Source organism: Glandiceps talaboti, chromosome 17 (assembly GCF_964340395.1).
Source record: "Glandiceps talaboti chromosome 17, keGlaTala1.1, whole genome shotgun sequence".
Classification (NCBI taxonomy): domain Eukaryota; kingdom Metazoa; phylum Hemichordata; class Enteropneusta; family Spengelidae; genus Glandiceps; species Glandiceps talaboti.
In genome coordinates, this window is record NC_135565.1 from 3,185,701 (window position 1) to 3,257,789 (window position 72,089).

Consider the following 72,089-nt stretch of genomic DNA (forward strand, 5'->3'; position numbering starts at 1 on the left):
TTCTGAAATCGGTCAGATTTTTAAACATGTTAAGCATTCCAATTATATTGGATATTTTATAGTGCAAAGGTGTTTACAAATTAAAAAGAAAGTTGTACATTTTGCATAGAATGTCCTAACAGCTAAATATAACACGTGTTATGAATTAACCGTGATACTTTTCAATATCATGTAATCATCAACTTGACTAGTTGATCTCTTTAAAGTTTTACCATGTACTTCTACCACTCAGAGAAAGAACAAACAATATTCTAAGTGGGAGTCGCTTCAGGTGTAACTTTTAGAAGAAAAAAAATGTTTTCTCCTTTTACCAAAAAGTCACTGACATCTGCACCAATGAAAATTAGTAGTCACAAACTCACGATTAACAATTCGACGTTTTAAAAATATTGTCACAAAACCCTGTACACTGGTGAGATTTGCCTAAAACGAAGGGTGAATATCATTGTACAAATCAAATAGAATTGTGGGCTATTCAGCTTACTGTGCATGACAGTCTATAAGGTAGGCCTTGTCAGGGCGCCCTCACGCATCGGCCAACCCTTGAAAAGAGGGCGTAGTGACACGACGTATTTTATAGTCTGCCAATGATTCTGATGTCAATGTCAAACCATGTGATATGGGCACGACTAAACGAACTTTTATCTCTTAAGTTTCCATGACAACGTGTTATTTATACACGGAGTTAATACAGTTTAAGTGTAGTTTTGTTAAATAATTGTTTACTGCTATGTTTCTGGAAGACTGAGTTTAGATATTAAATTGACACTTAAATTTAGTCTTTTTCGCACTCACACCGACTGTGCCTTCCTTTAAACTATTCTTAGTATTCTACCAGTGTAAATATTGTTATCACTTTGTTTCGTTTGATTTGTTTATTTGTTTGTTTATTATTTCAAACTTTGGGAAACGGAGATTATACTACAATTACTGTATTTTGTCTAATAAATATAAGGTCCTTTTTAATAGTTACTATCAACTTGTACCAGCTTGAGAATAATTGATATGGGTTATACAAGCATTGTCGTTCTAAGTTCCTTGTGTATCTGTACTACAGTTTAAAACAAGCATTGCAGTTCTTAATTCCCTGTGTATCTGTACCACACTTTAATAGTAGTGAGTTTTAAAAATATTATTTGATGGTGCTGATAAGAGACAATTAATCGGTCCAGAAGAATATAGGTTTTTATTTGTAAATACATTGTATTACACGTGATGTGTCTGTCAGTACGTCTGGTGTGATGTATTTATTATGGTAAACTGATTAGTCATCTCTTGCTGGCGCTGTCGTAAACCCACTCACCGTAACATGTTGTCCAGGTAGAAACAAATGGAATTAAGAGCCGCAATGATTGTACATGGATGTAAGTCCAACACAGACACGTATATGCCACATGTAATAGTAACATAAAAGAACTTCGACAATTTTCGTTGAAGTATCTCTAGCAAGTCTGTATTGTTAGTCAGAAAATCTGTGTTGACACCACCCCAGACTAGTATTTTGTGATTGCATTTACTTTGGCATATTACAGACTTGATACAATGTCATAGTCTAGCCCTGAAGCTATTATGTACTATTTTTACCGTCGCGGTCGTTGGGGGCGCTTCTCTATTTGAATGTCTGCAAATGTATTGAGATCGCCCATCTTTGTGAAAGTGTCAATTACGTGTTTGGTTTCACAGTCCGTATGTGGATACATTATTTCTAAACTTGACATGTTTCAGTTCTTAGCTACTCTATCCAGGAAGTCAATCACACGGAAACGCAGATATAGTACTAGTACTTTTTTAGCACAACTGAACTGAAGGTTCAGTATTGCTATAGGCATGGCAAAGTGTTTGTCTGTCTGTCTGTGTGGATGTGTGTATGTATGTATGTATGTATGTATGTATGTGTGTGTGTGTGTGTGTGTTTGTGTGTGTGTGTAAACAACTTCAAGTCGAAAACTGCTGAACCGATTGCTTTGATATTTGGTGGTCATGTGACTTCTGGTGTCTAGTTGGGAAATTGTTCAAATGAAAATGATTGCATCAGAGATGTGGGTTTTGGGTCAAAAAATGTGATTTTTGGTAAAAAACAAACAAACTTAAAATCCAAAACTGCTGAGCAGATTGGCATGAAATTTGATGGGGACATTCTTAGATGTGGGTAAATTAAGATTTGTTCATGACATTATGATTTCCCTGGTAATATGCAAATGTGTCTTTTTGGTCAAAAACATATAATTCCAAAACTACTCAGCAGATTGGGCTGAAATTTAATAGGGATGTATCTGTGGGTGTATAGATGAAGAAATATTAAGCATATAATGATCTCATCAGTAACGTGCAAATTAGAGGTACAAATGCGAATTTTGGTCAAAAATTTCTCTCAAAAAGTACTTGGTCAGTGAGACTGAAACTCGGTGAGATGTTTCGAGAAGTGTTGTTCTGCAGATTTTCTTCAAAATATAATTACACAATTGGCCCTAGCAACCATGACCACGCCCTTAGCAACAACCGAATGGCAGTATATTTTGCTCAAATGACAACATCTGGTAGGCAAGTAAGTAAACATTCAAAAAAGTATGCAAATATCCCTAGCAACTATGACCAAGGCCATAGCAACAGTCAATAATCGCGTGTATTACAAAGATAATATCAGGAATCATACACAAACGAACAAAAACATTCAAAAAATGTATGCAAATATGTCTAGCAACATGACCACACCCATAGCAACAGCCAAATGATTGCGTATATTGCAAAGATAGCAACATGGTTGGATAGGCAACTGGATAATCATTCAGCAAATGAACACCTATTGTTAGCATGGACTAGCATATGGATAAACATTTTTAAAAACTACAGTTGTGCTACAACGCCATTGGCGGTATTTTTATTTGAAATAATAATTTCAAACCCACGTAATGTCACATACATGTGTACACTTTGATATTCCTTATTTCAAATGACAGTGTTTTGTATCCATGGTAACCAAATTGTGCTGAGAGTCTTTATAATCTGAATATTTCGAAAATAAAGTTTTATTGATTGCGTTGTAACAACATTTGTTTACATCATACGTTTTGGGGAAGCGTTGCCTTAGCATTATTTTCGTAAAAACCTAATAAACTTGGTTTAACGTACTTATACATAACCTGCCTACTAGTCTGGAAACATACTGCAATTCAAGATACTTAGGTTTTTTCATAGTTAAGTTAGACGAGATTGATCACCAAGTCCGACATATATCAACTGACCTAGGCTGAGTAATAACAAGATTCCAACCAATGAAGTACACATGCTAGTTTGTACACGAAATTCCCAAGACTGTTTTTTTTCCGTTCACCTACGAAATATTTCAACCAGTGCGTTTTGTAACCCTCGTGATAAACTTATGGTGACTTTAAGATTCCCTTTGCTATCTGTAATTCTCTGGAATACACGAACACAAAACTGAATAACATTTCTAAAAGACGATGCATTACTATATATGCTAAATATGTTATCTATAGACCCCCTAACTTAGGACCAAATAGTTCGTCTTAACAGCAAACTTGCAATGTAACTTCATCCTGATAAAATGTTTGATTATTGATTCTTCATGATTGTAATATCGATTTGCAGATATTCACCACTGCACTGTGAGCGCCCTCAATGATACTAACCATGATATCAAGGGCGCCCACAACGAGATACACATACTATTGTTGTTACATCGACTAGCAAATCTTTATTGTAAAACTTATATCGCCATAGTAATACCACTAGACAATGATTAATTTAAACTATGTTGCCCTTTAGCTGACACGAGGACCAAACTTTCACCAAAAAGACGTTTTTGTTCTGTATTTCTTTAGTAAAAGTAAGTCTTCTATGAAATTAATGTTGTATGTGTCAATCCTGGGCACAAATAGCAGACAAGATGGCACCGCATATAGCAGATATATTGGTCACTTTTATAAGTTTTTTCGGTTTTTTAAATAAAATAATGAAAGAAAGCCACGTTGTCTATTATTTGGAGTGCTGAGTAAGGGAACGGCTGTTTCCAACATGCAAACTGTATTTGTGCCTGGTACATTTTCGTAGCTGAAACATTGGGAGGGAGGGAGAGAGAGAGAGAGAGAGAGAGAGAGAGAGAGAGAGAGAGAGAGAGAGAGAGAGAGAGAGAGAGAGAGAGAGAGAGAGAGAGAGAGAGAGACAGACAGACAGACAGACAGACAGACAGACAGACAGACAGACAGACAGAGACAGAGAGAGGGGGGAGAAAGACAGACAGACAGAGTGTCTTTAACATAAGTTTGAAAATCCACCAACCATCAGAACGATACGATCCTGAGATCGTGAAACCTCTTCCATGTAATTAACATTATACTAAGTTTTCAAACACACATGTAATCAGTACGTCTATTGGTAAGCATTAACAAAGACAACGTTCTGATTGCAAACATTGCTTCATACACAAACTTACACCAACAAGTTATTTAAATTGCTTGGTCACGCTGCCACCAGGATTTAATACCGCACATAGACCTGCTAAAAGAAAGGGCAGATGTCTGATTTCCACCTACCATATTTCCTATGGTGACGATCACCAATACCAGCGTTCGCTCCTGTAGAAGTACCTCCTATTCTGAAGGAATGTGTACCGAATTTCGACGGATTTGGGACCATTTTTCTCTCGTGCGATTTCTTTTACACTGTGTGTAACTTAACTATTTGCTTGCATGGATGAGACTACGCGAACCTTTTGAAACGAACATGTGTTCAAATATAAATATATCAGTATTGTCTTAGTATCAATGAGAGAAATATACTGCTTTAGTTTCGCTACTGGACTAGCGTGTTCCCTCGATCTGGAAATGTGAACCGTGCTCCCTGACCTATACTGTTTTGCTCTTCCTAATGATAACTATGAAAACTGATGTCACTATACCTAATAAAAACTACATCGCTATACCTGAAGAAGCCTGCAAAGGCTAGTAAATTAAACAGATGTCCCTGACATCTTTCAGAGAGTTCAAGTCTTTATAATGTGAGACAATGTCCTTAATCATTTGTGATGTTTTCCTTCTTTTTTTCTGCACTGGTTTGCCTAAAGACAACTTTACAGATTCTAATAAACACTTAACAAATACATTGTCTGTTGGCGATGGGAGTCGACACAAATAATTATGAGTCCATTTCAAGCCGTAGTTTGCTACCTGTACGCACGGCTTTGTATGACCCTCCGTCGATGTGTTGCTGAATGGATGAGCTTAGCGAATTCGAAGTACAGAGAGGCTTCCGCAACCTGCGCTGAAAAGACTGGCAAATTGAGCCCGTCTCTGGAAGGCATGTTCATATCCTTTGGTGGTAGAGTCTGCTTTAAAAGCCATTGCTATGACTGGTAATGTGTCCGATAGTAGTATCATGTCCTGGATCACTGCCGTTACATTCTTTATCTCTATCCAAATATCACGACTCGATAAATCACTATCCGACAGAAAATCAAATTCAATTGTGATCATTAACTGTAACATGATCGTTTGACCGCTATTATCGTCTCAACACATCTAGTGCTTTTCCCTAGCTACACATCACTAATGGACTACTATATGGTTGGATAAAGCTTTCCAACGACTAGAGTCCGCCCTAACTGCATCACATGCTGTCACTCGGCACTGCTATAGTATATTGAAATAGCCTTGCATCGAGGTACATAACTTTCTGATCTGTACTCTGCCCACTATCTTAAAATCAAGCCTTAATGCTAATGTTGCGAGTCATAGAGTTGAACGGTATAAGTATGGATAGTTCTAACGTTGTACTCTAGCACTCACACTCTCATACTCTGGTACGGGATCGTTCAGGTCCAAGTCGGGAATTAGTCACGACTGAGAAGAGATTTCGGCTTGCCAGAATCACCTACCCGAGTGCTTCTGGATGTTTAATTCTCACTTTAAGTATACTTCCAATACAATGGAATTTACACAACAACTAAAATAGAAAATCGCGCCATAAGATCTTCAGCAGCTCCTGAACTTTGGAACTCTCTACCCCTGGACATTAAAACCTCTCCCAATGTTAACATTTTCAAAAGACGCTTGAAAACCCACATATTTTAGAGAGCTTTTTCATCTCCTTTCTAACTCTAAGCGCCACTGAACATTGTTTTCTTTGGATATTTGGCGCTATATAAATTTATTAGATAGTTAGATAGATGCCATCATAAATAATATTATGTACTTTTCTTTAACCAATCATGTGAATTTCACGGTTACATCATGTTTGCCCAGCTTCGTCATCGCCAGTCTATTTCTGACCTATCGCCTACAATGCCGAATGTAGAATTTATTCTCATAATTCCGAAATACTATATTTTGGATCGTAACACTCCAAAAAAGGGAATTTTTGGCTCCCCCTCTAGTTTCGTCTTGGGGTAACTGTATCCAATCTTCACAAAAAACTATTGATGTCGGACTGCGGCGGGATTAAAGTTGCCTTATTCTCTGTTATCGTCGTAAGTTGTATCGACGGTCTAAAGTTAGACGTTCAGATTGCGCAGAACTTGCGAGAACGAAAAGTCTATGGTCATTCCTTGATGACCGCGCTTAGACTCTAACCATTTAATACATTACAGCTCCTTACAAGTGCGCCCTCAACGTGCCACAAGAACATTAATTTCTCTATAGATATATTGTAACTATACTAGAAATTACATACTTTCACTCCGAGGAACTTTGCTGTGACATGAACGTAATCATTAAATGTCTATTAAATAACTCCTCCATGTATTGAATTATGCATTATATATTTCTGATTAGATCCAACTGAGAAACCAATAAAGTTGATTTGTTATCATCAAACCATTCTTATGTTACGTAAATATGCGGTCAATGGATCATAAATCGACTAGTGTAATTAATGCCAACATCATCATATACAGTATATACATTTTTTCACATCCCATTATTAGCAATATATCTGTGGATAGCTCATAAAGAAAGAAGTTACATCATCAAACCTGATCGAAACATACCCCTTATGGGCTATTTATATAAATATTCTGTCTTATTTACATTAAAGTCTGATTACATAAAATATTAAATGAAAGAAATAACTTTGTGAAGAGATTCGTGGATTAGAACTGTGCTATCCTTGCATGTGAGTTTGATCAGCCTATATTTCACGATGGGCATCGACCTTCATGAGACACTATTGATTGTTATTGGCAATTTTAACTTGTGTACTAATTATGAAAACCTTTTCATTTGTTTTGTCCATGTCACATTGGAATTCTCTTGGAGAATTATTGCACATTGCTCTTTGACGTCAACATTAGACTTGTATTCATTAAATAAGGTTCTGAGTAATTAATCCAATTTATAATGATATCTTCTTTCAGTGAGCAATTCCAAAATGTTGTCTTCATATGATTATCTTACCATTGAAACTGTCTGTATGTTTTAAGGAGGTAATGATATATTGGTCACTTAATTCTATATAACCCATATGTATACTATCATTGATGAACTATCAGGTTTAACGAAATGTTGTAATGTAGTTTTATGTGGAGTTAAGTGGTCTTGAATGCACAAGATATTGTGTGGAGTTAAGTGGTCTTGAATGCACAATATTGTGGACAGCAATGCTTCACGATTTACAGACAGCTACTTGTCAATAAAATTTGTCTGATGACAATCATGATGATGTTGTTGTTGTTGTTGTATATATAACCTGAATTTGGTCAATTTCGAATGTAATGTGGTCCAAATAAGATAACGTTATCTCTCTCAGCAATCGATCACTGACCGTTTGTCGTGTCTCTTAACGTACACCTAATGGAGACGTTTGTTCTCCCTCGCCATTTTGCCCCACTGATGACCCTTAGCATCTAGGTCATAGTTTACATTCACTTCCTTTGTGGCTGTGGCTGTGGCTGTACTGTAGTCTGTTGTTTACTTGATCGTATCACCGGTCTTTCCTCCTTACTGTGACAAAACCCATTACCACTACGACTGTATCACAACAGGTAAGTCCTCAATAAATGTGATAACACATATATATTTCATAAAATATTTGTTAAACGCCGTGGAAGCATTGTCCTTTTACCTTGGGGGTGGGGGGTAATATGTTATTGTTCTGTCTGTCTCAATATCTCAAAAACTACTTCATCGATTCTAATGAAACTTGTTACAAATCTTCCGTATTCTAATGAGAAAGTAAACATTCAATGAACATTAATTATTCATTTTCATATATGTAGTTCGGTCGGTATAAAACACAGGTACAGACCAGGCCAGTCAAGGTCAGTTATCGGACTAAACATTCTTTCTGGATTCACATTCGGATCCAAAAATCCGTCATCTGTTTTTATTTGCAATATATATTGGTTATCATGGCAAATTTCACCTTCTCTTTTATATAAATGCTAATTCAACAATGTAAGTACTCAAATATGTGTACACGCTGTTAAAAACGTCTATGATAAATACTCTGAACCACTCACTCAAATGATATCTCCCTTGACAGCCATTAATTACCAATTTGAATTGTTGCTTACATGGACTATGCACATTTAGATGTCATAGAGTGTGTAGTAGACAAGTAGAAATCAAAGCCTATTTGTTACATTGCATAGAAAAGAAGTAAGTATAAATGGTAGATGCACGCCCAGTGATGGAAATCCACAATTACAAAGCATAGAATGTACCCATCACCTGACCTGATTTTTTGTGTCAACTTTCATTGACATTTGATGCAACGTATATGTTTGTCTCGGTTACCCAGACTCTTGCCATTGAGGGCTCCATCACCAGCGGGGTGCACCATTTTACCCTGCTGGCATGGTGGTGGAACTCTCAATGGCAAGAGTCTGGGTAACCAAGACTACGTATATGTATCATTATATATTAAAGTTTAATTTTCAACATTCATATAAAACAGATTGAATATAAGGCTAACATTTAAATATTCTTATTATTACACACAATGTTTAAATTGTTAATATCTAACAACTATCACTATACAATTGTCATGTTATATCGCCCACGGAATAACCTTTGACATTTTCAGCTTGAAGGTGTTTATGTAAACATGACATTTCAACAAAAAAATAGGACGCATGGAGGGCATTAATTTACACGATGTTTTTATCAATTTTTTGCAAACTCCCAGGGTGACAGATTTCCAGTCATGAAACAAAGTCACTTGCTAGTAAGATCGTTATTTCTCTTCAGGGATGACACACTTGGACTAATATCCCAAGACGGTTGTTCTTGAACAAGCATTTGTCACTTCATTTAGCCAAGCTACATTTTTGTCCTAAACATATTGCAATGGTATATTTTAGTTGTGCAAATCATCCTGTGTTACCAATAAACACTGAAAATGCGCGAAATGCAACTACTTTCCGATATGAGTGTCTGCCATCTTCTTTGATTTTTAACGTGCAACATTCTAAAAGTGTCTGCAGTTGGCAAAACGTTTTTACTCTTGACTGCAGCCAGTAGGTACAAGAACCAGTGTGAAATCTATGTGTAAAATGTAATTCCTAGATCAGAAGACATTAATTGCTTGGCAAAACAAAGATAAATGATGCAAAAAAATACCTGACAGCTAATTGAAAATCTACGCCAAATGTAATGACGGATTCACATCTTTGGATCTGAAAGTGAATAAAAAAACTATTCAGTCGATACTTGACCTGGCCTGACCTGAGTTTTGTGCCGACCGTATGTACTTCAAATTCAATATAGTTTGGTACATACGTTAACCATGAGAGAGCGCATATGTCTTATAATGTTTGTTGATTTAGCTTAAAAATTTTGTAGGCCTAAAAGTCTACGGTTTTGTCCATACGGAAGCATTCAGTTTAAATTTGGTTTGAAGGTAATATAGCTAATAACGTATTATCAATATCAATATTGCCATCTTGTCTGTATCTAGTCTTCGTAGTTTTGAATGGGTTATAAATGTAACAAGAAATTGCAATATTGGTATCTTAAGGTGTAGAAGGCACAGTTTCTCATTTCTGCGTGGTAGAGCCAGTGAATACTAAAATGAAACGGGTAGTATGTATATACATATACTGACATAACAAACAAGAAAAATCCTAATACAAAATGTATCACTACTACTTATAGATGTTTCAATGTTTACAGTTTAGGTGTGTTTTGAGTTATATCAAGTTCATTGTCTTGTAACAGAATTATGGAGCCATCCTACATGTACGACAGAGACTTTGTTATTAAACTGATCAAACATTTTGTGGAAGTTCTCACTGGTGAAGAAACACTGAAATGGATGGATAGGGAGATTGACCCATCCAAACCAGAACCCGAACTTATCATGCTGAGATTGAAAACCAAACTTAAGGACATTGAGAAACAAGTTTTAAGGGAAAATGGTATTGGAGATGATAAGCACTGTGATTACTTTGAAGGAAGTGTTAGAAAAGTATATGATGGTGATGAGGAGGTGAGTCAACAACAACAACAACAACAACAACAACATACATACATACATACATACATACATACATACATACATACATACATACATACATACACACACACGAATACGTATATTACATTCATACCTACACATAGACACACACACACACACACATGCATGCATGCATACGCACGTACGTACGTACGTACATACATACATACATACATACATACATACACACACACAAATACATACATACATACATACATACATACATACATACATACATGCATGCATACATACATACATACATATACATACATACATACATACATACATACATACATACATACATGCATGCATGCATGCGCGCGCACGCACACACACACATACATACATACATACATACATACATACATACATACATACATACATACATACATTTTGTCTATGTAGCATTAAGTATCCAATATTGCTTACCACTGCGTCCCATTATGCATATAAATTATAGCACACGTCGTCTGTCATTTGTTGACAGATGGAACGGTTTGCTGACATATCTAACCCTATTCAACCTAGCTACCAATTTAAAAAGGGGGTCTGGTAGACTAGAGGTTGCATTGTGAATAGTTTAAATTATATGCACTAATAAGGGTTGCAATGGGTTGCATGTTGCTCAGGAGTCAAGGAAGTATACAAGGGTAGTGTGCCATAATATGTCCGAGTCTTTGTAATAACTGTAATGCATTTTGACCACAGTATGGGAAAGCACTTTATACAAATTAACATTATTGTTGATATTATTGTCCATTTACTCCAGGTGTTGTCATATTTGGAATTTATGGGAACTCCATCGTCTACTGAGGCAACAACAAATGTTGGTGATACTGCTTTCGATGTCAAGCTGGTTACTATGGATACCAAGGAAACTATTCCACTGAGCTCATTTCAGAGAAAGAATCGCCCACTTCTGATAGCAGCTTCCTCTTTTTCCTGACAAATGATGAGGGTGAGTTTTGTTTTGTCCCCCCCCCCCCCGCCTACCTTTCATGTCTTACACACTTTGGATATTCTTTTAACAAGCACATATCTACACATCATAGTTAAAATTATAGTTGCTAGGTATAATAGGTCAAATATCAATGCATATCAAAACATGAGAGAAATAGAATGTGGAATTCTTTCTCTTCTTCTTTTGTGGTGGGTTGCAGGAATGTACAATTCTACATCCTTCACACTCAATCTCCATATGTATCATCAAGAATATGTGCACAAAAGTTCTTTGAATTTAGCTAGCCGTTTTTGAGAAAACGAAGAGAGAGAGAGAGAGAGAGAGAGAGAGAGAGGCAGACAAACAAACAAACAAACAAACAAACAAACAAACAAACAAACAAACAAACAAACAAACAAACACCATCATTAAAATATAACTTCCCTTTCGGAAGGTAACAAGTGATAACAAAACACAAAGAACTAAAGAAACAAAAACAAAAAATCTAACTTTATCATTTAACAAAATCCAACTTTATCATTTAACATTATTCGCCATTGCCTGTGTCTGTTTACTCTTTCAGGCCACAGTTCATAGTGGCAAACTACGACGTCTTTTTGACGATTTCAAAGATAGAGTGGATTTCTTGTTCGTCTACACAAAAGAAGCACACCCAGCAAATGGATGGAGAATGGGGTCACATTATAGTTTCTTTGACGACGCCAAGACAATTGAAGAGAGATCAGAGGCCGCTAGGTAAGAAACACAACGTAATACACATAATAGAAACAATAAACGCAATGACATGTGAAATACAATAGTTCTAGATTGTTTGTCACGATAATACAACGGAATATTACGAGGGAAAAATGCGATGGAGTAGTTAAAAGAAAATCGAAATACTCTTTAAACATTTCCAGTAGTGTGACTGTGTAGATTTAACTCTAGGGAGGGATAGTCCATCTTTCACTGATGGACCGACAACATTTCCAGTAGTGTGACTGTGTAGATTTAACTCTAGGGATGGATAGTCCATCTTTCACTGATGGACCGACAACATTTCCAGTAGTGTGACTGTGTAGATTTAGCTCTAGGGAGGGATAGTCCATCTTTCACTGATGGACCGACAACATTTCCAGTAGTGTGACTGTGTAGATTTAGCTCTAGGGAGGGATAGTCCATCTTTCACTGATGGACCGACAACATTTCCAGTAGTGTGACTGTGTAGATTTAGCTCTAGGGATGGATAGTCCATCTTTCACTGATGGACCGACAACATTTCCAGTAGTGTGACTGTGTAGATTTAGCTCTAGGGAGGGATAGTCCATCTTTCACTGATGGACCGACAACATTTCCAGTTGTGTGACTGGTGTAGATTTAGCTCTAGGGAGGGATAGTCCATCTTTCACTGATGGACCGACAACATTTCCAGTAGTGTGACTGTGTAGATTTAGCTCTAGGGATGGATAGTCCATCTTTCACTGATGGACCGACAACATTTCCAGTAGTGTGACTGTGTAGATTTAGCTCTAGGGATGGATAGTCCATCTTTCACTGATGGACCGACAACATTTCCAGTAGTGTGACTGTGTAGATTTAGCTCTAGGGAGGGATAGTCCATCTTTCACTGATGGACCGACAACATTTCCAGTTGTGTGACTGGTGTAGATTTAGCTCTAGGGATGGATAGTCCATCTTTCACTGATGGACCGACAACATTTCCAGTAGTGTGACTGTGTAGATTTAGCTCTAGGGAGGGATAGTCCATCTTTCACTGATGGACCGACAACATTTCCAGTAGTGTGACTGTGTAGATTTAGCTCTAGGGAGGGATAGTCCATCTTTCACTGATGGACCGACAACATTTCCAGTAGTGTGACTGTGTAGATTTAGCTCTAGGGAGGGATAGTCCATCTTTCACTGATGGACCGACAACATTTCCAGTAGTGTGACTGTGTGGATTTAGCTCTAGGGAGGGATAGTCCATCTTTCACTGATGGACCGACAACATTTCCAGTAGTGTGACTGTGTAGATTTAGCTCTAGGGATGGATAGTCCATCTTTCACTGATGGACCGACAACATTTCCAGTAGTGTGACTGTGTAGATTTAGCTCTAGGGAGGGATATTCCATCTTTCACTGATGGACCGACAACATTTCCAGTAGTGTGACTGTGTAGATTTAGCTCTAGGGAGGGATAGTCCATCTTTCACTGATGGACCGACAACATTTCCAGTAGTGTGACTGTGTAGATTTAGCTCTAGGGAGGGATAGTCCATCTTTCACTGATGGACCGACAACATTTCCAGTAGTGTGACCAGAGGAGGCTGGAAGGGGTGCAGAGCATGATGGGTAAAAATAACTGCGAAAGCTCATTACGCAGTGAGCCTCCATTGTGTACGTTTGTGAACGTACGTTTACAATGGTGGCTGGCTCAGTGGTCACCAGCCATACTCGTAGTTTGGGGCATCAACTCGCCGTAACTTTCACAATAATTCATCATATTGGATACTATAAAAGCGAACATTTCGACTGATATTTCTCCCTCCGTGCTAGTAGAATCGATTTTGGAATTATTGATAGGAATACTGTGATTTTTCGTGGAGAATACTTGACCCCGCCGAGGTCGTAAATTTCGGTCCGGTTTTTCGCCCGTTTGTAGTTTCGCCCAAAATTTACAAAATTTTGCAAAGGAGATGGATTCTTGTGTACTTTTAAATGGCTATAGTTAGAAATAGACAAGGTCTACTCAAGATTTGCGGTAGAAAGTGGGTGATCCGCCCCGGAATCGAAGGTGACCTCCATTGACAAGTGATGTGACGTGACAATGCAAACAGGCGAGTTTCTCACAACTTGCTCAACTACTACTGTAATTTAAATCACCATGCACACCCAATTTCATCATTGACCCTACACGAAAGGGTATATGATTTCGCACATGTTTGAGATATTTTCAAGTAATATGTAACTTGCAAATACGATATCACCCTGCAATCGGGTGTAATAGTGACACCAGGATGAAGGTAACTCGGGTAAGCGGGTCGTATTTTTGAGTGCAGTGTCCCAAGTACAGCTCCTCAACTTTATTCAGTCTAGCTGACTAAAACGTTAGATGTCTACCTTCCAAAATACAAACATTTGCTCAAAAAAAAATTAAATAAATAAATAAATAAATAAATAAATACAACTTCGGCCTTTGTATTATAAAGTTATATACTGCCACACATTGTGCGAGTCTCTCGGTTTCGCATATTTTAATCCGACATGGTTTTGCTCGTCTGGCAACATACATGTAGCAAAATGTGCTCAGGCTACGCAAATTGTGGTAATGTATGATGAGTATTTTTGATCATATAAGCATTGCGAAATATTATATAACTAGCAAGGTAGATGTAATATATGTAATTTTGAGCTGGAATGGCGAGATTTGATATTTTGAGTGATTGGCATGAAAGCCATGTGAAGAGGAAAATATTCACTATGTGGATCCGTAATACGAGTGCTTTCTGAACATATTAAATCTCTGACATAAAATAGGCCTTGGAGGTCTCAGTTGTTTATCATACAAATTTGTAATACATGACGTTGTCATTACTGGGACAAGCCATTAAAGAAGCAAGTCCACTTGTTATCAAAGAGTACCAATATTTACACATGTGATGATGGGCTCTTACATAACACAAGTAAACAGTGTAGTTCACAGCGTAAGATCATTTCTAAGGAGTGGGTCAATTGAGGCAAACCTTATCTCCGTCTTATATCAGTTGTTATCAATTTATTAGGCTATTATAAGTAACACTACAAACAGCTTTAGAGATGCAAACAACTTTTATGACACCCGTTTTCGTCAGGCAAGCCCGCGGGTTTGTTGCACTTGGACCGTTAATGGCTTGTGAATGTCATGTTGTACATCAATTTTTTTAACAATTAGTTTGTAAGATGTAAGCTAAATTATTTCTTTAGCTATCATCAGGGGGTAGGAAATGGGTTTGCGTTAAATTACATTCAGGTCTTTTTCTCACAATCAAGACACATTTATAGAAGTCAACACAGAGATGGTTTAATACGAGACAAAATGTAACATGAAGAACAGAAGAAAGTCCAGATTTGGCACAGCAAATCGACTAGCGATAGCGACGAATCTGAAAATAAACAGAAAAATGTCTTGATAAGAGTGAAAAGGACAAAATTTTAAGGATACAAGAGGAAATGCTGACAATTGGATTAGTGTTACGTGTAACGATTAATGCACGACACGAGAGTGTCAATAAACACGTCCGGCCAGCAAGTGTAGGACAGCCGTCAATGGCCAAGCAAGCCACTTTGCGTGTTATTATATGCACGCACAATGGGTCGCCATCTTGAAAACATCGAAATTCAACAAAAAGTAGTGACAATTTACGCACATTATAAATTGGGGTATTGGGAAGATCCCTGCAGAACCATGAACATGACATTCACAAGCCATTAACGGTCCAAGTGCAACAAACCCGCGGGCTTGCCTGACGAAAACGGGTGTCATAAAAGTTGTTTGCATCTCTAAAGCTGTTTGTAGTGTTACTTATAATAGCCTAATAAATTGATAACAACTGATATAAGACGGAGATAAGGTTTGCCTCAATTGACCCACTCCTTAGAAATGATCTTACGCTGTGAACTACACTGTTTACTTGTGTTATGTAAGAGCCCATCATCACATGTGTAAATATTGGTACTCTTTGATAACAAGTGGACTTGCTTCTTTAATGGCTTGTCCCAGTAATGAAATTCATGACGGTAATTAATAGAAAAGTGACAAAAGCATACATAGAAACATAATTTTGTGTTAAAACGACCGAGGTGAAAACCCCGGAAATGTAGATATCGATAACATTGACTTGTCGAGTACCAAAGTTTGTGTTCGTTTTAGATACACTAAACATACTGAAAACACGATTTCCATGTTGCATGACACTTGTAATGGTCATTTTAAAAAATAGTGATAGTTTGAACGAAAGACTAATGACGCAAATGGTAATAAAACGGTAATAAAAGCATCGGGTACTCACCGAGGTCATTAGCGTCAGATCGTATGCTCTATCGCGAAACGGTCACATGGGTGTCACGTGAGACCCCTTCCAGCCTCCTCTGAGTGTGACTGTGTAGATTTAGCTCTAGGGAGGGATAGTCCATCTTTCACTGATGGACCGACAACATTTCCAGTAGTGTGACTGTGTAGATTTAGCTCTAGGGAGGGATATTCCATCTTTCACTGATGGACCGACAACATTTTCTCAATACATTGTTAAGTAGTAATACAATCATAATCTATCTCCATAAACATCTATCTTACTGTAAAATCGTATCATCATAAGTATTATTATGATGTAATCCTTTTTCTTTTTAGATTCAGTCTTTTCTCTCAAAGCAGCACTAGCTGCAACTAGGATGGTTCGCTAAAATGGTCCATTACTTCGAGAAAGATATTGTGTCTGTTAACTAAAACTACACCAATTGTATCAACTGAGATATAATTTTTCGATCAGACAAACACCGATATATTGTGAAAATTGTTAAAATACCAACATTATACATCATATATGTTAATCAGTGGTCGATATTAGCCACAAAGGCAACTTCGTTGTGTATATGCTCGAGCCAATTTGGTCGTACGTAACTTCCGCCATTGCGCTCAAAATGTGAAATGTACCATTTGTAAAAGTTTCCTGTATAGTATGTATTGTATTAACGTGTGGTCTAATTATAGCACTAAACAGATATCTACCTTGAAAGTGGCCTATCATAATGCGTTGCGTTTGATTTTTGATCTTAAACGTGATGTTAGTATCAGTCATAATTTTGTAATTAGGAATATCCCCAATTTTACTTCATTGCAACGTAAGTTAATAATAATGTTGGTTTCTTTCAACGTACGTTAATAATAATGTTGTTATTTACATTTTGTGAACGTTTAATGGACAGCAAGAATACTGTTATTTACTCCATTCTAGCTTTTGGAAACACTCTAGGTCGATTCTTTGTACTTTTTTTTAGACTTTAATTTATGGTGGGAGGGGGAGGTTTTCACTTCAGTGTTGACCACACTTCAAAGGGTAGTTTGTCATGCTGAGTTCCAAAATGTGGTCATTTAATGAACCTCGGTTGCCATAGTAACCAAAATAACCATATTATGTGGATTTTTGAAAAAAATAGACATAAAACACTTTGTGCTGGTGACAGGTCTGAGATTTTTATGACATCAATTTGAGGAGTATTTCTATGAAAAATAAGCACTGGCTACCTTTGATAAGTGGTTGCCTAAGTACACTGAATCCACAGAACTTTAAAGATGTCTAAATCGCGAGCAAGAGTGAAACTGAGATGACCTGGGGAACGGTTATTTACGTATACTTTCTAGGGAATTGCATAATATACATGTATATCCATGGCCGATACATGTATTTGACCTAAAACCTGTTGTTCTGTATCTCTTTGTAACGTCGTCGTCGTCGTCGTTGTTGTTGTTGTTGTTGTTGTAAAGATTCAGTTTGCTTCATCGTACATTACAGTATAGCATGACAAGTTGAGAACTACACGTCTGTTTACATGTAATACAGGTCGACGTCAACATGTGCGTTAGTAGGAGTACGTTATACTGTGGTTAGTACCGTGCCTTGACCACGTTTCCTACCCCAATCCGAATTAGCACTTACGATTTTATGTGCATTTTATTTCACCTGTTTCTATTTCAATCGTGTACAAAAAAATGAACCAAAAACACAACACTCTAAAAAATATACACACTATACTTGGCCATCACAATAATGACCTAAATACCGATGCAACAAAATTTTTGAAGGCCAGTAGGCATGTAAATGGAACTGGGTTCCCTGACCAATTTAGGAGTTCCCCGGTTGTGGCCCATGATCAAAGTGAAATCGAAAATTGTGTTTGAACTGATATAAAGAAGGCAAGTCAGCTTCATGATAATATTTTTTTTTGTCTTTTTGGAACAATAATGCGTAGTCCGATTGTCTGTCTTGCTTTCAAGCATACCGAGAGTTGATTGCTTTTATTTTGATACATAACATGTATCATTGTCGAAATCAACATAAAAAGATGCAACGCTGTACTGATGTTGCAATTCATTGTTGCCATTGTTGTGTCTACCTGGAAAATTACTGCATCATGGCAAACACAGGTTGATATGGACACAACACAGTACAATCAATACGTCAAAAAAAAAAAAAAAAAAAAAAACAAATATAAGACATGCCTAGCCATAGTTCTCTTCAGCATGTTCAAATATTATTTTACAAGACAAAAATAGTCGTAGACGATACACCATGCCACATGTACAGTAAGTCTTCAGTAAGCACGGGACGGGTAGTTTTTTGAAAGACAATGAAACTGCTTCGTGTCACTGTGTAATGAACCCAATCAAGAGAAAATGAAATAAAGTGAGTACATAGTTTTCAAGGTGGCTGGTTATCAGACAAAACTAAAAAGCCCAAAGTGTAAAATAAGAACATAATTTATAATTATCTGGAAAATATTTGACGATTACACGGCAAAATAAGACTAGTCATGTTACCACTAGCGAAAGTGTTCGATGTGAATCTAAACCTTGACGTATTTTCATACGGACGTCGAAGGAAACGAGGTCAGTGTGACATCTCATGCATGATCAACAACGTTTACATGAGTGAGTACAACTAAATGTTGTCTAAACTTCAAAGGAAGAGACATTCTGTTGATCAGACACATACTTTTTTTCAAATTCTTAAAATATTTTGAAGATAAGAAGCAAAATGTGACACTGACTGACAGTACACCTGTCTTCATAGCAAACAGAAATCTGAGGCCAGGTGTTCCTTTTGTAACGTGTAGTTTATTCAGCTAAATGAAGAAGTATAATGACAATATGATAAGGATAGTTTCTGGATATAATTTTAATGTCTTTTTTTTTGTTCCTTCTCGTTAATCCACAGACTACTCATCGAAGCTGATAAAAAGTTCACCACATTTACTTTGGATACCAATAGCAGAGATAGCATACCAATTGTACTAGATAACATGGATAATGACTTCATCTGCAATTATGCCGCCATGCCTAACCGATTGTATATTCTGAACGACGGCAAATTTATATTTGTTGGGGAATATATTGATGACGCTTTGATGGGTGACCCTACGATACTACCAAGTGACAAGGCTTGTGATTGGATGAGAAAAAATTTGACATCATCTAGTGTATACTAAACACGTTATTCTAACAGGCTTGCATGTAGTTCATACGACTCAGGTAACCGAGGTGTCAGTTTACTAAAATAGACATGAACTAAAACTATTGTTGTTTGACGTGGTAGATTACACAAGTGGATGACAGACGTTCCTCTCTTGCTCGACTCCAATCATGCTGTTGATCAAGGTTGTGTCAACACTGGAGGTCCCAAAACAGTACTCAGCGAGTATATGAAACTAGGTTTCAAATCTTGAGAGTCACCCAAAATAATTAAGTGTTTTAATAAGAGGTTATACTGTTAACAGACTCTATTCTAAGCTATGTTATATTTTACTGCATACTAGCTATGCTTATTATGTGTGGTGGGGCATGGCTTAATACCAGCAGATCTAAAGACTTTTGTAGGCGAGATGGACTAGTGAACAGTAAAAAAAATTCAAAAGATCAAGTAGGATTGCAGAAATAGTATAGTAGAGACAGTCCTTCAAGTCTTCAGGTAGGCCATCTGAGATTATAATTAAACCAAAGTACATTCAATAGCTTATAACTGATGTATCAACATGTTGTGACTGTAGTTTTACTTTGTGTCTATCTTAGTAAAGTGAACTCTCAATTACCAGAGTTACAGTTTGTGTCTATCTTAGTAAAGTGAACTCTCATTTACCAGTGTTATAGTCTGTGTCAATCTTAGTAAAGTAAACTCTCAATTACCAGAGTTATAGTTTGTGTCTATCTTAGTAAAGTAAACTCTCATTTACCAGAGTTATAGTCTGTGTCTATCTTAGTAAAGTAAACTCTCAATTACCAGTGTTATAGTCTGTGTCTATCTTAGTAAAGTAAACTCTCAATTACCAGAGTTATAGTTTGTGTCTATCTTAGTAAAGTAAACTCTCAACTACCAGTGTTATAGTCTGTGTTAAGGTTACAACATACAATCAAAGGAATACAAGGATAACAGTTATGATTACATTATGAGGTTTAAAGTTTTGATGACAACGGATTGCTTAAAGTCGGTGAGACACGTGAACTGTTTGATGCAACACAACTTCTCGGCATAAATGTAATAAATACATTGCTATCGTATATATTCTATGTCAACCTATACATCAAACAAAACATGAATATTACATATATTTGAAAAATCGTCAAGTTTCAATGTAAGTCATGTGATAACATAAATTTGTATAATTATGTTAGTAGTCTTTATACAAAGAACAAAGTTATCAGGTTCTGTTCAGACAAATATACACATTCATTTCAGTCAGCTGTTGATGATTTTATACAAAGAACAAAGTAATCAGGTTCTGTTCAGACAAATATACACATTTATTTCAGTCAGCTGTTGATGATTTTATACAAAGAACAAAGTAATCAGGTTATGTTCAGACAAATATACACATTCATTTCAGTCAGCTGTTGATGATTTTATACAAAGAACAAAGTAATCAGGTTCTGTTCAGACAAATATACACATTTATTTCAGTCAGCTGTTGATGATTTTATACAAAGAACAAAGTAATCAGGTTATGTTCAGACAAATATACACATTCATTTCAGTCAGCTCGGTAAGAGAAATTAAAAATTTACTAGCAATTTGTAATCTGGAGGATGTTTGGAAAGCACAACATGTTGAAATATTGATTTTCTTTGTAATTATTTTTGTAAGTAGATTCATAACATTTTTATTTTCGAAATAGCACAGTGTTCTATCCCGCTTATGATAAACTTGTTCATTACATAAAACTTTAAAGTGTCATTACGTCGAGGAAAGTACTTGTCTGAGATCAAGTTTGGACAACATTGCACATGATGGTTGAACGCTTTAGGTATTCAGCACACTGCCTTCAAATTGATTTGGGGAGGAGAAATAATGTAGACCGTGATGATAGGATATGTACTCTCTGTGACCCTCATGAGGTCGAGGACGAATTTCATTTTCCTTCTAAAGTGTATTTTCTTAAATCAATATCGAAGTAAGTACATTCCACGTTACTTTTACTCTCTTCCATTCTATACAAAGTTCATAGAAATCATACGTTCTGAAGACAGTGATACAATCCAAAAACTCGCTGTTTTTCTTTACCATACATTATTTTTGAGAAAAGATGTAAATGATATTTTTTGAGATTGTGACGTTTTATAAGACTATGTATTAATTTTCTTTTGTATTTTGGGCCGATGGCCATAAGTACAATAAAGTGACCATAACCATGATAATGTAAACGGGTTAGTACAGTCCCACAACATCAGTCATCAGACTTCACCACTACTTGTAACAATTGTAATTTTTGGATCCAGTGAAGACTTCAATAATTCTAGTCTTAACCCTACATTTCTAGTTCTCTACATTCTATCCCTTCATATTACGTACAAAATTGGAGACTAGTTAACAAAGTGTGTACATTTGGGCTTGCGTCATGAAAGTTTGTGACATGGCAAACTGAGTATGCTTTGAACGTGTGTGTGTGTGGGGGGGAGGGGTTATCTGTAACATAGATCAACAGTGTAAAAAACCCTTGACTCCCTGACAGAAATTTCTAACAACAAACATAAACAGATTAAACCCCTCTTACGTCATATGTGGCATTATTCTGATAATATCAAACACAATAAATGAATATGATTGATTTTCCTCTCGACACCACTTCAAATGAAAACTGTGGTATGATGATGATGATGTTAGGTATTAAAAACTTAAACATTCAAAAGCCAAACACCATCTGGTGCCAGTTGATGAGTAGTCTATACATCAATATTCTCTTGAGTTCCTAAATATATTACTTATTAACAAAATTTCAATGGCCTTAATTTTCAGTTTGTATACCCTGTTCATCTGTACTGTCATTAGAGACACAGATAAATACGCTACAGTATTTATGCACACAATTGGTTTCAGTCATATTAATCATTTATATATCCGATATTGCTAAGGTATTAGTTTGAACAAAATATTACAGACAACCAATCGTTAATCGTAAACTAACGACAGAGAGAGAGAAGCGCGAAAATAATCATTTACAAGTAGCAAATATCCGATATCTCTGAGGAAGTAATTGTTGGCACAGCTTGTAGTGTAGGATACATATAACACATCAGTTACGTATATACATCGCTGACAGACGAACGCCCTCTTTCAAGTCGCCCGATGTCTCCGTTGTTGCTTTCGAATGGAACCCATGTTTAGTTTGACTGAGTCAGGCTAGGGTACTAGTAGTTGACATCATAGTTAAGATTCCATATGATTACAGGACAACTGTAACTTTCTGATCGCTGCGTGAGTTGCACTGAGTTTACGCTAAAACTTGAATGGACAGTTACTGCGACGATATACGGTACGTATTTGAATAGCAAAATTTGGTCATTTTTAAAAACTCACGGAGTGATTTTATTCCAAGTTAGTCAGATTATGTGGGTTTTTATCATGTAACTTACCCATAGTGATGAGTAATCAACATCATCGGTCATACGTACGTGGGACAACACATGTATTCTAAAATGGTGCAGCCGATGATCAATTTTGAATGCAGGGCTTTTGAAATTCTGTGATACCTTACTTCTGTCAACCTCGAGTCGTGAAAATTTGAAAATGATTGGCACTGGCCAGGTCCATACTACGTATGCAAGACATCGGGATTTTACCCATTACAATATGAAAGGTATGTCATTTTTTTTCCTATTTCTTGTGAAACTTGTGATGACTATAGCAATTGACTATATGATCCTCAAGATGAATGTGTTAGAAACTACAAACCTTTTAGCTATAGATCATGAAGCAAGAGGTAAAATATTCACATAGATAAAAAAAAACAATTTTTGCATCTAGCAACAGTTGCTATTAAACGTACACATGTCTGACTATATTTAAGCAATGTTTGGCGTATCAGGTAGAGTGCTCAATCGGGAGGTGGGATGATGAATGGTGTCAAATTTTGAAACAATTAAATCAGATACTAAGACCGGAATAATCATTTAATAATCATTTAACAATCGGTATTAGTCACACACCAGTTTCTCTGAATCACCATGTGATGGCGCGCACAATTTTCCAAAATGGCGGCATCCAGCGACAGGAAATCTTGTGTTACTTTTCTTCCAAAAACCAGCATTCATCTTTAGATTTGATATCGTAAACGTGATCCATCCAATGTCAAAAGACATGGAGAGTATCAATGACAAAAATCATTGCTAAGTTCAAGCCTATTTTTAAGAAAACCTAATGAAAAATGGTTGTACGGTACTAGAGTGTACATGGTCATTAAGTACGAGTAGAATGCATAGTAATACTGTGTTCATGTTTCACCAATATCTTAAACGTAAATCAAATATCACCAAGCTATTGTAGGGCATTGCTACCATTAGTACTGATACGGTGCATACACGTTCACTCCAGTATAGTAATTCATCAAAATACGCTTCAATCTAGCAATGATTTTTTTTTGTCATGGACACTCTCATTGTATTTTGACATTGGATAGGAACTAACACTCACTAGCAAAGGACTTCCCTTCGATTGCGACCCCATATGGTGAATCAGAGAAAACTGGTATGTGACCTATGGGCTTTTAGGAGATGACTCTCGTCTCTATCCTACCCCTGTCAATATGCAAATAAATAGATTTAGTTCAGAATGTTATACATATGGACGTCTTAGCTAGTGGAAGTCGTTTGAAACAGGTGGTGGTTTGATGGGATGGTGGTGGGGCTAGGTGGGATGGGGATGGTATTCTCCAAATCAGCTAAATTCTTTTAGAGCCACAGTGTCAGAATTTGACTTATTCATTACAGTATAAATAAAGAAGACAGTTTGTATTTTTTTTCGGTAGGACTATTGACACGTTTTGCGTTACTAGTATTTCGGTTACTAGTTGTTACTGTGCTTCTATTTTTCGTCAAAGAATACATTTTTGAATACTGGAGTTTTACACCAGTTAATATGTAAGTTACAATCATAGTTCTTAATATATATATATATATATATATATATATATATATATATATATATATATATATATATATATATATATATATATATATATATATATATACACGCACACACGTGTGTGTCTGTGTGTGTGTCCGTGTGTGTATTTTACTGTACGTTTCATGCACAGCATATATGTACAGAAGTGTTTTTGAGTGGCAATGTCAATGAATTAGGGTGTATATATCATTTTATATGTACCAATCATTGTTATAATAGCAGACAAGATCTGAGGAAGAGGCAATTTGAAAGCATCGGTTACTTTGTTCACACCACGGTACCTCAGAGGGTATACCAATTATAACTATAACGGGACAACAGAGAGTATACTAATTATAACTATAATGGGACAACAGAGGGTACACCAATTATAACTATAACGGGACAACAGAGGGTATACTAATTATAACTATAATGGGACAACAGAGGGTACACTAATTATAACTATAATGGGACAACAGAGGGTATACTAATTATAACTATAATGGGACAACAGAGGGTACACTAATTATAACTATAACGGTACCTCAGAGGGTATACCAATTATACCTATAACGGGACAACAGAGGGTATACTAATTATAACTATAACGGGACAACAGAGGGTACACTAATTATAACTATAATGGGACAACAGAGGGTACACTAATTATAACTATAATGGGACAACAGAGGGTACACCAATTATAACTATAATGGGACAACAGAGGGTACACTAATTATAACTATAATGGGACAACAGAGGGTATACTAATTATAACTATAATTAGACAACAGAGGGTACACTAATTATAACTATAATTGGACAACAGAGGGTACACTAATTATAACTATAATGGGACAACAGAGGGTACACAAATTATAACTATAATGGGACAACAGAGGGTACACTAATTATAACTATAATGGGACAACAGAGGGTACACTAATTATAACTATAATGGGACAACAGAGGGTACACTAATTATAACTATAATGGGACAACAGAGGGTACACTAATTATAACTATAATGGGACAACAGAGGGTATACTAATTATAACTATAATTGGACAACAGAGGGTACACTAATTATAACTATAATTGGACAACAGAGGGTATACTAATTATAACTATAATGGGACAACAGAGGGTACACTAATTATAACTATAATGGGACAACAGAGGGTACACTAATTATAACTATAATGGGACAACAGAGGGTACACTAATTATAACTATAATGGGACAACAGAGGGTACACTAATTATAACTATAATGGGACAACAGAGGGTATACTAATTATAACTATAATTGGACAACAGAGGGTATACTAATTATAACTATAATTGGACAACAGTGGGTATACTAATTATAACTATAATGGGACAACATAGGGTACACTAATTATAACTATAACGGGACAACAGAGGGCACACCAATTATAACTATAATGGGACAACAGAGGGCACACCAATTATAACTATAATTGGACAACAGAGGGTATACTAATTATAACTATAATGGGACAACAGAGGGTATACTAATTATAACTATAATGGGACAACATAGGGTACACTAATTATAACTATAATGGGACAACAGAGGGTATACTAATTATAACTATAATTGGACAACAGAGGGTACACCAATTATAACTATAATGGGACAACAGAGGGTACACCAATTATAACTATAATTGGACAACAGAGGGTATACTAATTATAACTATAATGGGACAACAGAGGGTACACTAATTATAACTATAATGGGACAACAGAGGGTACACTAATTATAACTATAATGGGACAACAGAGGGTACACTAATTATAACTATAATGGGACAACAGAGGGTACACCAATTATAACTATAATGGGACAACAGAGGGTACACTAATTATAACTATAATGGGACAACAGAGGGTACACTAATTATAACTATAATGGGACAACAGAGGGTATACTAATTATAACTATAATGGGACAACAGAGGGTACATCAATTATAACTATAACTGGACAACAGAAGGTATACTAATTATAACTATAATGGGACAACAGAGGGTACACTAATTATAACTATAATGGGACAACAGAGGGTATACTAATTATAACTATAATGGGACAACAGAGGGTACATCAATTATAACTATAACTGGACAACAGAAGGTATACTAATTATAACTATAATTGGACAACAGAGGGTACACTAATTATAACTATAACGGGACAACAGAGGGTATGCTAATTATAACTATAACGGGACAACAGAAGGTACATCAATTATAACTATAACTGGACAACAGAAGGTATACTAATTATAACTATAATTGGACAACAGAGGGTACACTAATTATAACTATAATGGGACAACAGAGGGTATTCTAATTATAACTATAATTGGACAACAGAGGGTACACTAATTATAACTATAATGGGACAACAGAGGGTATACTAATTATAACTATAATGGGACAACAGAGGGTATACTAATTATAACTATAATTGGACAACAGAGGGTACACTAATTATAACTATAATGGGACAACAGAGGGTACACTAATTATAACTATAATGGGACAACAGAGGGTACACTAATTATAACTATAATGGGACAACAGAGGGTATACTAATTATAACTATAACGGGACAACAGAGGGTATACTAATTATAACTATAATGGGACAACAGAGGGTACACCAATTATAACTATAATGGGACAACAGAGGGTATACTAATTATAACTATAATGGGACAACAGAGGGTACACTAATTATAACTATAATGGGACAACAGAGGGTACACTAATTATAACTATAATGGGACAACAGAGGGTATACTAATTATAACTATAATGGGACAACAGAGGGTACACTAATTATAACTATAATGGGACAACAGAGGGTATACTAATTATAACTATAATGGGACAACAGAGGGTACACTAATTATAACTATAATGGGACAACAGAGGGTACACTAATTATAACTATAATGGGACAACAGAGGGTATACTAATTATAACTATAATGGGACAACAGAGGGTACACTAATTATAACTATAATGGGACAACAGAGGGTACACTAATTATAACTATAATGGGACAACAGAGGGTACACTAATTATAACTATAATGGGACAACAGAGGGTACACTAATTATAACTATAATTGGACAACAGAGGGTACACTAATTATAACTATAATTGGACAACAGAGGGTACACTAATTATAACTATAATTGGACAACACAGGGTACACCAATTATAACTATAACGGGACAACAGAGGGTATACTAATTATAACTATAATGGGACAACAGAGGGTACACTAATTATAACTATAATGGGACAACAGAGGGTATACTAATTATAACTATAATGGGACAACAGAGGGTACACTAATTATAACTATAACGGTACCTCAGAGGGTATACCAATTATACCTATAACGGGACAACAGAGGGTATACTAATTATAACTATAACGGGACAACAGAGGGTACACTAATTATAACTATAATGGGACAACAGAGGGTACACTAATTATAACTATAATGGGACAACAGAGGGTACACCAATTATAACTATAATGGGACAACAGAAGGTACACTAATTATAACTATAATGGGACAACAGAGGGTATACTAATTATAACTATAATTGGACAACAGAGGGTACACTAATTATAACTATAATTGGACAACAGAGGGTACACTAATTATAACTATAATGGGACAACAGAGGGTACACTAATTATAACTATAATGGGACAACAGAGGGTACACTAATTATAACTATAATGGGACAACAGAGGGTACACTAATTATAACTATAATGGGACAACAGAGGGTACACTAATTATAACTATAATGGGACAACAGAGGGTACACTAATTATAACTATAATGGGACAACAGAGGGTATACTAATTATAACTATAATTGGACAACAGAGGGTACACTAATTATAACTATAATTGGACAACAGAGGGTATACTAATTATAACTATAATGGGACAACAGAGGGTACACTAATTATAACTATAATGGGACAACAGAGGGTACACTAATTATAACTATAATGGGACAACAGAGGGTACACTAATTATAACTATAATGGGACAACAGAGGGTACACTAATTATAACTATAATGGGACAACAGAGGGTATACTAATTATAACTATAATTGGACAACAGAGGGTATACTAATTATAACTATAATTGGACAACAGTGGGTATACTAATTATAACTATAATGGGACAACATAGGGTACACTAATTATAACTATAACGGGACAACAGAGGGCACACCAATTATAACTATAATGGGACAACAGAGGGCACACCAATTATAACTATAATTGGACAACAGAGGGTATACTAATTATAACTATAATGGGACAACAGAGGGTATACTAATTATAACTATAATGGGACAACATAGGGTACACTAATTATAACTATAATGGGACAACAGAGGGTATACTAATTATAACTATAATTGGACAACAGAGGGTACACCAATTATAACTATAATGGGACAACAGAGGGTACACCAATTATAACTATAATTGGACAACAGAGGGTATACTAATTATAACTATAATGGGACAACAGAGGGTACACTAATTATAACTATAATGGGACAACAGAGGGTACACTAATTATAACTATAATGGGACAACAGAGGGTACACTAATTATAACTATAATGGGACAACAGAGGGTACACCAATTATAACTATAATGGGACAACAGAGGGTACACTAATTATAACTATAATGGGACAACAGAGGGTACACTAATTATAACTATAATGGGACAACAGAGGGTATACTAATTATAACTATAATGGGACAACAGAGGGTACATCAATTATAACTATAACTGGACAACAGAAGGTATACTAATTATAACTATAATGGGACAACAGAGGGTACACTAATTATAACTATAATGGGACAACAGAGGGTATACTAATTATAACTATAATGGGACAACAGAGGGTACATCAATTATAACTATAACTGGACAACAGAAGGTATACTAATTATAACTATAATTGGACAACAGAGGGTACACTAATTATAACTATAACGGGACAACAGAGGGTATGCTAATTATAACTATAACGGGACAACAGAAGGTACATCAATTATAACTATAACTGGACAACAGAAGGTATACTAATTATAACTATAATTGGACAACAGAGGGTACACTAATTATAACTATAATGGGACAACAGAGGGTATTCTAATTATAACTATAATTGGACAACAGAGGGTACACTAATTATAACTATAATGGGACAACAGAGGGTATACTAATTATAACTATAATGGGACAACAGAGGGTATACTAATTATAACTATAATTGGACAACAGAGGGTACACTAATTATAACTATAATGGGACAACAGAGGGTACACTAATTATAACTATAATGGGACAACAGAGGGTACACTAATTATAACTATAATGGGACAACAGAGGGTATACTAATTATAACTATAACGGGACAACAGAGGGTATACTAATTATAACTATAATGGGACAACAGAGGGTACACCAATTATAACTATAATGGGACAACAGAGGGTATACTAATTATAACTATAATGGGACAACAGAGGGTACACTAATTATAACTATAATGGGACAACAGAGGGTACACTAATTATAACTATAATGGGACAACAGAGGGTATACTAATTATAACTATAATGGGACAACAGAGGGTACACTAATTATAACTATAATGGGACAACAGAGGGTATACTAATTATAACTATAATGGGACAACAGAGGGTACACTAATTATAACTATAATGGGACAACAGAGGGTACACTAATTATAACTATAATGGGACAACAGAGGGTATACTAATTATAACTATAATGGGACAACAGAGGGTACACTAATTATAACTATAATGGGACAACAGAGGGTACACTAATTATAACTATAATGGGACAACAGAGGGTACACTAATTATAACTATAATGGGACAACAGAGGGTACACTAATTATAACTATAATTGGACAACAGAGGGTACACTAATTATAACTATAATTGGACAACAGAGGGTACACTAATTATAACTATAATTGGACAACAGAGGGTATACTAATTATAACTATAATGGGACAACAGAGGGTACACTAATTATAACTATAATGGGACAACAGAGGGTATACTAATTATAACTATAATGGGACAACAGAGGGTATACTAATTATAACTATAATTGGACAACAGAGGGTACACCAATTATAACTATAATTGGACAACAGAGGGTACACTAATTATAACTATAATGGGACAACAGAGGGTACACTAATTATAACTATAATGGGACAACAGAGGGTATACTAGTTATAACTATAATTGGACTTCAGAGGGTACACTAATTATAACTATAATTGGACAACAGAGGGTATACTAATTATAACTATAATTGGACAACAGAGGGTATACTAATTATAACTATAATTGGACAACAGAGGGTACACTAATTATAACTATAATGGGACAACAGAGGGTATACTAATTATAACTATAATTGGACAACAGAGGGTACACTAATTATAACTATAAGGGGACAACAGAGGGTACACTAATTATAACTATAATTGGACAACAGAGGGTATACTAATTATAACTATAACGGGACAACAGAGGGTACACTAATTATAACTATAATGGGACAACAGAGGGTATACTAATTATAACTATAATGGGACAACAGAGGGTACATCAATTATAACTATAATGGGACAACAGAGGGTACACTAATTATAACTATAATTGGACAACAAAGGGTATACCAATTATAACTATAATTGGACAACAGAGGGTACACTAATTATAACTATAAGGGGACAACAGAGGGTACACTAATTATAACTATAATGGGACAACAGAGGGTATACTAATTATAACTATAACGGGACAACAGAGGGTACACTAATTATAACTATAATGGGACAACAGAGGGTACACTAATTATAACTATAATTGGACAACATAGGGTACACCAATTATAACTATAATGGGACAACAGAGGGTACACTAATTATAACTATAATTGGACAACATAGGGTACACCAATTATAACTATAATGGGACAACAGAGGGTACACTAATTATAACTATAATTGGACAACATAGGGTACACCAATTATAACTATAATGGGACAACAGAGGGTACACTAATTATAACTATAATTGGACAACATAGGGTACACCAATTATAACTATAATGGGACAACAGAGGGTACACCAATTATAACTATAATTGGACAACATAGGGTACACCAATTATAACTATAATGGGACAACAGAGGGTACACTAATTATAACTATAATTGGACAACATAGGATACACTAATTATAACTATAATGGGACAACAGAGGGTACACCAATTATAACTATAACGGGACAACAGAGGGTATACTAATTATAACTATAATTGGACAACAGAGGGTATACTAATTATAACTATAATGGGACAACAGAGGGTATACTAATTATAACTATAACGGGACAACAGAGGGTATACTAATTATAACTATAATGGGACAACAGAGGGTATACTAATTATAACTATAATGGGACAACAGAGGGTACACTAATTATAACTATAATGGGACAACAGAGGGTATACTAATTATAACTATAAGGGGACAACAGAGGGTATGCTAATTATAACTATAATTGGACAACAGAGGGTACACCAATTATAACTATAATGGGACAACAGAGGGTACACTAATTATAACTATAACGGGACAACAGAGGGTACACTAATTATAACTATAATTGGACAACAGAGGGTACACTAATTATAACTATAATGGGACAACAGAGGGTACACTAATTATAACTATAATGGGACAACAGAGGGTACACTAATTATAACTATAATGGGACAACAGAGGGTATACTAATTATAACTATAACGGGACAACAGAGGGTATACTAATTATAACTATAATGGGACAACATAGGGTACACTAATTATAACTATAACTGGACAACAGAGGGTACACCAATTATAACTATAATGGGACAACAGAGGGTACACTAATTATAACTATAATGGGACAACAGAGGGTACACTAATTATAACTATAATGGGACAACAGAGGGTACACTAATTATAACTATAAGGGGACAACAGAGGGTATACTAATTATAACTATAACGGGACAACAGAGGGTACACTAATTATAACTATAATTGGACAACAGAGGGTACACTAATTATAACTATAACGGGACAACAGAGGGTATACTAATTATAACTATAATGGGACAACAGAGGGTACACTAATTATAACTATAATGGGACAACAGAGGGTATACTAATTATAACTATAATGGGACAACAGAGGGTACATCAATTATAACTATAACGGGACAACAGAGGGTATACTAATTATAACTATAATGGGACAACAGAGGGTACACTAATTATAACTATAATGGGACAACAGAGGGTATACTAATTATAACTATAACGGGACAACAGAGGGTACACTAATTATGACTATAATGGGACAACAGAGGGTATACTAATTATAACTATAATGGGACAACAGAGGGTATACTAATTATAACTATAATTGGACAACAGAGGGTATACTAATTATAACTATAACGGGACAACAGAGGGTACACCAATTATAACTATAATGGGACAACAGAGGGTATACTAATTATAACTATAATGGGACAACAGAGGGTATACTAATTATAACTATAACGGGACAACAGAGGGTACACCAATTATAACTATAATTGGACAACAGAGGGTATACTAATTATAACTATAATTGGACAACAGAGGGTACACTAATTATAACTATAACGGGACAACAGAGGGTACACTAATTATAACTATAATTGGACAACAGAGGGTATACTAATTATAACTATAATTGGACAACAGAGGGTACACTAATTATAACTATAACGGGACAACAGAGGGTACACTAATTATAACTATAACGGGACAACAGAGGGTATACTAATTATAACTATAACGGGACAACAGAGGGTACACTAATTATAACTATAATTGGACAACAGATGGTATACTAATTATAACTATAATTGGACAACAGAGGGTATACTAATTATAACTATAACGGGACAACAGAGGGTACACTAATTATAACTATAATTGGACAACAGAGGGTATACTAATTATAACTATAATTGGACAACAGAGGGTATACTAATTATAACTATAATGGGACAACAGAGGGTATACTAATTATAACTATAATTGGACAACAGAGGGTATACTAATTATAACTATAATGGGACAACAGAGGGTACACTAATTATAACTATAATTGGACAACAGAGGGTACACTAATTATAACTATAATGGGACAACAGAGGGTATACTAATTATAACTATAATGGGACAACAGAGGGTACACTAATTATAACTATAATGGGACAACAGAGGGTACACTAATTATAACTATAATTGGACAACAGAGGGTACACTAATTATAACTATAATGGGACAACAGAGGGTACACTAATTATAACTATAATGGGACAACAGAGGGTACACTAATTATAACTATAATGGGACAACAGAGGGTACACCAATTATAACTATAATGGGACAACAGAGGGTATACTAATTATAACTATAATGGGACAACAGAGGGTACACTAATTATAACTATAACGGGACAACAGAGGGTACACTAATTATAACTATAATGGGCCAACAGAGGGTACACTAATTATAACTATAATGGGACAACAGAGGGTACACTAATTATAACTATAATGGGACAACAGAGGGTACACTAATTATAACTATAACGGGACAACAGAGGGTACACTAATTATAACTATAATGGGACAACAGAGGGTACACTAATTATAACTATAATGGGACAACAGAGGGTACACTAATTATAACTATAATGGGACAACAGAGGGTATACTAATTATAACTATAATGGGACAACAGAGGGTACACTAATTATAACTATAACGGGACAACAGAGGGTTAATAATTTAAATCGTTAATTATTTTACAGGCCAAAATCAGCAAGGCCTAATTCCAAGAAACACACGGGTGCAGAAAGTCAGACGGTATACTATGATGCAAAGCCACACGTGTTTGAATTTGTTAACATTGTCAGTGGCAATGATGCTATATGTCGACCAAAGACTAATATAGTATTTATAAAAACCTTTAAAACTGGTGGAAGTACGATGTCTTCTATTATATATAGATATGGTTTGAAACATAATCTTACTGCAGCTGTCGACCCACGTCACAAATCCTTTATAATGGAGGATGAAACTTCAAAGCATTACGTTGTCAAAGAATATAATTGTAGTGATTTCCCAGGGTACAACATAATGGCCAGTCATTTATACTACAACCGACCTGCCATGGAAGAGATAGTACAGAATGGCAAGTATATAACGATTATAAGGTCCCCTTTTGCTCGTTTCAAGTCAGGGTTTTATTTTAAAAGAAGAGACACACTTCTTCCAAATTCTTCAAACCTTTTTGAAGAACATGTAAAACGTAGATACGATCGATTTCTTCGGAAAGGGGAGAGTCTTAAAATATACCTGCCAAGGTTTCGTCTACTGGAAAGTGAAGATGAGACTTTACTTGCATCGGAACTTCAACGACTAGACAAAGAACTTGACTTGGTTATGTTAACAGAATACTACGATGAATCATTGGTGTTACTTAGAAAACTAATGTGTTGGCAATTTGAAGACATAGTGTATTTTCCGATGAAAGTTCATGGTGTATACCAGCCCCCAATTACCACGGACATAGCAAATATGGTACAAGAGTTCAGTGCAGACGATGTCAAATTTTATGAATACTTCAACGACACTTTCTGGGACAAGGTTAAGAATTACGATGGCGACTTTTCAGCTGATCTCACAAAATTTCGAAAAATTCAGGACAATGTAAGAAGACGGTGTTGCAATGATAAAGAATCACCCCCGTGCAATCTCTTACATGTAGATGCATACCAAATGAGTTTAAAGATAGAAGAGAGAAATGAAGTTTACATATGTTAAAGCTACAACAGTAACATTTTTAGGCGTGCTTTGAGTGAGATACAATGACTTACTCGTAATACTGTACACCCTCAACAACAGTATTGAATCACCTGTGGATAAATGTATTTGTGCAGGTGTACACGTACATTTGGGGTCCGCCTCTGATAATACCATCTCATTTCAACTGACAGTTTTAAAACTTCTGGATACATTTGACCACTAATTAAGGGTATAATGTCTAATCATTGGTGTTTTAACAATTTTCAGTGATTGTATTGTTGATTATCTGATTGAAAAAAATGCCCCAGTTACATCTAGTGGAGCTTAAATCTGTATATGACAGATGCACAACATCAGCCATCAGACTTCACCATTACTTGTATATGACAGATGCACAACATGAGCCATCAGACTTCACCACTACTTGTATAGGACAGTCCCCCAACATCAGTCATCAGACTTCACCACTACTTGTATAGGACAGTCCCACAACATCAGTCATCAGACTTCACCACTACTTGTATAGGACAGTCCCACAACATCAGCCATCAGACTTCACCATTACTTGTATATGACAGATGCACAACATCAGCCATCAGACTTCACCACTACTTGTATAGGACAGTCCCACAGCATCAGTCATCAGACTTCACCACTACTTGTATAGGACAGTCCCACAACATCAGTCATCAGACTTCACCACTACTTGTATAGGACAGTCCCACAACATCAGTCATCAGACTTCACCACTACTTGTATAGGAGAAACCCACAGTATCAGTCATCAGACTTCACCACTACTTGTATAGGAGAAACCCACAGTATCAGTCATCAGACTTCACCACTACTTGTATAGGAGAAAACCACAGTATCAGTCATCAGAATTCGCCATTACTTGTATAGGAGAAACCCACAATATCAGTCATCAGACTTCACCACTACTTGTAACAATTGTAATGTTTGGATCCAGTGAAAATTTCAATAATTCTAGTCTTAACCCTACATTTCTAGTTCTCTACATTCTATCCCTTCAGGGTACGTACACAATTGAAGACTAGTTAGCAAAGTGTGTACATTTGCGCACGCGTCATGAAAGTTTGTGACGTGGCAGACTTAGTATGCTTTGAACGTGTGTGTGTGTGTGTGTGTGTGTGTGTGTGTGGTGGGGGTTATCTGTAACATAGATCAACAGTGTAAAAAACGTTGGACTACCTGACAGCTTTATCACCTTTGATAAAATATATAGCCACAAACATAAAAAGGTTACACCCCTGTTACACCATATGTTACATTATTTTGATAATAAATAAATATGAATGATTTACTGTCCACCCCACTTCAAATGAAAACTGTCATGCTGATGATGTTATATATTAAACACTTAAAATTCAATTCAAAAGTCAAACACCATCTGGTGCCAGTTTATGAAATCAGACTAATACATAATACGCTAAAATGTGTGTATAGAGTACCTGTCTGTCTGTCTGTCTGTCTGTCTGTCTGTCGCTCTCTCACTCTCTCTCTCTCTCTCTCTCTCTCTCTCTCTCTCTCTCTCTCTCTCTCTCTCTCTCTCTCTCTCTCTCTCTCTCTCTCTCTCTCTCTCTCTCTCTCTCTCTCTCTCTCTCTCTCTCTCTCTTTTGGAATATATTTACCCTGTGTAGTCAATAATTATAATTATGATAGTGCTAACCCGGGATCTTATAAAGTAGATGCAAGACAGTCACGCAGTCCACATTGAGTCACGATCAAAAAGTACCTGTCATGTGAGTATTATGTTTGGGGGAGGGGGTCATCATGCTTTAGAATTAAGTGATAGGGGGGGGGCAGCCTGTTTTTTGTTTTACAGATGGGAGGGGGGGGGGTCAGTGAGTTTTTGCCTGCCCGATTTAAGAATCCACCCCCCCCCAGGCTGGAGAAACTGACCAGTCCCTAAGTGTTGATTTTTTGAACATTATGTACTGCCACAAAATTTACCAATCTTATGTAGGTTTGTTTTCTCCATAAATCTTATGGAATATTCTAAATTACCTTAATCTAAGTTTTATATTTGTACAGGACAAAATCGTATCTTGTGTAACACATACACTTTAGTATATGTAGTAACTGATGCGATACCACAAAAAAGGGACAAATGACATTTCTGTAGAGATACAGGCGATGAATGAAAAAATTAACAGGTGCAATATCCATACCTGCTAGCCAGCTAGGGTTTATTTGTAGTTCAGCGTTGACCCTTTCAAATTGTATGCATACATGACATCTTTAACGTACCCCACAGTGTGATCCCAAAGTAACCATCACAAGTGAATTTAATTTGTAAAGTGAACTGTAGGATGTCAGATTGACAAATGAAATCTAGTATTTGCATTCACCCTGTTATTGAATTATCATAACTTTAGATGAGCCAGTATGTAATAAAAGGATAAACTGCATAGATATGATGTATGTTGTATAACTGGAACATGGACTTTATTTATCAAAGCCTTGAGTTAACGTTCGGCCTCCCACCAAAGTCAGAGCCTGGAGAGATGCGCACCCCTCTTCATGTTCAAAATCCAAGTTGTTCAAACATGCAAAATTAAATCACAATAAGTCACGCATAGGAGATGAGCTTCCTACGATGACAATCCATAATTGTTAGCATCGTGGAAATGAACCAAAGGACACTAATACGTTAACAAACAAACAAACATACGATATGAGTACCAGTCCTATTGTATTGACACCCATGTGAGCTATTGCTGTGTCTTTTATTGTATTTCTCTAACCAGGTGTTTGGCGACATGTATAAGCAGTTTCCTGTCTGAACCCAAACACGGTAATTGCAAATTCATGACAGTATTAAGATCATACTTTTTGGGTCTGTTTTATGAATTCCTTATAATAGTTGATTTGTATATTATTTTCATAATGCAAATAAAGATAATGAACTTCGTTCCACTCAGATGTGTATGGTTGCAAAAACAGAGTAAGAGAATGAGACTGATGTTTACCAAACTAAAGAGTATCTTTGCAAACCAATATACAATTTTATTGTATGTACTTGTAGAGACATGACTTCTGCTGTGCTGGCTGGGATAAACAATCTATTGCAGAAAATAGAAAATGTGTTTGGACAAAGCTTTACAACTAAGTATGCTAGTATCTGAAAAATGCTCAAATATCAAAACCAAAGTCCCTACATACAGTATCAGCCAACCAACCCATTGAATGCATATAGAATACACTTTCATTATGTAGTCTACTAAAATTCTGCCTATTTGAGTGTTATCTACTATATGAACCCAATCTATATCCTGTATAGGTAAGTGGCCAGTAGAGTATTCCCACATTGAATTCTGCGAGAATACATTGGAATCCTGTTGGCTAAACTCCATCATTATATTCTGATGTTCCATCTCCATTGTAATACAGTGTCTTTATTCGACATGAGCTCTGGTAATCTCCATTGTGTATTGTGAAGAATTCTACTGGATACTACCAGTATCCATAACAGTATAAACGACAATACACTTAGTCTCAGTTACCCAGACTCTCACCGCTATGGGCTGTGCTTATGAGATCTTCCCAAACGAGGGTCTGGGAAAACCACGTTCCAACTACCCAGTGGTGGAAGTCACACAGGACATTTCTTCCAGGCATGAAAAGTGGGTTTACGAGGCCTGTTTGTTGTAATTAATATATGTCAGTCGCTTGAAAAGTGATAATCTGTCGTGAAGGTACCCAAATCGTTCAGCCTGCAATGTTGGACGTGAAGTACTCCCCATGATGCACTGCTCCAGAAGCTACTTTCTAATGTTGTGCGGGTGAGTTGAAATCTCGTTTTCCCAGACTCTCGATCGGAGAGGTCTCATATGCAGAGCTCGTCTTGCTGCTAGACGTTCGGGCTTTCTTTCGATGCTATAACTATAAGCGAACGAAATTCGCATGTGAGGGCTTGCCCGAACTCGGATGTTCCATCCTCGATAGCGTTGTTCGGCTGTGTGTCGTATTTTATCGGAACAACATCCGAGGGCTAGCTGATAGACTAATGCAGAGCCCCCAGCGGCGAGAGTCTGGGTAACCGAGACTACAGTACACTATGTATCCCGGGTCATTTCACAGAGTGATAGAAGTACATTTAGTATGGGGTGGGGCTGTGTCTTCTACAGACTTTTTTTTGACGATTTACCCCCTCCCCCACCACCACCCCGCCGGAAAATGAAAAAAAAACGTTATTAATATAGAGTAATTTCTGCAAATCAAATCCCCTTCCTAGGTGTTCTTTATTAAGGTAAAATTTAATTCATTCACAAATGTGACCAATCCTTATCAAATAGTATTCAGGACTATTTAACAAACTACATGCTGCAGTTGTTACTCATATATTTTGTTGTGTAATATAAGTCTAGCTTATAGTATTATAATTACCTCATTACTATTCATGATGTAATGCAAGTGACAATGTTGGAATGTGATGAAGTGTTAGTTTTTACTAGCGGTTCAATAATCTGTTATTATGACAACGCGAAAGACAAGAGTATCAAGAAGGGCATGGTGTGTTTTCAACCCAGGATACACTTGTCTAGACATCAATATTATTTCTAAAATTATTGATCTACGGTAAAAATGGCGTCAATCACGTCCACCCAATATAATCACGTCCACCCAATATAATCACGTCCATCCAATATAATCACGTTAAACATGCTAAAAAATAAAAGCCAAAAACGTCATGTTGAGCGGTTCTCAAATCCGACGACGACAACAGTCACTTAATTCCAAAACAATTACACCTCAATAATGTATACCAGTACAATCTAGTATTATGTCTTTTCGTCCAATCACAGCTAGACACGTCGAGATTTACTGGAATAATGGTCCAGCTAACCTGCTACCACGTGTCAATTAGGTACACACCTACCAAGGTATGACTTTGACACGCAGCATAGACTACTTTCGTAAACCACCCTCTAAAGCTCATTAATTGGTATGTGGTGACGACAACGTTAGCATTCTTGATCACGATAGATAGAGGTTAGGTTAAAGTTAATGTTAGCAACAAATTCAAAGGTAACATCTGCCCAACAAAGACTGACAGTTGTCGTGCGGAAGTCATATTTGAGCTAGAAGCAACCACTTCGAGGATGGCGAGTCAAGGTTTGTAATACACATATATATTATGTCACTCGTTTACTTTTCATCTTTTGCCTGTATATTTATGTTATACTTATATGTAATTTTGGAAGTCGCATAACTTTCAACAGATGGCTTTGGGAAGCATATGTTTGTATGTATGGTGAGTGGACACATGGCAGTAGCTATGTTACGAGGTAACTTTCAAAAAGATGGATATGGGAAGCATGTGTGTGTATGTACGGTGAGTGAGAACATGACAGTGTCTGTGTTACGGGGGTTAGTTCTTTGTGCTCGCGCGCATGTGTCTGTCTGTCTGTGGAATCATACTAAACACAGACTTAATAGTATCATTGTATAGAAAACATATTAGAGATGAATAGAACCCATTAAACATAGAGTATTCATGATTTTTATATTGATATCAATGTGCAGTATATATATATTGCATTGTCTTACTATTCATGTTCACCCCAAACTGAATGATACACCGTATGGATGCCTGACATCTTCTGTGCTTTAAACTAAATAAATGCCTCCCGTAATGGAATGTAGAAATGGAAAATTAATGATACGAAAAAAGCCTGTTATCATAGTGTTTTAGTGCTAATGAGTAATTTGCTAAATTAGTGATTTCCGCTAATTAGGCTTCATCCTAAGAATATTAACTGCAAATTTCATCTGACCTAGTACATATATCAACCATAACAATGCACGCATGAGGTTTCTTGATATAGCTTTTGCTTTTAATGAATAATTCGCATTGTTAATGGTCTTCAGCAATTGAGCTAGATCTGTGGAATACATACTTCAAATTCCATATAATTTATCAAATACATCAACCACGAGAAAACACCCATATCCTCTACAGCCTGTCGGTATAGTTTTTAATTTTAATTGGTAATTTGCATAAGTAATTATTTTCGGCAATTAGGATATGTCTTAAGAATGCAAACTTCGGATTTCATTTACGTTGATTCATCAACCATAAAAATCATACTTTTTGATGAAGTTGCTTGTGTAGTTTTTAATTGCGATGTGTAATATCCATAAGTAATCATTTCGATAATTCGGCAATATTTTAGAATGTAAACTTTAAATTTAAGATAATTTAGTACATGCATTTATGCTAAAGACGTGCATGTGTACACACATGACATTTAAAGCTTGATGATGTAACATAATTATAAGGTAAATGGTTAATTTGCATAATGAATGACCTTTTATAATTAGACAATATGTTAACTATGTAAGCTTCAAACTTCATACAGTTTTGTATCATTAAATTTCCAATTAAGTGGTACGTACATCATATACAATAGCTGTTGGTTTGTTTTCCAACAATGTATGTAGGCCCAAAAAATTACTGTTTTTGCCCTTACGGGAGGCATTCAGTTTAAATCTGGTTACATGGCATAGCCACAATTTACGTTGCTACATATCTACGATGTAAGTCCATTCACCTCAAACAAAATACATGGCTCGACAAGGCCTTTCCTAAGGCCTTACAGACAAAATTTGGTTCCGGTTACCCAACCTAGTTTTTCACTGCCAACACTACACTTTGCTTTACGTATTCGATAAAAAGATAAAATAAAACCTAACTGACTGAACTTGACAAATACACATGAAATAAAAATTTTAAAAAATCAATTAAAAAATCTGCCTACCCTAGCTATTGTAAAAATAGAGCATAATCGGAGCCATGCAATTTTTAGGGCTAATATTGTGAAATTGTAGAGTCTGGCTCTATAAACTATCACTGATATTGCTACATCCTATCATCTTGTATCGTAAACACTTATATATGTTATTTTCATTCGTTTTTGTTTGGTCTCACCTTTTTTTAATTGTCTTTTTCCAAATATACGTTTCCTTTGAGTGAGCTACTATTATTGTTATCACATCATCACCGAATGTATATACAACAGAATTCTAACAAAGTACCGAGTTTGTCTTTCACAAGCTGTGATAAAATTACCTACGTGTGACACGTTTCTCAGTCTGTTATGTTGTAATCTTTCACTCCCATGTGTTATTGTTGATGTGGCCTATTACACACTCACCCATGCAGTAAACTGATAACTTTACCAAAAACTGTTGACTTTAAATTTGTGTATGATTTGATGTCCTGTAACAACCATGTGTATGTGTACATGTGTGATGATAGTGAGGGTTTGTTAACACTGATTTAGGATGGTAGATTTTAACCCCCTCCCCCGGGGGGAGGCAAGTACAATGGACTCCATCCGTCAGTCTATGAAGGCATGAGTTTGTCCGTACATAATACGTCATTACTCAGATATGCAGTATCCGATTTCTTTCAAACTTTAAACAAAGGTGACATCATATGGGACGTTTGCATGTCAATTTGTTTTTTGATATATGCAAATTCGACCACATATTTACTTATTTACTGCATAACTCAAAAATCGTAATACACACACTCCATTCATTGTGTGTACCCCATATTATTATATGCAAGCTATCTTTGGAGACATTAACCTGTGGTAGAGTTTATTACTTGATAACTTTAGGAAGCCGTACGTGTACACAGACAAGTTTCAATCGTTACATCTACTGACTATTCCTTCTTTTAATGGTTATCACCTTTGTTTTCCAATCACATCATAGTTGTGGCGAATAAATCTCGTAAAGAAATGACTGAGTTTTGGCAGATGCATGCTAAAGAAACCACTTTAGAGGCAGTAATTCTTGATTCGACATCAGAAGCAGTAAACGAAGTTGAAAGACCGGAAGTCTTGTCTCTACTTCCAGACTATGAGGGTTTGAAAGTTCTGGAACTAGGAGCTGGCATTGGGTAAGATAACATAATGTAAATGAACCCATCTGTCTATCTTTTGGTAAATAAAATTTAAGGTAATCCCACTTCGTCGTTTCTAACTGTCTTTCCTCAAATCCTGTCAGATCGGTGATAAAATGTGCAAATAATGTCGGGGATAAAATATAGCCATCCATTAATGATTTTTTTTATTCACAAAAAAATCACGGTTTTGTACCCCCAAAATGATCAAACACAGACAATTGAAGATATCTTGCCGTCATAGACAACCCATTTTTATTTCATATTTTTTTCAGCACACGTTCAAATTTTTATGATAAAAGTATAGATAAGAAAATGAGGGTAGAACTTATTCTATATAACTGCCTTAAAGAAGAGACCATGGCAAAAAGTAACTTTGAATTTACCAGTTTTTAGTATGATCGAAAAATGCAAAACAACATCATTGGTGAATGGGCGTATATCAAATGTAAGGCTAGTTTCAGTACAAGTACGTTTTACCTTGAATTGATTTCGATCAAAGGACTGTATCCATATTTTGTATTGTCTTCAATGTCTTGTGGTTTATTTTTTAAAGGCGTTTTACCGGGATTTTGGCAGAAAAAGCACAACATGTAATGGCTGTTGATTTTATGGAATCATTTGTTGAAAAGAACGTCAAGCTAAATGGTCATCACAAAATATAGAATTCCTGCAAGCAGATGTTACACAGCTTAAACTTCAAGATAATAGGTAAGGACTACATTCTGAAGTCTTTACTTACTCAGACATAATTAACCGTTCAATAAAGTTGTGAATAGGTAACGTTTCTGTAGTAACCCTTTTGCGAGCTAAAAGCTAACACTACTCATGGTTTAGGAAATCTATGATGTTATATGTTATATATTCTGACTGATTACACTGGCTTCTTGTATAAACAATTTATTCCTGTATAAAATTGCTTCTGTTATAAAGAAGAAGTTTGGTCAACGATATTTCTCTTACACTTTTCACTTCAATTTGGAATAAATTTGCTCACAATCTTTGTCATTTTGGATGTGGGTCATCATACTGCCCGCCTTTAAATCTTATGTTTGTGATAATATATTTTATTCTTCTCTACTTGTCTCTCTTTCCTTTCTTGTCGTAATCCCTATTGTCAACCTGTGTCATTCCATTCTCTAGTGCCATTTCTTCTTTTTTAGCACTTGGATCTGTATCACTCGGCCGTATCTCACTGAGAAGTGTGTGTATGTGTGTTTGAAAGCTCCATAGTTACGTGATGGGAAGCGTGCAATATGGTCAAGTCGCATAGTCCCAAACCTGAATGGAAATATATAGAATGTTGTGGTTGTGCATATGTAAAACATATTCGGAGGGATCATTCCAATCACATTCCAATATATATACACTTATCACTCTATTTTCTTGTCAGTTTCGATTTCGTATTTACTAATTGGTTGTTGACGTACCTAAGCGATGAAGAAATATTCGAATTCTTGAAAAACGTTCTTTTCTGGTTGGAAGATGGTGGATTTCTATTTATCAAAGAATCTTGTTTCTATAGTGGAGGTTAGTAATATGGCTCTTGTTAAAAGTGTAGTCGGTAATTGTAGGTTCAGGTCTACCTTTCTAGCCCTCTAATATAACTTTAAGGTAAATATTACAGCATGCAGGTATCGATGATGTCTCGACACCTGCAATAACGGTTTGCCTTGTGTATGGAGATTAAAATAATTAATGATACTCCTAGGTGGTTACAATCCATTTCTGGTAACGACAGTTAATGTGGTGCAAGATACACTATCAGGTGAATATAGCAATGATTCAACTAGGCTAGTGTAATGTAATGTCACTGTATGCTGCTAGTGTAATGTAATGTCAATGTATGCTGCTAGTGTAATGTTATGTCATGGTATGCTGCTAGTGTAATGTTATGTCACTGTATGCTGCTAGTGTAATGTAATGTCACAGTATGCTGCTAGTGTAATGTTATGTCACTGTATGCTGCTAGTGTAAAGTAATGTCACAGTATGCTGCTAGTGTAATGTTATGTGTACTGTATGCTGCTAGTGTACTGTTATGTCACTGCATGCTGCTAGTGTAATGTTATGTCAATGTATGCTGCTAGTGTAATGTAATGTCACAGTATGCTGCTAGTGTAATGTTATGTCACTGTATGCTGCTAGTGTAAAGTAATGTCACAGTATGCTGCTAGTGTAATGTTATGTCACTGTATGCTGCTAGTGTAATGTTATGTCAATGTATGCTGCTAGTGTAAAGTAATGTCACTGTATGCTGCTAGTGTACTGTTATGTCATTGTATGCTGCTAGTGTAATGTTATGTCAATGTATGCTGCTAGTGTAATGTTATGTCAATGTATGCTGCTAGTGTAATGTTATGTCACAGTATGCTGCTAGTGTAATGTTATGTGTACTGTATGCTGCTAGTGTACTGTTATGTCACTGCATGCTGCTAGTGTAATGTTATGTCAATGTATGCTGCTAGTGTAATGTAATGTCACAGTATGCTGCTAGTGTAATGTTATGTCACTGTATGCTGCTAGTGTAAAGTAATGTCACAGTATGCTGCTAGTGTAATGTTATGTCACTGTATGCTGCTAGTGTAATGTTATGTCAATGTATGCTGCTAGTGTAAAGTAATGTCACTGTATGCTGCTAGTGTACTGTTATGTCATTGTATGCTGCTAGTGTAATGTTATGTCAATGTATGCTGCTAGTGTAATGTTATGTCAATGTATGCTGCTAGTGTAATGTTATGTCACTGTATGCTGCTAGTGTAATGTAATGTCACAGTATGCTGCTAGTGTAATGTTATGTCACTGTATGCTGCTAGTGTAAAGTAATGTCACAGTATGCTGCTAGTGTAATGTTATGTCACTGTATGCTGCTAGTGTACTGTTATGTCACTGTATGCTGCTAGTGTAATGTTATGTCAATGTATGCTGCTAGTGTAATGTTATGTCAATGTATGCTGCTAGTGTAATGTTATGTCACTGTATGCTGCTAGTGTAATGTTATGTCACTGTATGCTGCTAGTGTAATGTAATGTCTATGTATGCTGCTAGTGTAATGAAATGTCACTGTATGCTGTTAGTGTAATGTTATGTCACTGTATGCTGTTAGTGTAATGTTATGTCACTGTATGCTGCTAGTGTAATGTTATGTCAATATATGCTGCTAGTGTAATGTTATGTCAATGTATGCTGCTAGTGTAATGCAATGTCACAGTATGCTGCTAGTGTAATGATATGTTACTGTATGCTGCTAGTGTAATGCAATGTCACTGTACATAGTGTAATGCAATGTCACTGTATGCTGCTAGTGTAATGCAATGTCACTGTATGCTGCTAGTGTAATGCAATGTCACTGTATGCTGCTAGTGTAATGTTATGTCACTGTATGCTGCTAGTGTAATGCAATGTCACTGTATGCTGCTAGTGTAATGCAATGTCACTGTATGCTGCTAGTGTAATGCAATGTCACTGTATGCTGCTAGTGTAATGCAATGTCACTGTATGCTGCTAGTGTAATGAAGATTTGTTTGAAACTATAGTTTATACATAAAAAACCTAAACCATATCAAGTTGTCGCTGTATTATGCCTGAATTAGAAGTTTGAGTTCTGTCATTAGTAAGTGATTGCTACATCACTTTTGCCAATTCCACTTGATGGTTGGTTCACAGGGTTAGAACGTAACTTTTGCCAATCCCACTTGATGGTTGGTTCGCAGGATTAGAACATCACTTTTGCCAATCCCACTTGATGGTTGATTCACAGGGTTAGAACATAACCTTTGCCAATCCCACTTGATGGTTGGTTCACAGGGTTAGAACATAACCTTTGCCAATCCCACTTGATGGTTGGTTCACAGGGTTAGAACATCACTTTTGCCAATCCCACTTGATGGTTGGTTCACAGAGTTAGAACATAACGTCTGCCAATCCTACTCGATGTTTCACAGGGATAGAACATAACTTTTGCCAATCCCACTTGATGGTTGGTTCACAGGGTTAGAACATCACTTTTGCCGATCCCACTTGATGGTTGGTTCACAGGGTTAGAACATAACCTTTGCCAATCCCACTTGATGGTTGGTTCACAGGGTTAGAACATAACCTTGCCAATCCCACTTGATGGTTGGTTCACAGGGTTAGAACATAACTTTTGCCAATCCCACTTGATGGTTGAATCACAGGGTTAGAACATAACGTCTGCCAATCCCACTCGATGGTTCACAGGGATAGAACATAACTTTTGCCAATCCCACTTGATGGTTCGCGGGTTAGAACATAACGTCTGCCAATCCCACTTGATGGTTGGTTCACAGGGTTAAAACATAACGTCTGCCAATACCACTTGATGGTTCACAGGGTTGGAACATAACGTCTGCCAATCCCACTTGATGGTTGGTTCACAGGGTTAGAACATAACGTCTGTCAATCCCACTTGATTGTTCACAGGGTTAGAACATAACGTCTGCCAATACCGTACCACTTGATTGTTCACAGGGTTAGAACATAACGTCTGTCAATCCCACTTGATTGTTCACAGGGTTAGAACATAACGTCTGCCAATACCACTTGATTGTTCACAGGGTTAGAACATAACGTCTGCCAATCCCACTTGATTGTTCACAGGGTTAAAACATAACGTCTGCCAATACCACTTGATTGTTCACAGGGTTAGAACATATCGTCTGTCAATCCCACTTGATTGTTCACAGGGTTAAAACATAACGTCTGACAATACCACTTGATGGTTTACAGGGTTAGAACATAACGTCTGCCAATACCACTTGATTGTTCACAGGGTTAAAACATAACGTCTGCCAATACCACTTGATTGTTCACAGGGTTAGAACATAACGTCTGACAATACCACTTGATGGTTCACAGGGTTAGAACATAACGTCTGCCAATACCACTTGATTGTTCACAGGGTTAGAACATAACGTCTGACAATACCACTTGATTGTTCACAGGGTTAGAACATAACGTCTGTCAATCCCACTTGATGGTTTACAGGGTTAGAACATAACGTCCGTCAATACCACTTGATGGTTCACATGGTTAGAACATACCGTCTGTCAATCCCACTTGATGGTACACATGGTTGGAACATACCGTCTGTCAATCCCATTTGATGGTGCACATGGTTAGAACATACCGTCTGTCAATCCCATTTGATGGTGCACATGGTTAGATTAGAACATACCGTCTGTCAATACCACTTAATGGTGCACATGGTTAGAACATACCGTCTGTCAATACCACTTGATGGTTCACATGGTTAGAACATACCGTCTGTCAATACCACTTGATGTTGCACATGTTTAGAACATACCGTCTGTCAATCCCATTTGATGGTTCACATGGTTAGAACATACCGTCTGTCAATCCCATTTGATGGTTCACATGGTTAGAACATACCGTCTGTCAATCCCACTTGATGGTGCACATGGTTAGAACATACCGTCTGTCAATCCCATTTGATGGTGCACATGGTTAGAACATACCGTCTGTCAATACCACTTGATGGTTCACAGGGTTAGAACATACCGTCTGTCAATACCACTTGATGGTTGGTTAACAGGGTTAGAACATAACGTCTGTCAATCCCACTTGATGGTACACATGGTTAGAACATACCGTCTGTCAATCCCATTTGATGGTGCACATGGTTAGAACATACCGTCTGTCAATACCACTTGATGTTTCACATGGTTAGAACATACCGTCTGTCAATACCACTTGATGGTGCACATGGTTAGAACATACCGTCTGTCAATACCACTTGATGGTGCACATGGTTAGAACATACCGTCTGTCAATCCCTCTTGATGGTGCACATGGTTAGAACATACCGTCTGTCAATACCACTTGATGGTTGGTTAACAGTTTTAGAACATAACGTCTGTCAATCCCACTTGATGGTGCACATGGTTAGAACATACCGTCTGTCAATCCCATTTGATGGTTCACATGGTTAGAACATACCGTCTGTCAATACCACTTGATGGTTCACATGGTTAGAACATACCGTCTGTCAATCCCATTTGATGGTGCAAATGGTTAGAACATACCGTCTGTCAATACCACTTGATGGTTCACATGGTTAGAACAGACCGTCTGTCAATACCACTTGATGGTGCACATGGTTAGAACATACCGTCTGTCAATACCACTTGATGTTTCACATGGTTAGAACATACCGTCTGTCAATCCCACTTGATGGTTGGTTCACAGGGTTAGAACATAACGTCTGTCAATACCACGTGATGGCTTACAGGGTTCGAACATAACATCTGTCAATACCACTTGATGGTTCACAGGGTTAGAACATAACGTTTGTCAATACCACTTGATTGTTCTCGGGATACCAACATAGCTTCTTCCAAGCACCATACGAATTGAAAGTTAACCCAACAAAGGGATGGTTGTTTTAGGGTTTATATGCCATGTGAGATACGCCATTGCCTCACATGGCTTCACAATCGGAAGTCTAGAGACGGAATCAGATAGCCACACATACCTTAACAATTATTGCACCTTGTAATGTAGAATCTATCTAGAGAGATTCATCTAATTTGTTCAAATTGATCCAGAAAACCTGTTAATAAACAAACGTAGGTAGGCAATCTTGCATACAGACAATAAAGAGTGCAATATACTCACTCCAGCCAACTTCCTTGGAGACTTAAAAGCAATAAAAAGACCGTGTGACGGTCTCAACAATAAATAGAGATGTATGTAGGCAAACCATGTTCAGGGGCTTACCATTTAAATCATTGTTATCTAAATAAAATCATTTGAAAATGGAAACCAGTGCAAATCTTAGCATATAGGAATTAATGGGGCAAGAAGAAAGTAGACAGATAGATTGATGAAATATATCAAACTGTTTGAAACATAAATTGTATCCTCTTTCCTCAATACGAACGATAATTTTATTAAAATGTAATGTTGTAGGTGATAAAAAATTTGACGTGAATCCATCGTTACATCGCCCAAATTACGAGTACGAAACTATGTTCAAAAATGTATCTATCCCTATTGGTGGAGAGAAGAACATGTCTGTTGGATTTGAAATTGTCCTTTCAAAGAGGCTACAATCATACCAAAATGTAAGTACAGAACTGTCCATCTCTTGGCCTATCAGCCCAGATGTGTGTCCATCTGACTTACACATATCTCAACGTTCCATACTTCCGCCATTTCTTCCAATGCCGGGCTCGTTGTATCGAACACCGCAGTTACACGTTATGTTTCTACTAAAATTATGGTAGTTAATTTACTATTTGATTGATATTCATATAATAAATGAACGTCTCTACCTCGTATTGACAAGGCGCCACTATTTTCCACGGATAAACTAGCAGATATTGGCGAATAAAACTCAAATTTCCGACGTTTCTATTTTCAAGTATTATTACCCTAGGACATTCAAAGAAACCCAGTTTGTAATATTTATATTAGGCCATGCTGTTGTTGAGCCAGCCGACGATTTGTTTCAAGTAAACTGGCTTCCATTGTTTATGTACCTCCTTGTCATCTGTGTTGAGGTTTTCCTCTTTACTTTTCAGCTGAAGAATAAAAATAATCTATTTGGCTGGTTACTTCAGACGAAACATGTATCTACCGGTGTTAAGGAGTTGAATGAACCAATCCAGTCTGATAGTGATCAAGGCACTACTACTATAGTGACTTGTTGAATTACAGCAGCAGCAGCAGCAGCAGCAGCAACAACAACAACAACAACAACAGCAACAACAACAACAACAACAACAACAACAACAACGACGACGACGACGACGACGACAACAACAACAACAACAACAACAACAACACAACATCAACAACAAAAATAACAATAACAACCAACTTACTATATATAGTACTCATGTTATTATACGTTGGTTATTTCATTTGTTTTTTGTGGTCTGTCAAGTGCCTACGTACGCAGCTTTGCCATGAAAAAATCGTTCATCATCATTCCCTGCCGAATATTTCAAGACATTAGTGCAATCAGCAACAGGCATGTTAGATTTGTCGTAAGCGAGTATACCTGAGATTTGTGGAAGAGATTTTTGATACATGGTTTATAGAGGGGAGTTAAATGTGAAATTAAGTACCGTTCAGAATAACATTGTATTGTCGACTAGATTTCCATTCCATCAGCACCAATATTGACGAAGTATTATATTGGTACATAATTATGTACATAAACTAGTACTGGTTGGTGGAATTGTATATATACATACAATATTTAATATGTCTCATTATTTACTGAGTTAATTCTGAGTTTGATGTGATTTTTAAATGCACAGTATTCTGAGTTTGATGTGATTTTTAAATGCACAGTAAAGGAGGATTTATGAATTTCTCTATATTTTAAGGTATCATCAATGTACGTACCAAATCATACAGAACCTGAAGCTTACATTCTTAACATGACATAGTACCCGCTGTTTTGGAGCTGTCGATCCCTGTTTGGATTGTAACACTTCTTATCAGTGATAGGTGCAATCACAAATTGACATATATATGTACCTAATACATGTAGTACACTGCCCGTATACCAAGATTGACTGAAATTTATCTGCTCAGACATGTCTGCCAAATGGCTCCAGACATGAACAAATCATAGCAGAATGGCTTCCTAGCAGTCTTGTTGGGTCATATTGTGACACAAGTTGACATACATATATACATCATTGAATGGCTGCCTAGCAGTCTTGTTGGGTCATATTGTGACACAAGTTGACATACATATATACATCATTGAATGGCTGCCTAGCAGTCTTGTTGGGTCATATTGTGACACAAGTTGACATACATATATACATCATATGGCTCCAGACATGAAAAGTGATAAACTTCCTTCTGTTCCACTAAATTCACCATAAGTTTACAAGTCGGTTTATCTACTTGTCATATGTAGACTATTTCACACTCCTGCTTAGCTCTATCAGTGTCGCCGTCAATCAAAATATAAATATATTTAGCTTCGTTTCTGATATCATTAGCTAAGTCATTCCTGATTCGTCCATGAATTGTTCCGATCATCTCTGAGCATTTGTGAGCATTTTTTTCTGAGCAGTAGCAATAACTCGGAAATAGAGAAAATGGCAGTTCTTGCTTGGCTATCAGACAGGCAATATTTATCTTTATTTTCATTTCTGCTATTTTGTTATCACCATTTCAGTATTAATTATACCAAAGGCTTTCAACAAGGGACTGCCCGCCACTGGTTTCGCTAAATATATGTCTTTGAATTCACTCGAACGTGTGTCACCAAAATGGAGTGTTCCATTACAGTTTATTTGTTTTTCAACCAATTTTCTCCCGTTCCAAAGCGAAATCAGACTCTCTTTCGAGAATTTACAATATCGACTCCATACTCTGCAATATGTTTAGGTACTTGCTGTTTTCAATGACATGGATGTTCATCCACTCAAATTGTTCAAGATATCGTGCCAATTTTACATCATTAGATTTTCCAGACTGCGACGATTGATCTTTTGAAGCCACCACATTTGAAACGTCACACTCGTACTTGGCTTACTTGCTAGAGAAAAGAAATGAGTTTTATGTCGATCACTAATAATACTGGAAGCGGCACCATGGTTGTGTAGGTACTCGGTCAAACTGTCATGATTTGTGGAGAGACGTTGAACTAAACTCTTTAAAATCACCATTGTACATTGTCAGGGGCAAACGGGAGTAGACTGTGAAAAACCAGAAAAGTGGCATACAGGCAATGTACTATGGTAGTATAGTGGCATACAGGCAATGTACTATGGTAGTAGAGTGGCATACAGGCAATGTACTATGGAAGTATAGTGGCATACAGGCAATGTACTATGGTAGTAGAGTGGCATACATGCAATGTATTATGGTAGTAGAGTGGCATACAGGCAATGTACTATGGAACTATGGAAGTAGAGTGGCATACAGGCAATGTACTATGGTAGTATAGTGGCATACAGGCAATGTATTATGGTAGTATAGTGGCATACATGCAATGTATTATGGTAGTATAGTGGCATACTGGAAATGTACTATGGTAGCATATTTACCGTGAATTTACCGTGAATTTACGTGGGGTAGGAAGCCATTGAGGCTTTTAAAGACCACTTACTGTTCTGAGGTGGTTATCAATACACGCTTTAAAATGATTAACTGATGAATTAGCAATAACCCTTTCTGGTAAACTGTTACAAATGTCTACGACACGTTGACTGAAAAAATATTTACGAATATCCAATCTGGATCTGTCCTTAAATAATTTCAAACTGTGTCCTCTTGTTGTCGAAGTAGATACGTTGAAAAACACAACTGGATCAACGAGAGTATGCCCATGGAAAAGTTTATACACTTCCAGCAAATCTGCTCTGATCCGTCTGGTTTCTAAAGTTGTCAGTTTCAATACGCGTAACCTGTCCTCATAATTCAAGCCACCAAGCTGCGGAATCATCCTGGTGAACCGACGCTGCACTTTTTCCAAAAACACAATATCCCTATTCGCATGAGGGGACCACACTGGGGAAGCATAGTCAAGGTGTGGACGAACTAGCGATTTATAGAGTGGCAATAGAATATCCTTCGATTTGCAGTAGAATGTTCTTTTTACCATACCAAGTACTCGATTTGCTTTATTTACCTTCCCTGCGATATGCAGTTTCGGTTTCAGTGAGTTGTGAATCAAAACCCCTAGATCTGTTTCAGATTCTACAGATGACAATCTACTACCATTCATGGTGTACGGATAGTTGGGATTATTGTAACCCACATGCATGACCTTACACTTGCTCACGTTGAATAGTATTTGCCAGTCACTAGACCAATCAATTAAGGTTTCCAAGTCTTTCTGTAGCACTTCCGCATCGTCTTCAGATATAAGTTTGCGAATTAACTTTGTATCATCTGCAAACTTAAGAACTTTGCTAATAATATTTTGCTCAATGTCATTTATATAGATGAGGAACAGTACGGGACCTAACACGGACCCCTGTGGAACTCCACTTAAAACTCTACACCATTTCGACGCAGTTCCATTCAGAATAACTCGCTGCTCCCTGTTCCTTAGACAAGTCTCAATCCACCGTGACACCTTACCACTTATTCCATGAGCCTTTAGTTTAGTTATGAGTCGTTGATGTGGTACTTTATCGAAAGCTTTGGCGAAATCTAAATAACTAATGTCTACTGGGTGCCCCTTATCGACAGCATCCGTTACATACTCTAGGAAGGTTAGTAGGTTGCTGACACATGAAAGACCACTTATGAAGCCATGTTGAGAGTCTCTGATGAGTTTGAATTTATCCAAATGATCAACGATAGAGTCACGTATAACTTTTTCAAATATTTTACATATTTGAGATGTCAAACTCACTGGGCGATAGTTTCCACACAGGGCCTTGTCCCTTTTTTTGAACAATGGAGTGACATTTGCACGTCTCCAATCAATAGGTACATCTCCTTCGTCAATCGACTTTCTAAATATATCACACAGTGGGTCTACAATAACATCTCGAATTTCACGCAGATATCTGGGTAAGATATCGTCCACCCCAGCTGCTTTGTCCGGTTTCAGCAGTCTAAGCATATTAAGTACACTTGACTTTAAAAGTTCAATATCAGCCAACTCATTTAACTCTCCAGCGAAAAACATCTGTTTTGGCTGCGGTAAAGAGTCTGACCTTTCGCTCGTGAAGACCGATGAGAAAAAACATATTTGCCTGAACATTATCGTCATAGACTGGATTACCACTATCATCATTCAGCGGACCAACTTTGCTTTGTGTTTTACATTTTGTATAGTGGCATACAGGCAATTTACTATGGTAGTATATTGGCATACAGGCAATGTACTATGGTAGTATAGTGGCAAGGCAATGTACTATGGTAGTAGAGTGGCATACAGGCAATGTACTACCGTAACGGTAGTAGAGTGGCATACAGGCAATGTACTATGGTAGTAGAGTGGCATACAGGCAATGTACTATAATGGTAGTAGAGTGGCATACAGGCAATGTACTATGGTAGTAGAGTGGCATACAGGCAATGTACTATGGAACTATGGTAGTAGAGTGGCATACAGGCAATGTACTATGGTAGTAGAGTGGCATACAGGCAATGTACTATGGTAGTATAGTTGCATACAGGCAATGTACTATATGGTAGTATAGTGGCATACAGGCAATGTACTATGGAACTATGGAAGTATAGTGGCATACAGGCAATGTACTATGGTAGTATAGTGGCATACAGGCAATGTACTATAAATGGTAGTATAGTGGCATACAGGCAATGTACTATGGTAGTAGAGTGGCATAAAGGCAATGTACTATGGTAGTATAGTTGCATACAGGCAATGTACTATGGTAGTATAGTGGCATACAGGCAATGTACTATGGTAGTATAGTGGCATACAGGCAATATACTATGGTAGTATAGTGGCATACAGGCAATGTACTATGGAAGTATAGTGGCATACAGGCAATGTACTATGGTAGTAGAGTGGCATACAGGCAATGTACTATGGTAGTATAGTTGCATACAGGCAATGTACTATGGTAGTATAGTGGCATACAGGCAATGTACTATGGAACTATGGAAGTATAGTGGCATACAGGCAATGTACTATGGTAGTATAGTGGCATACAGGCAATGTACTATGGTAGTATAGTGGCATACAGGCAATTTACTATCATAGTGGCATACGGGCAATGTACTATGAAGTATAGCGTTGCAATTGGGAGCTTCACGTGTCGTGAAACAATCACTTCAATATCGTTTATTGGGCACATGGTCAAAGGGCGAATGTAGAATTTTTATAACTTTTGTCATAGCCAGGTCACGAGACTTATGTAATGAGTAGTGAAAATGACTTTCCCAGATCCTCTAAGTAATGTATTTATTATCATAAATTCAGCATCACATTTGGTGTTTGAATATGTTTATTTGTGCACACTGATGTTCACAATAATTCATTAAATTACAAATTACGATTGATAATGCATTACGTTTCGTTTACAGTAACTGACACAAAGGAAGATATTGGAATTTGGTTAGGAAGACATTCTCCTCGGACATACCAAGGGGCAAGTGTGATGGCAACCCTTACTGATAATCGGAAGAATTATACCTGGCGTGGACAGGTCAATATTTTGACATATACATAACTCTTTTTGATTTACATCGAAAGATATTTTGATTTGATTTTTTTTCTTTAAAACATTTGTTTAGGTCTCCCAACAATTTGCTGCTTTGAAACTGACTCTTGTTGGTTCAACGAACATTGTTGAAAACACAACAGTTACGATGTAATTATGAGAACACACTTAGAAACACCAGTGAAACGGTATACTCGTCTGCCATCAAGATAAATGGTACAACGTTCGACGTATTTGTCCCAGAATATGAAATCTGGTATAATGGAAATTATACATTTAACTTTGACTTGCCAGCAAGTAAGTGATATTAGAAACATCTTACAGGAAGTTTATGAACTAAAAATGGGTAAATCATATCTCAATATTAATTCTTCCACCACTAGAGTGTTTTCACTCTAATTATCTGATGTAAGTCATATGAATGTCTGAATTCATTTTTTATTGATGTTTGTTGACAAGGAGCAATTGCATTGATCGAGTGATAATGTGGTACACTGCTGTCACAGGATGTTGTTAATACATTGTATGTGGCCGCTACACCAGGAGTTGGCGGCAGCCAATGTATAAATTAGCACTACACGAAAATCTACTTTATCCACATTTACCCAAACTCTACCACATCTGTGACACACTTGATCATATATCTGTACAGGGAGTGTATAAGATGAAGTACCACTTTTAACTGTCTACAAGCCCTATGGATAAATTACTTTAAAGGTGAAACTTTGTCTCCATCTCACCACATTTAGACATCTTTTCCACATAGTCAGGATGAAATGACGTAATCAAATGGATGGAATGACGTAATCAAATGGATGGAATGACGTAATCAAATGATACTGTTCTTACAGTGTTGCCGAGCTTGGTTTGCATGCTATATAACATGATTTGCATATCCAATAAAATATCTAATAAATGAAAAGGTCTCTATAATATGTTTACACATTTGCTCATAGTTAATGAAATATCTCCAAAGTGTGGAGGCATAGATTATGGTGCGTACCGTAAAATGTAAATTCGTACCTTGTTATGTGTGCAGCTAACCACACACACACACACACACACACACACACACACACGCACACACACACACAAATTTACCTACCGGAGTTTTCTGAAAACAAGCCCATCCGTAAAGTTGCCCATGGGCCATCATTTGGCGGGTGGGTGTCTAATAGGTTTTTCAGATTCACTACGTACGGCAAGAATTTTGCCTTGTTATATTGGTGACCTTAGTTTTTATTTAGTTTATATTTATAATGTTCCAACAGTAATAATGGTTCAACAGTACAGTATAACGACAAAAGTTGTACTACGTTTTGTCAAATTTGTCGGGAAAACCCAGACATTTGCAAACAAACCATCACAACTGTACAAAGAAACTGGCCCCTTCAAAGTTGATCCTATAAAATCTCACGAAAAAAATAGGAACACATACATTGCCTGACTAGAGAGGGAGTCCGTGTGACGGTATCGAGATAAATTCAAATTCGCCAGTCCTGGAGGCTTTGGCAAATATCACAATCAGACTGTTCATTTTGTGTCATGCTGGTCAGTTGTTTTCCTATAAATCCATAGCTCAAAAGATTGACCATTTTCCGTGTTGTCCATTTAAAACTTTACAGCCATTCGCATTTCAGATCGGGTCTAAATTATTTACAAGATGGGTAGCTACACCGCAAATGTACTTAAGATGGTAGCTTATTTGAGAGGTAGTGTGGACGTCCTATGTTTACAGATAGTAACAGATAAGATACAGTGGGAAATGCCTTGGCGCATAAAAAAATAATGTTTCATTTGATATATTTGAATTATTATAAAATGAAATTATTATTCTCGTCTTCCTAATTGTTGTGTCCCTAAACTTGTATGTCCCTATTAGTAATGATATGAGCCACATGGCTGTTGAGTGTTGACTAGCAAATAATCGCCCTGAGCTTCTATTTAGTTCCTCTGTTGTGGTTCCGAATTTGTCGATTTTCCGAAAAGTGGCCCAGGGTAGTCGGAAATCTACATCAAATATAAGTTGACGGATTTTACATCATTCTCTGGATTTGAATTCCGGACTGACCTAGCCTGGCCTGTAACTGCGTTTTGTATTGACCGATTTTATATCGACCCCCAAATATGTATATCCAAAGAAAGAAATTTCCATAAAGTATATCATCTTCTCTCCCAACAAATTTATTTCCTATACATGGGGAGGGGGGGGGGGGTACTTCGTTATAAATCAAAGCGGTATTTTAAATCAATGTTCACTTCTGCTGTATATTATAGATTTATAGACAGACATGTGGCCTTACACAGTCAGTGTTTTATATCATGGCCGGTCATTCGTCTGATTCGTTCAACATCGAAGTCAGTCAAAACGTTGTTGCATTGAAACAACGCAAGAAAGTGTCTTTTGATGTCGTTCGAGACAAATGACCACAGTAAACCAATACCAGATTGGCTTCATGTCGTTCGAGACACGTGACCACAGTAAACCAATACTAGATTGGGTTTACCAAAGAACTGACACTATAAATAATCACGGAAAACATACTAGATTCCAACTCGTGTACGTCTAATGTGAAATTACTTACCTGGGTAATAGCAACTGACGTTGTAAGTAGTTAATTACTAATGTCGTAAATAAATTTTTGCAAAAACCTTTTTTCGTATTATTTTATTTCCAAAATTGGCATCAACACGTCAGAATCACAACATTTAAATTGATCTATCTATTGTAATGAAAAATACTGTAGTTTAGACAATATTCTTTTAGTACACATTCATTATTTTGCAAAACTCAACTTCTTAGTATATGTTGACAACAATTTTTGTACATTTAATCGGTGTCCAGAATTCGTTTATTATTTAATTCGAAAATGTGATAATTAAAAACACTTGCGATGAACGATGGATGGACCAGATTCGTCATATTCTTGTTTACTAATCCACATCTGTTGAAAGGTTGACAGTGACGCCAAGATAGAGCCACCGATCCATACAGAGTATTTACGTTCTGGTGGTGCGACGATTTTGATCTTCATCGTTGGGGGCGCCAGAGCGCAGATTTCCTTTTGCATCCTATCTGCTATGCCGGGGAACATACTTGAACCGCCAGACAGAACAGTGTTGGCATACAGGTCCTTACGGATATCAATATCACACTTCATGATACTGTCGTATGTGGTCTCATGGATACCAGCAGCCTCCATACCTGACAAGACAAATAAATAAATACAGAGGAACTTTAGGAACTTCGATGTGTTAATAACAAAGCCTACTTATATCATAAAAGATGCGTTCACGATAATGTCAAAATGAGGACGTTGTTTATACGTTATTTTCCCCTTTCCCCATAAGAAGAATTCGTATACTTACGTTACATCATTTTACCGAATCCTACCTAACCAGCAGTTGACACCAAACTATCACTATCATCGAATATAGTCAAACCAAATTATTCAAGTTGTTACAAGCCTAGTTTAAGCTAACACTAGCTGCAAGTATGACATTTTCTCGTCGTGTATTAAACCCAAGATTTATTCACTAAAAAAATAGTCAATTCTTTTTTTTTAATTGTGTATGTTAATTATTGGTCAGTATCGTCCGTAGATGGTGTAGTAACAAGTTTAAATCTTGAGCAAAAGCTTGGTTTTCTATCTTTTACCATGCTGACACTGTATTAGTTGTACCTAAAGTATCATTTTACGAATAGACAACTATAATATATTCACGGAGAATTGTTAAAATGTCAATAATGAGAGATTGTGTACTTTATTAATCAGTGATTGATATTATCGAATCTACGTCATCGCAGGGTTACTGGAAACTATTTACTACTTTGAATTCCGCTTAAAATAGTACCGGTGACATTGTAGTGCACCTGGTTATATTCCAATTCATATTTTCAACCCAGTTTACAGTCTTTGACCAAAACTGTTTGACGGACAGAAAGACAGACAAATAGAGAAGCAGTGAAAAAGAAACAGAGGACAAGATGTTAGAGGGACACTGACAGACAGACAGACAGACAGACAGACAGACAGACAGACAGACAGACAGACAGACAGACAGACAGACAGACAGACAGACAGACAGACAGACAGACAGGCAGGCAGGCAGGCAGGCAGGCAGGCAGGCAGGCATGCATACATACATACATACATACATACATACATACATACATACCTATACCTACCTACCTACAGACAGACACACAGACAGACAGACAGACAGACAGACAGACAGACAGACAGACAGACAGACACAGACACAGACACACAGACACACACCCAGATAAGATGTACTAAATACATGACGTTTCAAGTTAGACTGTCACGTGACCTTACCTAAGAAAGAGGGCTGGAACAAGGCTTCTGCAGCACGGAAACGTTCATTACCAATGGTAATAACCTGACCATCAGGCAATTCATAGCTCTTCTCCAGTGATGAACTTGCAGCAGCAGTGTGCATTTCTTGTTCAAAGTCTAATGCCACGTAGGTTAGTTTCTCCTTAATGTCACGGACAATTTCCCTTTCAGCTATAGAATTGACAAAATAAGACAAATCGATGATAATTTGTAGTAGAGTTTTAATACTTGATTGTGAAGGGTGGGTAAATAATGAGTATTACTAAACAGCGCCATCTATCTTGCCTGGACAAGACTGGTAGTTTCAAGTCGGAAGTTCAGCTTGTTGTGTGTATTGGTTAAAATTTCAGTGCAAATGAGTATACTATTTCTTTTGAAGTTTTAAATCTAATATTGCTTTGTTAACAGAAGTATTCAGCCCATTCGCAGTTAAAATCTAGGCTGGAAAGGATTTAGGGGTCACCACGCAAATATTTGGAAGTAAAGGTGAAAACCATCCCCACATGCAATAACTGTCGGATAGTGTGTTAACTTGAGTCTATATCAGAATAAAAGAACATTATTTTCCCTGAATACCAGATGGGTGTTATATCTTTCGTTTGTCTGGATACCAACATGGTCTCTAAGTTCGAACTAAACTAGATCTGGTGAAAGTCCCTCACTCAGCACAACAAGTTGACCAATCAGTGAACCCTGACTGTTATAGTGACGCAAGTAGTGTATAAGTAGCATCCTGAGCTGACAAATATACCATACTTGGACATTACGTAATAACTGTCCAAATAAACACTAACTTTATGTGACATGTAGCGACTTTGGCTAGACTTAGACCTTCTCACAGTCCTCGGAGTTTCGCTTTACGAAAATTAAAGCTAAACGAATTGTTTTGCTTCGCGAAAACACGGAGCGTCGCAGTCACAAGTCAACGAATGGTTATCTCTATGTGATCGATGAGGGCGCACAGTACCAAGATACAGTATTCGAGTACTGTTATTTAGCTGGTATCGGTACATACAAAATAAATCGAGTAAAGCGAAGATCCGAGGACTGTGAGAGAGTCTAGGCTAGACTGTGAGTGGAGGTGTAAATCATAATGATACCGTATAAGGACTAGCCTATGTTGCAATAGGACGAGAATCAAGGTTTTTCACGACAGTATTGAGTGATTTGAATTACTTTGATTTTCAGGCAAAATGACTGCAAAGACGTAAGTCAAGAGGTTGACGGTTTGGGAAGAGAAAAATTAGTTGTTGTTGAATTCTGAATGATGAGACGAACGTGTGACTGTCGAGTTACCTTTTCTTTAAAAGTCGAGTACAACTTCTTTTTAACGATTTTATCGTAGAGCGAAAATCACCAATGTTTGTTTTTGGTGCTCTGGTCACTACATATGTATATTTGTAGATACACACCTGAAGTAGTGAGGGAGTATCCTCTCTCTGTCAAAATCTTCATGAGGTATTCAGTCAGATCACGTCCAGCCAAGTCAAGACGAATTATAGCATGTGGCAATGCATAGCCTTCATAGATTGGTACAGTATGTGAGACCCCATCACCACTATCCATGACAATACCAGTTGTACGACCAGATGCATACAGAGACAGCACAGCTTGGATTGCTACATACATGGCTGGTGTGTTAAAAGTTTCGAACATAATCTGAAAAATATGCCACCATGAAATAGTTGTTTTCATAAAGTGTGTTGGTAGTATTAGAACATAATTATATGAAGTTTAACAAGACATATACAAAATACCTGATATAAATTGAATTCCTCTAAAAGAGACAAAATAGTATGTTGTATCTTGTTTCTGCATGCACTGCCTATAAAGTAGGAAATTGCCCAATACATGTAGGAGTGTATACAGCGCCATCCTTTGAAAAAAACTGCAAATATATGTCGATTATAACCAGACCCTTTTGAAAGTGATTGGTGGCCGTTAGTGGCATCGACCATATAACTACTGTATACAGTATACGCAATTGGCATTATATGGCCATTGGTAGCGTCGACCATATAATGTGTACAGAATAGGTGAATTGGCATTATATAGCCATTCTTGGTAGCGTCGACCATATACATAATGTATACAGTATACGTGAATTGGCATTATATGGCCATTGGTAGCGTCAACCATATACCTAATGTATATAGTATATTGACATTATATGGCCACTGGTAGCATCGATCATATACCTAATGTATACAGTATAGGTGAATTGGCATTATATGGCCATTAGTATGCCGTTGCATCCCGTGAGAAGGAATTTCATTACAATACATGATAAAGACATTTGGCCACTAAGAAATGCAAAAAACTTGACTTCAAATCCAACTTGGATTTTGCAATGCCAAATGCCATGCATTGTTTCGTACAAAAGATAATAATTGTTAAATTTGTAATGCACACGTGTAAACAAATTTAAAATGGAATAATAATTCATATCTTCTCTAATTGCTTTGATTGACACCGGAATCTTTATAACTTTTCCTTGCAACAGCTACAAGGAATCTTCGAAAATACATTTTATCTTTGTCACGTGACTATCAATTCAAAGATCAATTGTACGTGTTATTGCCAATGAAAACTGTACGTGGCACTGTCAACGAGACCCAACCCCCCAAATACAATTCATGTCATAGTGTGTAACATGCGATCTCACCTGTGTCATCTTTTCTCTGTTTGCCTTAGGATTGCGTGGAGCCTCTGTCAGTAGAACTGGATGTTCCTCTGGAGCTACACGCAGTTCATTGTAGAAAGTATGATGCCATATCTTCTCCATATCATCCCAGTTGGTGACAATGCCGTGTTCAATTGGATATTTAAGAGTCAGAATACCTCTCTTGCTCTGTGCTTCATCACCTACATAGCTGTCTTTCTGACCCATACCAACCATTATTCCCTGTAAAAACCATATAATCCTGAATCAATGCTCTCTGTTCTACAGTGTAACAGCATTTTATATATCAGTAGTTAGTAAGCGTGGAATCCACACTGTACCGTTCTACATAACAGTACAGCATGGATATTTGTAGCCTGGAATCCATACTGTCCCGTTCTACATTACAGCATAGCTATTTGTACCCTGGAATCCATACTGTCCCGTTCTACAGTACAGCATGGCTATTTGTAGCCTGGAATCCATACTGTCCTGTTATACAGTATAGAATGGCTATTTGTTGCCTGGAATCCATTTTGTCCTGTTTTACAGTATAGCATTGCTATTTGTAGCCTGGAATCCACACTGTCCTGTTCTACAGTATAGCATGGCTATTTGTAGCCTGGAATCCATACTGTCCTGTACTACAGTATAGAATGGCTATTATAGCCTGGAATCCACACTGTCCTGTTCTACAGTACAGCATGGCTATTTGTAGCCTGGAATCCATACTGTCCTGTTCTACAGTATAGAATGGCTATTATAGCCTGGGATCCACACTGTCCTGTTCTACAGTATAGCATGGCTATTTGTTGCGTGGAATCCACACTGTCCTGTTCTACAGTATAGCATGGCTATTTGTTGCCTGGAATCCACACTGTCCTGTTCTACGGTATAGCATGGCTATTTGTTGCCTGGAATCCACACTGTCCTGTTCTACAGTATAGCATGACTATTTGTTGCCTGGAATCCACACTGTCCTGTTCTACAGTACAGCATGGCTATTTGTTGCCTGGAATCCATACTGTCCTGTTCTACAGTATAGCATTGCTATTTGTAGCCTGGAATCCATACTGTCCTGTTCTACAGTATAGCATGGCTATTTGTAGCCAGGAATCCACACTGTCCTGTTCTACAGTATAGCATGACTATTTGTAGTCTGGAATCCACACTGTCCTGTTTTACAGTATATAGCATGGCTATTTGTAGCCTGGAATCCACACTGTCCTGTTCTACAGTACAGCATGACTATTTGTAGTCTGGAATCCACACTGTCCTGTTCTACAGTATAGCATGGCTATTTGTAGCCTGGAATCCATACTGTCCTGTTCTACAGTATAGCATGACTATTTGTAGTCTGGAATACATACTGTCCTGTTCTACAGTATAGAATGGCTATTTGTAGCCTGGAATCCATACTGTCCTGTTCTACAGTATAGCATGGCTATTTGTAGTCTGGAATCCACACTGTCCTGTTCTACAGTATAGCATGACTATTTGTAGTCTGGAATCCACACTGTCCTGTTCTACAGTATAGAATGGCTATTTGTAGCCTGGAATCCACACTGTCCTGTTTTACAGTATCACATGGCTATGTGTAGCCTGGAATCCACACTGTCCTGTTTTACAGTATAGCATGGCTATTTGTAGTCTGGAATCCACACTGTCCTGTTCTACAGTATAGCATGGCTATTTTTAGCCTGGAATCCATACTGTCCTGTTCTACAGTATAGCATGGCTATTTGTAGCCTGGAATCTATACTGTCCTGTTCTACAGTATAGCATGGCTATTATAGCCTGGAATCCATACTGTCCTGTTCTACAGTACAGCATGGATATTTGTAGCCTGGAATCCATATTGTCCTGTTGGGGGCTCAAAACGTTATCGTGACAACCTGTTAAACTGGCATGCACGTCTTCCACATGTGACTAACAGTAGAAGATGGATTCACACCTGGTAAGCACCTGAAACCCACGGAATTAACCTTAACCAAATATTTGTTAGCACACTTTAACCTCACGTCTGTTCTACGTATGGAATTGACGTGTAGATACAGAGATTCGCAATAGACAAAAGTATGGGTGTATGTGACACGTTTACCTTCATTGTATATGACAGCCTTAGTTAAGGCTAGGATGTTTCTCATTGCAACTCCTTAAAAATGATAGATCGGTCATTATATTTCAATTTTTTTATTTATAATTTTTTTTAGTAAGTGTATGTATACAGTTGGTTATACTTTTAATTTATAATCGTCAGTAAAGTTTAACATTAATTCTGATGACTTAGAATGACATTTATGTCTTAAAGAATGTTTGGACCATGCGTTCCCAATATTAGTAATGAGCAATAATTTTCGCTTGGATACGCGTTCGTGGGATTGCCATCTAAAAATCAGTGACGTCGTGATTTTTTAAATCCTGCCGTAGAGGGCGTCGATGTTTTAATTCATCAAATAGAAGAAATATATATAGTGTCGGTCGGTTCACGAGAAACAGACTTAACTAAGGCCGCCCTTATGTCATGTTCGTTTTAAACCCATTTTATCTATGCAAATTTATATAAGCAAATTTAGCAACACGTTTTGCAGCTTGTTGGACCACGTAAGAACAATCTCGGACCACCAAACAGTTGTGCGATAATGCACTTGCTGAACCGCTATCAGTGAACACTTACCTGATGACGTGGTCTGCCAACGATAGATGGGAAAACAGCACGTGGAGCATCATCTCCAGCGAACCCAGCTTTACACATACCGGAGCCATTGTCGACAACCAAGGCAGCAATCTCGTCGTCACACATGTTGAATGATTGATTGAACTATCAACTTAGGGATAGATTAGAAAACCAACAGTTATACAATGTGTGTGTGCATTTACATTTACGATGCCAATCGGTTAAAGGAATGATAGGCAGTGCTGTCTTTCCAAAACAGAATAATCTAGCTAATCTCCGTTTGTGTTTATCATATTTGCATCTCACACTAAAATAGCTTCGACAAATTAAAGAAGCGTCAGACACTTGGCCCAGTGTGATTTCTACTACTACATACTTTTTAATATTAACAAGGATCTATGGGTATAAGCTTACACGTGTTTGAACGGTGCGTTTTGCACTTGTCACAATTTACATGTAAACCACGTTTTTAGCAATAAGCATACTAACATGTTAAAGGAAACTCTAGATAGTGAAAGGGTGGCATGGATTGTCGCGACGTGAATGTAACACCATTCCACCACATAAGTAAGTAAACAACATTGTAAGCTCAGCTTGTGCAACTTTAAGTTGAATATAATTGTGATTATTAACACAAAAAGATGAAATATAATATATTATGGCTGTTAGTTGTCACGTCTATAGTGTCCGAACGAACCTGTTACGATCTTCTTAGGATGTTACGTTTCAATATTTCGGTGCTTTTATAAGGGCGTGGTCTCAAGATCACCGTTAAATGTTAACAGATGTTAACTGTACGTCAACGCAAAGTAATTGTACGTGAAGTTTACCTGGTAATGGTAAGATTATTATTACCCGTTACAGACTTCAAATTGTCTTAGAAAATATGTGAATTCCTGTAACAAAAATCTACCTACCTTAATTACTGAGAAAAATCTTCTTCAATGATGTGTTGAAGGGAGTACAACCCGTCTTATCCAAAGGTATGGGCGATGTTATCACTATATATGGACTTGAACTGAACCCCGTAGAGACCATTCTACCGTGGAGGGGGTTCCGCTATTGTTTAGTCGGGTAGGGTCGACGCATCCTTTTTGTTTGATTCACAGAGAAGTTATCGGTGTACATCGACCACCGCTTGGTGATGGCTTAATGTTCTGTTACAACGTCATGGTTTAAATTCGATATACAACGACACTAATCAAATCAAAGCGGAAAACACGGACGTGAAACGAAACCTGTACCTAGTGGACAATATCGTAAATACAAAACTTAAGAACCTAATCGGTTTGATCAAAATGACGTATACGTAGTAGATAGACATTCAAGTGAGTATTCCTTAGATTACATAAACCGTGGTTGATGACGCCAGGGGTTGGCTCTATCTACGGTGTTTCTTATATATATTATGCCGCACATACTGAGTCAACAATTATGTAATAAGAGCCTATTCTTCGCGGTGAGTGAACTTGCGCAATCACAGAAACAAGTGTAATTTTACCCCTTTCATATATAGTTGGCTAAATATGACATTGTTATTGATATTATGAACATTGTATTGTACTCTGATAGAAACATTCTGATACATATCTCGGGAAACAAGTGCCTGTGATCTGGGAGGGGGGAGTTACCCCCGCTTATTGTGTATACGTATATGTGTGCCGACCTTTGGGGTGAGGGTTTTCAACCTTTTGTCTAAAATGGGTAGTGACTGTGTTTTACATTTAGAGAAAAGGAGTACTTTACACAATTTACGATTTTGTTTGGTCTAAAATGAGGCCCTGGAAGGAACCACATAATAAATTCTCGACTAGCTCAAAATTTCCGGGAATTCACTCAGAATTTTATTACCTCCAGCTAATTCGTTGGTTGAAATTTTCATATAATGATACCGTACATTCGTTTTTCGTGTCTCTAGATCTATTGCAAATAAACCCATGCCTGTTTCATTTTTCGTGTCAACGATCTGAAAACGGAACAAAGAAAATAATTCCTTTTTCCATTGCCGTTTCATGTTAAAATATGATAAAATGGCAATCCAACCCGTGTTCATTTTTAATTTTACATTTTGATGGTGAGAGAAGGAAGCAATAAAAACTACTCATTCTCTATCATCGAACCGAAACAAATGTCGGAACAAAAGAAAACGAATGGCGCCATCAGTGTTCATTTTCTATTTCTCATTTTGTCGACCATATAATAATACATCAAAACCTGGGTTTCTTTTTTATATACTTACTTATTCAATATTAAATGCTGGTGATGTTGAAAATATTGACCCGCGAATTTGAAAAGAATGGCTTCGCTAGAAGCATACATTAGTACTGGGGGGTATCTCGTAGTAAATCAAGGGAGAACATATCGGCAAGTGGCCGAAATTTTAAATGCAGACTACGTAGAAAATATAGGATTTCGGAATTAGGAGACTTTGTGCGGAATATAACATCAAAACCGTTCGTAGAAGCACCGTCTCTGACAAACAGCTAGATGCTGCTGTCCAGGGTTCACGTGCCATTGAAGAGATGTGTGACGAATAATATCTGTCATATATCACATACATGCATAACGTGGTTGTGGTTTATACACATGGTTATTTATCTCACCAGTCAACGTATGTTTTAGTGGAGGACCGCGGCTAGACCACATACTTATGGCTTGGATATTTCTTCAAATATATTAATAACTGACAGATAACATACACGTAGTGTAGAGTGTTTAGCTTTAACGTAGACTTCGTGTAGAGTGTTTAGTTTTCACATAGACCTTGTGTAGAGTGTTTAGTTTTCAAATAGACCTCGTGTAGAGTGTTTGGTTTTCACATAGACCTCGTGTACAGTGTTTGGTTTTCACATAGACCTCGTGTAGAGTGTTTGGTTTTCACAAAGACCTCGTGTAGAGTGTTTAGTTTTCACATAGACCTCGTGTACAGTGTTTATTTTTCATGGAATCCTGGTGGTAGAGTGTTTGGTGTTCGCACAGACCTAGTGTAGAGTGTTTGGTGTTCGCATAGACCTCGTGTAGAGTGTTTGATTTTCACATAGACCTCGTGTGGAGTGTTTAGTTTTCACATAGACCTCATGTAGAGTGTTTAGTTTTCACATAGACCTCATGTAGAGTAATTAGTTTTCACATAGACCTCGTGTAGAGTGTTTGGTTTTCACATAGACCTCGTGTAGAGTATTTAGTTTTCACATAGACCTTGTGTCGAGTGTTTAGTTTTCAAATAGACCTCGTGTAGAGTGTTTGGTTTTCACACAGACCTCGTGTAGAGTAATTGGTTTTCATATAGACCTCATGTAGAGTGTTTAGTTTTCACATAGACCTCGTGTAGAGTATTTAGTTTTCACATAGACCTTGTGTCGAGTGTTTAGTTTTCAAATAGACCTCGTGTAGAGTGTTTGGTTTTCACACAGACCTCGTGTAGAGTAATTGGTTTTCATATAGACCTCATGTAGAGTGTTTAGTTTTCACATAGACCTCGTGTAGAGTGTTTAGTTTTCACATAGACCTCGTGTAGAGTGTTTGGTTTTCACATAGACCTCATGTAGAGTGTTTAGTTTTCACATAGACCTCGTGTAGAGTGTTTAGTTTTCACATAGACCTCGTGTAGAGTGTTTGATTTTCACATAGACCTCGTGTAGAGTGTTTAGTTTTCACATAGACCTCATGTAGAGTGTTTAGTTTTCACATAGACCTCGTGTACAGTGTTTATTTTTCATGGAATCCTGGTGGTAGAGTGTTTGGTGTTCGCATAGACCTAGTGTAGAGTGTTTGGAGTTCGCATAGACCTAGTGTAGAGTGTTTGGTTTTCACATAGACCTCGTGTAGAGTGTTTGGTTTTCACATAGACCTCGTGTAGAGTGTTTGGTTTTCACATAGACCTCGTGTAGAGTGTTTGGTTTTCACAAAAACCCCATGTAGAGTGTTTAGTTTTCACATAGACCTCGTGTAGAGTGATTGGTTTTTACCTAGACCTCGTGTACAGTGTTTGGTTTTCACACAGACCAGTGTAGAGCGTTTGGTTTTCATAGAATCCTAGTAGTTGAGTGTTTAGTTTTCAAATAGACCTCGTGTACAGTGTTTGATTTTCACATAGACCTCGTGTAGAGTGTTTAGTTTTCACATATACCTTGTTTACAGTGGGTTTTTTTCATGGAATCCTGGTGGTAGAGTGTTTGGTGTTCGCATAGACCTCTTGTAGAGTGCTTGGTGTTCGCATATACCTCGTGTAGAGTGTTTGGTTTTCGCATAGACCTCGTGTAGAGTGTTTGGTTTTCATATAGACCTCATGTAGAGTGTTTGGTTTTCACATAGACCTCGTGTAGAGTGTTTGGTTTTCACATAGACCTCGTGTAGAGTGTTTGGTTTTCACATAGACCTCGTGTACAGTGTTTATTTTTCATGGAATCCTGGTGGTAGAGTGTTTGGTGTTCGCATAGACCTCGTGTAGAGTGTTTGGTTTTCACATAGACCTTGCGTAGAGTGTTTGGTTTTCACATAGACCTCGCGTAGAGTGTTTGGTTTTCACATAGACCTCGTGTAGAGTGTTTGGTTTTCACATAGACCTTGTGTAGAGTGTTTGGTTTTCACATAGACCTCGCGTAGAGTGTTTGGTTTTCACATAGACCTCGTGTAGAGTTTTTTTCACGTAGACCTGTGTAGAGTGTTTAGTTTTCATGGAATTCTAGTAGTAGAGTGTTTTGTGTTCACATAGTCCTAGTTGTAGAGATTTTGGTTTTCATACAGACCTAGTGTAGAGTGTTTAGTCTTCATGGAATCCTAGTTGTAGAGTGTTTGGTTTTCACATAGACCTCGTGTAGAGTGTTTAGTTTTCACATAGACCTCGTGTAGAGTGTTTGGTTTTCACAAAAAAACCATGTAGAGTGTTTAGTTTTCACATAGACCTCTCGTGGAGTGTTTAGTTTTCACACAGACCTCGTGTAGAGTGTTTATTTTTCACAAAAAACCCATGTAGAGTGTTTAGTTTTTACCTAGACCTCGTGTAGAGTGTTTAGTTTTCACATAGACCTCGTGTAAAGTGTTTGGTTTTTACATAGACCTCGTGTACAGTGTTTAGTTTTCACATAGATCTTGTTTACAGTGTTTATTTTTCATGGAATCCTGGTGGTAGAGTGTTTGGTGTTCGCATAGACCTCGTGTAGAGTGTTTGGTGTTCGCATAGACCTCGTGTAGAGTGTTTGGTTTTCACATAGACCTCGTGTAGAGTGTTTGGTTTTCATATAGACCTCATGTAGAGTGTTTGGTTTTCACATATACCTCGTGTACAGTGTTTGGTTTTCACATGGACCTCGTGTAGAGTTTTTTTCACATAGACCTCGTGTAGAGTGTTTGGTTTTCACATAGTCCTCGTGTACAGTGTTTATTTTTCATGGAATCCTGGTGGTAGAGTGTTTGGTGTTCGCACAGACCTAGTGTAGAGTGTTTGGTGTTCGCATAGACCTCGTGTAGAGTGTTTGGTTTTCACATAGACCTTGCGTAGAGTGTTTGGTTTTCACATAGACCTCGCGTAGAGTGTTTGGTTTTCACATGGACCTCGTGTAGAGTTTTTTTCACATAGACCTCGTGTAGAGTGTTTGGTTTTCACATAGACCTTGCGTAGAGTGTTTGG

The 72,089-nt window shown here is 36.9% G+C and overlaps 3 protein-coding genes across 4 annotated transcripts; 2 read left to right on the top strand and 1 right to left on the bottom strand.

Moving 5' to 3' along the window:
• The first annotated feature begins 7,903 nt into the window (after positions 1–7,903).
• LOC144448589 (type I iodothyronine deiodinase-like) lies at positions 7,904–20,358 on the top strand. Of its 2 annotated transcripts, XM_078138867.1 has the most exons (4): positions 7,904–7,996; positions 10,173–10,443; positions 11,240–11,428; positions 11,994–12,103. In XM_078138867.1, the coding sequence occupies exons 2-3, from the start codon at positions 10,177–10,179 to the stop codon at positions 11,414–11,416; spliced, it is 444 nt and encodes a 147-aa protein (XP_077994993.1). In that variant the 5' UTR covers positions 7,904–7,996; positions 10,173–10,176; the 3' UTR covers positions 11,417–11,428; positions 11,994–12,103. The 2 variants fall into 2 exon arrangements, with proteins under 2 accessions (XP_077994993.1, XP_077994992.1); XM_078138866.1 differs by lacking the exons at positions 7,904–7,996; positions 10,173–10,443 and adding an exon at positions 19,381–20,358 and having other exon boundaries at positions 11,297–11,428; positions 11,994–12,166.
• A 14,564-nt stretch (positions 20,359–34,922) lies between these two features.
• Positions 34,923–35,681, top strand: LOC144448612 (galactose-3-O-sulfotransferase 3-like). The gene has a single exon (XM_078138888.1). It carries the CDS (start codon positions 34,923–34,925, stop codon positions 35,679–35,681), a length of 759 nt encoding a protein of 252 aa, XP_077995014.1.
• Positions 35,682–59,639: 23,958 nt separating this feature from the next.
• On the bottom strand, positions 59,640–66,586 carry LOC144447918 (actin, cytoplasmic-like). The gene is made up of 5 exons (XM_078138015.1): positions 66,461–66,586; positions 63,787–64,026; positions 62,534–62,780; positions 61,101–61,292; positions 59,640–59,965 (listed from the first exon to the last, which is right to left on the bottom strand). The coding sequence occupies exons 1-5, from the start codon at positions 66,584–66,586 to the stop codon at positions 59,640–59,642; spliced, it is 1,131 nt and encodes a 376-aa protein (XP_077994141.1).
• Between the last annotated feature and the right edge of the window lie 5,503 nt (positions 66,587–72,089).

Excerpts from the sequence above, each read along its gene's own strand:
- LOC144448589 (XM_078138866.1), top strand. Across the intron at positions 12,167-19,380 it reads GAGAGATCAGAGGCCGCTAG|ACTACTCATCGAAGCTGATA; the intron begins GTAAGAAACACA and ends GTTAATCCACAG.
- LOC144448612 (XM_078138888.1), top strand. The coding sequence starts at position 34,923 with ATGGAGGATGAAACTTCAAAGCATTACGTTGTCAAAGAATATAATTGT.
- LOC144447918 (XM_078138015.1), bottom strand. The coding sequence starts at position 66,586 with ATGTGTGACGACGAGATTGCTGCCTTGGTTGTCGACAATGGCTCCGGT. Across the intron at positions 64,027-66,460 it reads TTGGCAGACCACGTCATCAG|GGAATAATGGTTGGTATGGG; the intron begins GTAAGTGTTCAC and ends TGGTTTTTACAG. Across the intron at positions 62,781-63,786 it reads ACAGAGAAAAGATGACACAG|ATTATGTTCGAAACTTTTAA; the intron begins GTGAGATCGCAT and ends CATATTTTTCAG.